This window comes from Oryctolagus cuniculus, chromosome 4, assembly GCF_964237555.1.
Source record: "Oryctolagus cuniculus chromosome 4, mOryCun1.1, whole genome shotgun sequence".
In the NCBI taxonomy this organism is placed as follows: Eukaryota; Metazoa; Chordata; class Mammalia; order Lagomorpha; family Leporidae; genus Oryctolagus; species Oryctolagus cuniculus.
The window spans coordinates 113,047,176-113,098,599 of NC_091435.1; the positions used below are offsets into that span (position 1 = coordinate 113,047,176).

Sequence of the window (51,424 nt, forward strand, 5' to 3'; positions counted from 1 at the left end):
AGTTAAAGGGAAACACATACTCCAAAACAATAGTACTGGAGGACTTCAACACCCTACTTTCATCAATGGACAGATCAACTAGACAGAAAATCAACAAAGAAACAACAGAGCTAAGCAACACAATGGACCAAGTGGACCTAGCTAGTATAAACAGAACTTTTCACCAGTTTCAGAATACACATTCTTCTCTAGGATAGACCATATGTTAGGCCATAAAAGAAGTCTCAGCAAATTCAAAAAATTGAAATCATAGCATATATCTTCTCTGACCACAATGGAATGAAAATGGAAATCAACAACTCAAGAATCTCTAGACTATGTGCAAACACATGGTGACTGAACAACAATGAACAACAACCTGAATGAACAGTGGGTCATAGAAGAAATCAAAAGATAAATAAAAAATTTCTGGAAATGAATTAATATGATAATGCATCCTATCAAAATGTATGAGATAGAACAAATCAGTGTTAATAGGGATGTTTATAGCAATGGGTGCCTAAATGAAAAAATTGGAAAGGTACCAACCAAATAAGCTATCAGTGCATCTCAAGGATGTAAAAAACCAACAAACCAAACCCCAATCAGTAGGAAAGAAATAATTAAAATTAGAGAAGAAATAAACAAAACTAAAACAACAACAACAGCAACAAAAAACAGTGAAATGGTGAACTAGTTTATTGAATAAATAAAAAAAATTTGATACACCATTGGCACAAAAAAACATAAAAAAGAGGGGGAAGACCCAAATCAATGAAATCAGAGATAAAGAAGGATATATAACAACAGATAACACAGAATGAAAAAAAAGAATCATCAGGAATTACTATGAAGAGCTGAATACCAAAAGCTGAGAAACCTAGGAGAAATGTGTTAGGTAGGAAGTGAGATATAAACTTATGTGTGTGTGACAAAGGCCTAAATTTAGAATTGACATCTAGGTCCAGCATATGCATCTCAAAGTCATCCCAATAACCTTCCAGGGACAACCCAGTATTTGCATCCTGGCCTGCCCCTTCTACCTGCCAGGTGGGGGTCCCCACCCCTTCTGCCTGATAATCTTCCAGGTGCAGCCCAGTATCTGCATTTCAAATATTCTGCTCTGCTCGGGATCCTGATCCTCCAGGGGGTCCTGCCCATCCTTCCTCTAGGGGCAGCGCCAGCCACGCTTCCTCCTGTCTGATTACTTCAAGTGGAAAACTCAGATAGGAATTGTTCTATTTACATTCAAGAAGTCCTTTTTCCAAGAGGAGCAGAGGTGGGGAGGCAAGAACCATCCCCTTAAAACTCCCTGGCCTCAACCAAACTGTGTGCTCAGCCCTCTGCCTCTCTGCTGAGTCATCCACCTGGCCTGCCCAGGTGTACTCTCTCCACTCAGCCATGTAACATCGCTCTCCCCGAGTCTGAGTGACTGGGCATTCTCTCTCAGGTTCTGTCTGGAGAGGTACCCATCCGTTCTTACAGATGTCCTTTCCCTAATAAACCGTGATATTTTAATTTCCACTACTCTCTGTCTCACACCTGAATTCTTTCTTGTGCAAAGACAAGAACCCTGCCATTCACCGGTAACAAATGCACAGAATACTTGACACATACGATTTACCAAAATTGAGTCATGAAGACTTTGAAAACCTAAACAGACCAATAACCAAGATGTAAATTGAATCAGTGATAAAGATCCTCCCAAAAAACAAAAGTCCAGGACCAGATGGCTTCACTGCTGAATTCTATCAGATATTTAAAGAAGAACTAATTCCAATTCTTCTCAAGCTATTCAAAACAACTGAAAGGGAGGGAATCCTCTCAAACTCCTTCTTTGAAACCTGAATTACCTTAATGCCTAAGCCAGAAAATGTACAACAGAGAAAGAGAACTATAGGCCTATATCCCTGATGAGCATAGATGCAAAAATCCTCAACAAAATATTAGCTAATTAAATCCAGCAACACATTAGAAAGATCATTCACCCAGACCAAGTGGAATTTATTCCAGATATGCAGGGACGGTTCAACATTTGCAAATTAATAAGTATGTTAATCACATTAAGCAACTGAAGAACAAAAACCATATGATTATCTCAATAGATGCAGAGAAAGCATTTGGTAAAATACAACACCCTTTCATGATGAAAACCTTAAACAAATTGGGAATAGAAGAAACATTCCTCAACACAATCAAAGCAATTTATGAGAAACCTATGGCCAGAATCCTATTGAATGGGAAAAAGTTGGAAACATTTCATCTAAGATCCAGAACTGACAAGGGTGTCCCCTCTTAGCATTGCTATTTAATATAGTCCTGGAAGTTTTAGCCAAAGCCATTAGACAAGGGAAATAAATCAAAGGGATACAAATTGGAAAGGAGGAAGTCAAATTACCCATAGGGGATCCAAAAGACTCCACTGAGAGACTACTGGAACTCAAAAGTGTTTGGTAAAGTGTCAATATATACAAACACACAAAAATCAATTGTCTTTGTATACACAGACAGTGCCATGGGTGAGAAAGAACTTTTAAGATCAATCTCATTCACAATAGCTCCAAAAAGTTTTAAATATCTTGAAATAAATTTAACCAAGAATGTAAAAGTTCTCTATAATGAAAATTACAAAACATTAAAGAAAGAAATAGAAAAAGACATTAAAAATGGAAAAATCTTCCATATTTACGGGCTGGAAGAACCAACATCATCAAATCAACATCATCAAAATGTCCATATTACTGAAAGCAATTTATAGATTCAAGGTTATCCCAGTTAAAATACCAACAGCATGCTTCTCAGATCTAGAGAAAATGATGCTAAAATTCATATGGAAACACAAGAGATCCAGAATAGCTGAAGCAATCATATACAACAAAAACAAACCCGAGGGCATCACAACACCTGATTTTAAGACATTCTACAGGGCAGTAAAAATCAAAACAGCCTGCAAAGGGCACAAAAACAGATGTGTAGACCATTGGAACAAAGGAAACTTGATAAATCAGGTCATGCATCTACAACCAAGTTATTTTTCACAGAGGAGCCTAAATCAATCCCTGTAGCAAGGGCAGTCTCTTCAACAAATGGGAAAACTAGATCTCCACGTGCAGAAGAGTTAAACTAGACCACTACCTTAGACCTCAGAGAAAAATCCACTAAAAATGTATCAAAGACCTAATACCTAATACCATCGAAGTATTAGAGAACATTGGGGAAATTCTGCAAGATATTTGCATAGGCAAAGACTTCTTGGAAAAAACCCCAAAAGCATTGGCAATCAAAGCCAAAATTGACAAATGAGATTACATCAAATTGAGAAGCTTCTACACTGCCAAAGAAGCACTCAGTAAAGTGAAGAGGCAACCCACAAAATGGGAGCAAATGTTTGCAAACTATGCAACTGATAAAGGATTAATAACCATAATCTATAAAGAACACAAGAAATTCAACAACACAAAACAATCCAGGTAAGAAATAGTTAAAGGACTTGAACAGGCCTTTTTTTAAGAGAGAAAATTCAAATGGACAACAGAGACTTGAAAAAATGCTCAGGATCACCAGCCATCAGGAAATACAAATCAAAACCAATGAGGTTTCACCTCAAGCCAGTTAGAATGGCTTTCATCCAAAAATCAACAAACAGTAAATGCTAGTGAGGATGTGGGGAAAAAGGGACCCTAATCCATTGTTTGTGGGAACATAAACTGGTACAGCCACTCTGGAAGACAGTATGGAAGTACCTCAGAAATCTGAATATAGATCTACCATATGTCCCAGCCACTGCAATCCTGGGAATTTACCAAAACCAAATGAAATCAGTCTCTGAGTTATCTGTACCTTCATGATCATTGAAGCACAATTCACAACAATGAGCATATGGAATCAACCCAGATGTACATTAACTGTTGACTGGATAAAGAAATTATTGTGTGTGTATATATACATACTATAGAGCACTATTCAGCTTTTAAAAAAAAAAACGCAAAATACTTTCTTTTTCAACAATATGGATGCAACTGGAAACCATTATACTTTTGTGAAATAAACCAGTCCCCAAAAGGCAGATATCATATGTTTTCTCTGATCATGGGCAACTAAGAGAGTATGTAAAATGTAACTTATTGGAGTGAAATGGGATTTTGAGACTTGATGACTGTACACATCCCTAGTCTCTTATGTTGAGGAACACTGTTTTTTTTCTTCATACTATTTGCTGAACTCTTTACTTAAAGAGTTGCCTATGATCATTAAGTAAACTTAAAATAGATCTTTGTAAAAATTGAGAGTCGGGATAAGAAAGGGAGGTGGAAGAAGGATTGGTGCATGGGAGGGAGGGAGGTTGGGGGGGAGTGTCACTATGTTCCTAAATCTGTATATATGAAATACATGAAACTTGCATAACTTAAATAAAATTTTAAAAATTAATTAAAAGAAAAAATGAAATGAATGAGAAATATGATTCAAGGAAATAAACATATTTATGCTTGACTGATTTATTTCTTATGAATTTATCAGAAAAAACAAATTTTGTGATCAATAATGATATATTTGTTAGATTAAAATGAACAGATTTTTCATTTATGTTCTCAGAAGCCACTGATTAATAATACAATGTGTTTAATATATTATTGCCATTGAGGTAATTGCTTTGAACTGGAAAAATAAGATGAAATCTATTCAATTTTGTATCTACCTTTTATCAATGAACTTTCTGTACAGAAAATCATGTAAAATTTTAAACATACATAAAAATAACAACAACCTTTGCTATATATAGTCAAATTCCATACGGATTCTGTATGGTTAATAGTATTATCTTTGTAGAGTTTGATAAATCTGTAACTTTAATTTGTACATTTTGTTAAACATAAAGAATACCTGCTAAAAATATTTACTCTTTTCCCTAAAGATTCCACTGGGCCTTATAACCATAGAAAAATTCTCTGACTCTTGTGTAATTTGATGAATTGAGAACTTCTTAAACGTGGCAGTAATTTGTCTGAATTATGGACTTGATTTAGTTTTTTTTTTTTCTCATAGACATCTTGAAATATTTATGATGGGGTTCATTGGTAATCTGATGTGGGAGTCCTGTGAGAAACAAAAAGAACTAATTACCAGCAAATTTACAACTGCTGGCACATTCTTCCAAAAATATTATTTCTACTTCAAGATAAATGAAATAATAGAAGAAATAATGCACATTTAGTGATTTAAAAATCTTATTATTGCTTTCTTTCCCAGTTCTTGCATATTTCATCATTGGCCATTGTGCTAGTCGTTCAGTACAAACATAGTGAACACCTGCTCTGGTTCTAGAGGAATTAATCAAGCAATGTTCAAGATAAACAGAGTTGGCCTTGACCCATCAGGTGCTACATGTATAAGTGTTTCCCAGCAAGCACATTTTAGTCATAACATTCCTGTAAACTATCAGAAGTCAATTTTGGGTAAGTACCTTAAAATTAAATAGTTTTTGAATGAGATGTGTATACAATAAAACTGAGCATAATTATTTAGAAGAATGATATTTCAATTCATTTTGGTGCAGAAATCATCTGAATTAACACATTACTTTTACTATCCTTGAAATATTTCACTATACGTTAAAAGGTAAATTCTTAGGGAACAAGTTACCAGCTTATTTAGTTTATCAGTACTTTTTGATTTCTGAGGTGAGATGGTACAAAACCCAGTGAGGTAAGTGAATTTTTAAAGTTAATAATTTGCCTGAAATTGTACTTTATTAAATGATTAGAAACGTTCTGGAAGAAATGGAATCTCAAAAATGCATGTTTTAATTATTTAAATTTGAAAATGTTAATGATAGGATAATAATGCCAAGATCCTTGCATAATATTGTTTATTATTCTAGTATAAACCAAATACTGAATGAACTGCTACTTGATAACCTAAGGGATTAATAACATTTTAACCGCTTACATATCAAGAAACAGATGCTCTGATCAGAAATCTGAGAAATGTAGATACCCAAGCACAGTATATATAGACATTGAATTTGAACTTAAAACTTCTGTTACTCACTATTTTTGTCTGTTCCATGGGAACTCATGATCTTACATATTACTAATAGAATCATTAATGGGACATTTTTCTTGATAGTAAATATATAAGTTTGTAGTTTACCCACACATGATTTTCTTATAATCCCTTTGCGTTGCATTCTGATATTATTATCATTTGCAAACTGTGTATCTAAATAAATATGTATAGAATTTAGCTACATACATTAAAATATTTAAAACATCTGAATAATGATTACTTAGCTTAGTTTTGGGGACTGACTACTAGTACTATTTGTATAGCATACTGTTTCTTAGGGACTTTAAAATCTGTGTATGGGTTATGGGGTGCCTCCTAATCCCTTCAAAACACATGAGATATGTAGTACTCCGTTTCCTTAAGGATAACAATAGACTATTCTGGAAGCTTTCATCTTTAATCCCAGTGAAAAACTATTTCCTAGTAACCCACTAAGGTATCACTAATCTACAATATGTGTAAAGTAAAATTGATATTATTAAATTTATGAAGACTTGGAGTCAATATTCTACCAAGAATGTGGTAATATTGCAATGTTATTTCTACACAAGGTATAATCAGATGGTTGAATTTCCTGTGATTTTTGTGGAGAGTACTTTAATATAGTGTCATTTATCCAGTGAATTGGTTGTGGTCTTCAGTTGCTGTAAAACTTGTATATGTTAGTTTTGTCAAATTATTCTTTGATATTTAAAATTGCCTTCTTCCCTTGTTATTATTGTGGTATTTATATTTGATTGTCATTTTGTTTCTTCGTTATTACTCTAAATTCCTTTTCACTTATTTTTGGAAGAGTATGAGGTGAGCTTTGGAGTATTTTTCTGTACAGAAGTAAAATTCTGTAAAATATGAGAAAAGCTATGGTAAAAATTTAGTTATTTATTTATTTTAAAGATTTATTTATTTATTTGAAAGTCCGAGTTACACAGAGAGGAGAGTCAGAGAGAGTCTTCCATCCTCTGGTTCACTCCCCAATTGGCCTCAATGGCTAGAGCTGCTCCGATCTAAAGTCAGGAATCAGGAGTTTCTTTTGGGTCTCCCATGCGGGTGCATGGGCCCAAGGACTTGGGGCCATCTACTGCTTTCCCAGGCCATAGCAGAGAGCTGGATCAGAAGTGGAGCAGCCCGGTCTCGAACCAGTGCCCATATGGGATGCTGACACTTCAGGCCAGGACGTTAACCCGCTGCACCACAGCGCTGGCCCTGGTAAAAATTTAGATTACTCAGTTGATTCAGAATACATTAACATCCTAATGTTACAGGTAAAAAATACACTGTAGTGTGTTCATTTTAATCCCATATCTCCACTTGATTTATCAATAATTTTAAGTACTGTGGGCAGAATTTCCTTTGATATAAGATTTACAGATATCCCACTGAAAACCATGGAAAAGGAAAGTAAAATTGTATCATGCATCTATATACGTATTACCATTGATAATATTACATAATTACAGCATCTCCTGTGATTTTTAAGAAACTGCAAATGTATGGTAATGGTTCTTGAAGGAACATAAAAGCACCATTAGCACATGAACCTATTCTCCTAAGAGATGATACTTATTTAGGAAAATAGCATTGCACAATCTTCTTTTGGTAGTGTTTTGTTATAAGAACGTTCTAACATGTATCAAGTTTCCAGTTGAGCTTATTGTAGTAAACTGGATTCAGAAAGCTAACAAAATGTTAATTCGCAATGCACAGAAATCAAAATGGATATGATCTTGTTGTGGAGTCTCCTATTGCTTATTTCTGGAAGTCAACCCTCAAGGTCCTTGGCTCAAAAAAATACCGAATTTGCGGTAGATCTCTATCAAGCTATTTGCTCATCACATAAGAACAACATTATATTTTCTCCCTTTGGAACAACTTTGGTTCTTGGAATGGTACAACTGGGAGCAAAAGGAAAAGCCCAGCAACAGATAAGACAAACTTTAAAACTTCAGGAAACCTCACCTGGTGAGAACATGACACGTTTATGTATACCTGATAAGATATGGTGGAATTTATTTTTAAAATATTAGATAAAAGTTCAAAAGTTCAAGGTCATTGAAATTGAAAAAATTTTTAAAAGTTATAGAAAATATAAAATTGTAAGAAAATGGGGAATTGTAAGTATAGTTTTCATTGTTTATAATCTTTTCTAATGAAAATGTTACAAAAATAATTTACTAAGAAATTAACATCTACACAGATACGAAATTGTGTGTGTTTGCACAGCTTTTCTGGTTTGTTTCTTTTAGCCAGTTTCAGTTAATTGAGATTATGCCTGCATTTGATTCTCTGGTTTCCAGCTTTCTGCTAATGTGTACCCTGAGAGGCAGTATGATGGCTCAGTACTTGGGTGCCTGCTGCTCATGTGCGATTCCTGAGTTGAGTTCCTGGCTCCTTGCTTTGGGTCTGGCTATAGCAGGCATTTCGGAAGTGAGCCAACAGAGGGGACTGCTCTCTGTCTCTGTCTCTCTGCCTTTCAAATAGATGAAGATTTTTTTCCAAAAAAAAAAAGTTAAAGAATTTGATTAAGGAAAATTATATTATTTTTAAAAATATATTTATTGTATGCACAACAGTTTGGAATCTGTAAATATGAAAGATCTTCAAAAAGTTCACAAAAAATAAATATTATGAAAACACACTATGCATGAATTTCACATTTTTTCACTAAAATAAACCTGTGTTTTAGTTCTACTTTCCCCACACTTTTTGAAATCGCATCATACAATTTTAAATTATTTCATTTTATTACCTCTCTGGAAATACCATTACTTAATCATTCTTTAATAGGTTGTTTTCAACATGTCGCTTTAAAAAATAATGCACTCTTACCCACAATGAGACCAAGGAAAAGCATTCGTTTATGTACTTTAGAAGCATATTGTTAATATTTTAAAAGAAATTTTCAAAAAACCATTTAAATCACGCATCAGAGGCATTTTTGCTGTGTTTCTGTGGTTGTTCTGGAATCTCCCTACGGGGAGCTACTGCTTTCAGCACAAAGATGTTGCCCATTTCCCTGGCCATCTTGTGCCCTCAATTTTCATAGTGGTTTAATTTTAAACATTTACATCAGTGTCAGATAATGTGTCTTAAACATCAGTGAAGATATCTGTATTTTTGATTTGGGAATTTAATTGCCATAACAATATTTGGCTTGGCTCCAAGTAGCTATATTTAGGGTTGTATTTTTCTGGAAATACTATTTACAATGTTTTCTTTGCTTCATTTAAATAAAGGCAATTTTATATAAAAATAAGCTGGTGACAGAGAAGGTAATTACAAGAGTTTTCCTTTGTGAACAGTATGTGCTGAAGCCACTGCATTCCAGATTGAGTCTTGATTAATCTCAGCAAATCTCACAACGCCACTTCCAGGAACATTTACATCCATGATACTGCTTCAAAATGTAATAGAACATTTATGAAGATACGTAAAGTTGATTCCCTGATAAGCTAGCAAAATTAGAGTCTCTGAAATGTAAATGCCTTTAAATAGATCCATCTTGAAAACTGTGGATGGTGAACATACTAATCATAATAACAGTGATGACACTATCATAAAGCCTGTATCAGCCACTGAATTATATGCTAGATATATATTACCATATTTAATATTTATACTTACTCTGTGAGCTAAACAAGCTTGCTGTAGAAATGAGAAAACTGAGGCAAAGAAAGTTTAAGTAATTTGCCTAGGAATAATTTCAAAATTAATAAAGTGAGACTCTTGGTAAGAGTATTAGCTAAGAGTTTCATATTTTCCTTGGAAGCATATATATCAAAAATATGCATTAACATTTAAATACATATAACAAAATGTATCAGATGAATTTTCTCTTATACCCTGTTAGGGGCAGAGAGAGACACAAATGGAGAGTAAGTGCTAAAGGTGAAGAAAGACTATCAAGAAAGAAGAACATAGGAAAAAAAATCTGAAAAACAAGAGCAGGGGAAATGAGGAAATATAGGAAGAGGAGAGCCAGAGCTAAGAAAGGGTACAGAGGAATGGACTAGTGAGTTGCAAGACTAAGGAAAAGGCCCAGGGAGTCTGGAGCAAGACGGGTAGGTAGGCACTGAGGTAAAGATAGGAGGCAGTGCCTGGCAGAGCCATATTGGAACCAGAGCTAAAAGGGAAAATTAGGAACACTGATCCTGTCTGGAGGAGCATTTAAAATTGTTGTATCTTATTCTTATTAAGTGTTTCACATTGACCTTGGTTTTCAAAAAAATATTGCATTGAAATATTATTTATCTCAGCAACTGAGGTTTTTTTTTTTTTTTTCTACATGTTCCTATAAAGTTCATGACCAAGGTGAGTGTTTCATTGACTTACCTTATTCCTGTCTCTGCTTTCAATCCCCTACTTATTTTCGAAAGGTACTATTGTTGAGGCAATCTCATTTGATTTTTCCTGTTAACAACCCGTGGTCCTGGCCTACCATTTCCTTCTAACACCTGGCTTATTCTCAATGACCTACAGCTGGGCATGCAACAGCTGGCACCTAATCCCAGTGGGCCTCTGAGTTCTCAGTTCTCCTTCACTCCCTCCTTGTCAACACAACCACTCAGATTTTATCTTCCCCTTTTACTGAGCATCTGATCATGCTCCATTCTCTTTGCCTCTGATAGTGCTGAATCTAAATTGAAGATGTTTCTTTACTTCAAGAGCGTTCTGAAGACAACTGAGCCTGAATTCCTGTCCTTGGTCTTCAACTAAATGATCTTGTAACTTGGCACAAATCATGTCACTTCGCAAGATTTCTTTATGTCCCTTGGTCTCAGATTCTTGCCTGTGAAAAGAAGACTGTGGATTTGGTCATTTATTTGGACCTTTGGCTGAGTTAATCTAAATTCTGTGGATTCCCTCGTGTTCATTTTTGGATCTCCCACATGCTCACACAATTGGCCCCTGGATTCCTAATAGCAGGAGAAGAGAACACATTCTGGACTTTAGAACATTTTCTGGCAATCTAGTAAAATCAAACCAAAAGTCATAGTCACCTCGTGATTTAAAGGTTATACATGGCTCTATTTTAGGAAATGAAATAAACTTGTTCTCACTGCTTATTAGAAGCCATGCAAATGTATTCTTTTTAGTCTGGTTTAATGAGGTCATTAATCTGTAAATTGAATCATGTTTATAAGGCAGATTACTTTGCATTCTCCTCCAATCTTGTTCCAGTTGCTGACATTTTTGCCTTGACTTCTGAGTCCAGTGATTCATCAAAGGGCAGCTGTTTGTCACACAGTCTCAGACCTTAAGTACATGACATAAATCTACTTGCTCTGACAAATGAGTTGGAACTATTTTTTTGCCCTTTCTTTCTCTTCTTTTCATTTCTTTATAGATGTTCATAAATTATAAATTCCTGATAATTAGTTTCAAATTCTGTCACTACATGTCTGACCTTAATTAATTCTTTTGGAGAAACTCTGATGTCTTCACTTGGGAAGTTTTTTTCAGTTAGCCTCCTAGCTATTGGGATATTTTTTTCTGGCTTCAAAGAGCAATAAATGATTATATCTGAAATCATTACACAAACAAGTAAAACAGATTAACTTTCTTTCTTTATTTATGTAAGGAATTCCAGGGTTGCATATAATTACTGAAATTCTTCCAATCTGGCCATTTAGAAGTTTTATCTCCAAAATATTTTACTATATCTTAGTAATGGAGAATCCTGGAGTTTGGGATACAATGTTGCAAGATTGTGTGGGTTGTACTACCACAAGAACAAGTAGGCACTGAAACATAGCCTTCACTCCGCCAGACAAGATAGAAGGTCATGAAGTGGCAACCCACCGGTGAGGCCCCTATTTGCACAAAGATGTGCTGTGTACTGTTAGCTCCTTGATTAAAAATGTGTTTATAAACATACACACACACATACACACACATGCGTAATTTTCAATGGATACCTCATAGCAATTTCCTCTCAGTAATACTTTGTTTTCTAAATGGACATCTAATGATGAACCATTTGCTTGCATCACTGCCGCTTAACTGAATATAGTCAACTTTTAAGCTATGAAAGTGGAGACCATTAAAGAACTTATTGTCTGAAATGGAGTTCCCAGATGTATGACAGTTTCAGGATTAAGCCAGAAGGGAATGAAACAATTTTGGTACCATTTGGTAATGAATAGGAAGCTATTGAGCAAATTATGAGTAGACTTCTCTCATAGGCATATATAGCTTCCTGACAACACTATGGTCAGAACAAATGAGCCATAAATACAAGACCAATGGTGATTCTTTTAGCTGACTGACTCATTTGGCTAGTGGTTATAGTGGGAATGGTTAAAGATTTTTATTGTTCATGTAGACAGCCAAAGTATATGGATTCATGAAACTGAAGAAATAGACAATTCTGATTCTTACACATCTCTAGAGATGGTTATAAGTGTTATCTTGCAAATTTTAAGACCTGGACAGGTGCAGTTGCTCATAAGAGAGCAGTTCTTTTTTAATTTGAAATAAAGTAATATTGAAAAGCATTGCTTATCACTGCCATACCTCCCATCAGCATTCATTAGTATTCCCATTTTATAAGTATCACATGCTCATATTATGCAAAGAATAAGGCTCCAAACATAAATTTCTAACAACTAAAAATGAACCGAATGTGACTATAAACACAGATAATCCTCAGCCTGTGTAAATGCATATTCCTGTTTCAAATTCCAAATTTACATGGACTTTTTTTCCTATTTAAAAGTTGACTTCTCAGGGCAACCTTGTAGTGTGGCCAAGAAAGCCACTGCATGCAATGTTGGCATCCCATATGAACGGTGGTTCATGTCTTGGCTTCTCCACTTTTGATACAGCTCCCTGCTAATGGTCTGGGAAAAGCGGTGGAAGCTGATCCAAGTACTTGGATATCTGCCACCCATGTGGGAGACCTGGATGAAACTCTTGGCTCCTGGGTTTGGCCTGGCTCTGCCCTTGCCTTTACAGCCATCTGGAGGGTGAGACAGCAGATGGAAGAAAGATCTCCCTCTCTGTCTCTCTGTCTCTCTCTCTGTAACTGTGACTTACAAATAAATAAATAAATCTTAAAAAAGTTGACTTCTTTATGCATATTCTGCAGGAGATAAATGTTTAAACTATTTGTACTCACTTGGAAAGGATCATTGGTTATATCTAAGAGTGCAAAAAATGGTGATATGAATCAGCGGACTTAGATAGCAAGCTGAAAAGCTGTTGTTTTTATGTTGTTCAATATGTCAGTATACATTATAATTATTTTTTAGGAGAAGAATTTTCTGTGCTGAAGTCATTTTTCTCTGCCATCTCAGAGAAAAAACAAGAATTTACATTTAATCTTGCCAATGCCCTCTACCTTCAAGAAGGATTCGCTGTGAAAGAACAGTATCTCCATAGCAACAAGGACTTTTTTCAGAGTGCTATAAAACTGGTGGATTTTCAGGATGCAAGAGCTTGTGCAGAGACGATAAGTACCTGGGTGGAAAGCAAAACAGATGGTAAAGTTTCCCATTTTCATAAAATCATTATTTGCCATTGTATTCATGGTTTTTAATATCCTAAAGTAAAGAATGGCTGAATATTTTCTGCTACACTGGGGATCAGAGGATCAAATCTCCTATTTCATTTCACTGTTATTTAAATTAATACCAAATTTTAAAACCAGGAGTAATTGTAGGTTGCTTTGGAAATATATTGATTCTTTTATTACTTTTTGAGCAACTATTTATAGAATTCTTAATGGAAAAATTTTAGCAACCATCTTTGTTCAAGTTTAAATTATTCAAGTATGGAAGCAGGACTGGTATTTTCGGTTTGGTAGAAGTTATGTCTGTTAATCCCAAATGCCTTATTTCCCACTTATAGTGCAAATAATTAGCACATTTTAGTTGATTGTGTTGATGTTTAATAATTAATGTTAATCATCTTATCATAAACCTAGTAATCTAGACTTGAATTGCAATAGAAGTTGGCAAAACATCCAAAGTGACCACAAAGGGACAGAGTAACCTGAGAGTCACACAGACCTAAATTCAAATCCTAGAAATATGTGAGCTATGATTCAGTTAAACTGAGCTTACTACTAAAATATTTCAGAATTATTGGAACTTTTCAGCATAATAATATATGTGAAGTAGCAAGTATATACCAGGCCCCTTATGACAATAATTTGTTTTTTTATTCATCTGCTACAAAACATTGTGATATTATAAGATGCTACTTTATTCTGTATGGGAATACTCATATTGAGAAGCATAAATTATGGGATAGATGTGGTGAATGGTGCTCATAGGGATAAAGGGTTTTATGGAGAGAAAGTTAGCAAATTGTTCCCCAGGTTTGTTGGAGTCCGCAGAGGGGCTTCCCCTGGGGCATCTGTGAAGATTTTATTGCCCTATGTTATCCAGTCAAGTAACTCATTTGGTCCTGAGGAGAGAGAATTCTGGGAGCTTTCCTTGGGGGAAGGGCTGGAACTACCTAGAAGGTTATCAGGGTCTGAGCAGGACTTGGAAGTACAAAATGCTGGGCTTCTGGGACTTCTGCAGCAGACGTTGGTTTCTTCAGGCCCTTCTCACACACACACAGGCTAGTTTTTAACTTCCTGCCTAACGTTTTCCCCACTCAAGAGAAAATACCTATAATCTGATGGGGATAAATGGCCAAAGGTCTGTTTTCTGTAGCTACTTCAGAAACTGACAAGTAGATGTTGGGATGGTTATGGATGTTTTTCTCTTGCTATCTGTCCTGTGGTGTTTGAGAGTGGCCTCAGGAAGAATTGTCCTGTTTGGTCCAGAGAGCCGGTCATCTTGTCTGGTGACGTAGGCTGGAAGCCCTGCCTCAGAATGCTAGAGAATCTTGAAACAACATTTCCATAATGCCAATAAATATGCAGGAATAAATATTTTGGTTTTATTCTTCCTCCTTAGAAGACAGTTAGTGTGGGTAATCACAATGCCTAGAATGGTCTCTTATTTCCTATTTCTTAGCAAAATTCCAATTGCACTTTTTTCTTGATGAAATATTTAGTAACATTTCCCTTTATTCTCAAAGTTGAGATGTTTAGATTATAAGAAACCTAGTCCAAAACTGATCTGCAAAAAACATTTTTGCTTTACTCCTGTTCAGATCAGTTCCACTGAATCACTGTTGCATTTTTCTTCCTGCTTCTCCTTCACTCCCCCCACAGGCAAAATTAAAGACATGTTTTCCGATGAAGAGTTTGGCCCTCTGACTCGGCTTGTCCTGGTGAATGCTATTTATTTCAAGGGAGACTGGAAGCAGAAATTCAGAAAAGAAGACACACAGCTCATGAGTTTTACTAAGAAGGATGGATCAGCAATCATAATTCCTATGATGAAGGCTCTTCTGAGAACAAAATACGGTAATAAGGGAAACCATACTTTCTAATAGCGTGACTCTGGAAACTGCCAAGTATGTTTAATATTTTTCTTTTGTTTCAGGTTATTTTTCTGAATTCTCCATAAACTACCAGGTTTTGGAGTTGCCTTACAAAGGTGATGAATTTAGTTTAATCATCATACTTCCTGCAGAAGGTGTGAACATTGAAGAAGTGGAAAACCTAATTACTGCTCACCAAATCCTGGAATGGTTCTCTGAGATGCATGAAGAGGAAGTGGAAATCAGCATCCCTAGGTTGGTAATGTCATTTGATTGTAATGGTTCTTATATCACTGTTTACGGAGAAATTTAAATAGCGGCTGAAGGATAACCAGTGCTCACGAGGGCTAAGAACACCAAAGAAAAATGCACTTGAAAGTCTTACTCCACTTTGAGAGCAGAAAGCAAGGTCTTAGTCATACCTGCAACACTTCACTATGAGGACTGGACTTAGTTATTCAATTTTATTTTCTTTGAAGGAACTGAAGAAATATATGTCTTAACACTACAATTCTGGAACAAAAAGGGCTTATTATCTTTTTATTATATTAAATTGTCTTTCCATATTTTTCTCCTAACTAGAATTAATAATATTTAACTTATATTTAAAGGAAACAAGACAGAAAAAAAACTCACTTAGTGTAGTGTATTTTGTACAATAAAAACATATTAAATCACCCTTTATGGTCATTGAATTATATCATTAAATTATAAATTCTATCTCTATTTTATTAATCCTATGGTCAACTTTAGGTAATTAGCATAATATGGAAATTGTAAAGGAATTCTTAGGAAGCAATAATTATAAACACTAACTTCTTATTATCATGCTTCTAAGAAATGGGAGAAATTTGAGAGAAATCAGTGTGCCTAAATAACTCAACTCACAGTTTATCTGAAGTCTTAAAAAAGTGACAATTGTTCAATAACTTACACTCCATTTTTTCATTTCTAAATTTCTCTTCAAATCCATCAAGGCCATTGGTCTCCTAACGTCTTGGTTTTTACTGCAGTTTTCTCTTAGCCATTTCACTCACACTTAGTCATTTCTTTTTTATTTATTTATTTATTTTTTTGACAGGCAGAGTGGACAGTGAGAGAGAGAGACAAAGAGAAAGGTCTTCCTTTACCATTGGTTCATCCTCCAATGGCCGCCATGGCCAGCGGGTTGTGGCTGGTGCACCACGCTGATCCGATGGCAGGAGCCAGGTGCTTCTCCTGGTCTCCCATGCGGGTGCAGGGCCCAAGCACTTGGGCCATCCTCCACTGCACTCCTGGGCCACAGCAGAGAGCTGGCCTGGAAGAGGGGCAGCAGGGACAGAATCCGGCGCCCCGACCGGGACTAGAACCCGGTGTGCTGGCACCGCTATGTGGAGGATTAGCCTATTGAGCCACGGCGCTGGCCTCCAATTCCCTTTCAACTGTGCATCTCTGCCTTGATGTTATTCTTTCCAAGTTTTTGTTTGTTTGTTTGTTCTGTGTACCAAAACACTAGGGGATATAACTATACATGTTATAATTTACTTCAAATAACTGAAATAATAAATTTGAATTTCAATTGTTTATCTTCACCTTAACTTCTCTGTTTTGAAGTTTGGAAAGATTAATGTCTCTAGCAAATTATTGCTGAATTGAAAACTGTCAGTGCCAGGTACAACCAATGGGGTCTTGCAGGGGTCACTCAACTACTCTGAGTTGTATTTTTTCAACATAAAATGTGCACGTTTATACTTGCAGTCAAAGTATTCCCAGTTCATTCAACTTTCATAATAATGCAAGAGCCTCATATTCAATTGACAATAGAAAATGGAAGATGTTGTCACATTTCTCTTCCCAGCATTTTTAGGAACCCCTTAAGGCATGTTTCCCAGTCTGTAGTCTGGACAGCTTCTTCAAACTGGAACCACACTTCCTGTACAGTTACTTTTTTTTTTTTTTTCAGGTGTTTAATGTACTGTTTATTTCTCCATTACATCATTATTTCTAAATTTCTTTATAAATATATCTCTAACAAAATAGTGGCCAAAAGACATGATTTATATGTTTGGTAAATGTCCCATACATTAGAGATTTATACTGAAAATTTATGTGATGTACTATCCAGATCCTCATTCAGGCAGGAAAGACTTATTCTCCCGGGTACTAGATGTGCTGCCTCAGGTGGCCTTCTTAGGGGAATGCCTTGCTCAAGGTCACAACTTCTCCCCAGGGTAGGTGGCATCCAGTGATTTCTCAGCACAGTAATAAATGCCTGATCTTTGCGCCCCGACTCAGAAGGGCTCACAGCTCTAGCACTGTCATGACAAAGACTAGGTGGAGGCCTTCACTGGTTCTGCACTGCTGACCAACTTCTCCCTCTGCTCACTGCTGCTTCCCTCACCTCTCTTCACAGATGTTAACCCCTAAGTCACTCCTTAAACATTCTTCCCACTAATCTCTATCTCAAAGTCTGCTTCTTAGGAAATCCAACCTGCAAAAATGGAGGCATCTCCTTATGGATTCCAGTTCCTTTCATGTTTTTCTTTCATTGCCAGGAGCAATAACTATTCTATTTTCCAATATTTTCATTATTTGCTCTTTTTAAAAATTTATTTATTTATTTTTAATTTGCATGTATCTCATAAATACATCATTATGTACATAGTAATTCTCCCCACTGTACCTGCCCTCCCACCCATTCTACCTCCACTTCCTGCTCCTGCTCCTGTTTTATCTGAGAAAGAAAAAATAAAAAGAAAGAAAGAAAAAGTAAAGAATGAATGAAGTAAGGAATACTAAGAGAAGTGTTCCTCAACAGTCTATATAAGGGCTGGTGATCTATGTTACTGCTTCTTGAAGGTAATTTTGCTTTTTATTTCCCTTTCATCTTTTCCTTTCCTTCTTCCCCCTTTTTTCCTTTTAGCAATTTACTTGTCTTTGAAGAAGAATCCGAGGATGATACATATTTTGTGAGCTCTTATACATAACTATTACTTATGAGACATAATAATATCCTCCTTTTAATATACCAATGGGAAGTGATTCTTGAGAAAAAATTTTACTATTAAGTTTCATTGTATAATTCTTTGGGGACAGAGGTCCTGTGTGGGAAGTTAGTATGTACTGACTCCTGTTGTTTGTTTAACAAATACAACTCTTAGGTGTGAAACGAATATCACCCAAGGCTCGTGACTTGATCTGCTTTGGCTATGGAAGCCTTTTGGATCCACTAGCTTGAAAAGGCCATCAGAAAACTGGAAGTTCTCTCCTCCATTCAGAGAAAAGTATCTCCTTCTTTGGTGGCCACTTCTTTCCACTGGGGTCTCACTCACAGTGGTCCATTTTATAGGATATTTTTTTCCCAAAGTGTCTTGGTTTTCCATGCCTGCTATGCTTCCCCTGGGCTTTCCAGCTAGACCAGAGTGACTTCAGGGCTGATTCTGAGGTTAGAGTGCTACGTAAAGCAAATGTTGTTCTATGAGTCTGCTGTATGGACTGCTTCCCATGTTGGAGCCTTCACACCTTTTTAATTCTGTCTATTATGGTTTGCATACACTTAGTCCTATTTGTATGATCACTTAATCATTTGATCCTATCAATATGGTCATTTTACCACTTTATCCTGTCTATTTGGTCTTTTAAATACTTAAGCTGCTATTTTTACCAGCCAGCTTAAGGGATTCTGTGGTTCTATGGCAATTTTTTTAGCTGCATCTTTAGAATTGAGTCTGTAGGAAAGTATGTAGGACTAGACTGCTTTGTGGTTATGCACTTCATATATTTCATGACCATAGCTTTGAGATCTAGGTAATTCTCCTCCCCATTCCTGCCCCCCCCAAACTACCATCCCCCTCCCTCTTACCTTCCCTATTCTCACTCTTATTCTTTACTATTTTCAATTAACTTTATACATATATGATTAACTCTATGTTTAGTATAGAGTTCAATGATTCATGAGAGGGAGAAAAAGTAAGGAAAATATTATAAAGGAAAAGATAATCAAAATATAGAATAAAGAGACATTCCTCAGCAGTCAAGAGAAGGGCTGTTCAAAATCATTGCTTCTCATAGTGTCAATTTCATTTCTACATGTTGCCTTTTATCACCTGTCAGTAAGAAGATGTAGAATTTGTCCCTTTGAGACCAGCCTATTTCGCTAAGTATGACGTCTTGCAGTTTCATCCATTTTGTTGCAAATGACCAGACTTTATTTTTTTTATAGCTGTGTAGTATTCCATGGTGTATATATCCCACAATTTCTTTATCCAACCTTCAGTTGATGGGCATTTGGACTGACTCCGTGTCTTTGCTATTGTAAACTGAGCTGAAATAAACATGGAGGTGCAGATAGCTCTTTCATATGCTGATTTAATTTTCCTTGGGTAGATTCCCAGGAGTGGGATGTCTGGGTCATACGGTGGGTCTATATTTAGATTTCTGAGGTATTTTCATTCTATCTTCCATAGTGGCTTTACCAGTTTACATTCCCACCAACAGTGGATTAAGGTGCGTTTTCCCTCACATTCTCAACAGCATTTGTTGTTTGTTGATTTCTGTATGAAAGCAATTCTAACTGGGGTGAAGTGAAACCTCATTGTGGTTTTGATCTGCATTTCTCTGACAGCTAATGATCCTAGCATTTTTTCATGTGTCTGTTGGCCATTTGAATTTCTTCCTTTAAAAATGTCTGTTTAAGTCCTTTGCCCATTTCTTAACTGGATTATTTGTTTTCTTGTTGTTGAGTTTCTTGACCTCTTTATATAATCACATATATAATCCCATTTTTCTATTTTTGCTTTGATTACCTGTGCCTCTGGAGTCTTTTCCAGAAATTCTTTGTCTATACTAATGCCTTGTAGAGTTTACCCAATGTTCTCTAATAATTTGATGGTGTCAGGTCATAGATTTAGGTCTTTAATCCATTTTGAGTGGATTTTGGTCAAAAGTTTCAGGTAGTGGTCTTGCTTCATGCTTCTGCATGTGGTGATGCAGTTTTTCCAGCACCATTTGTTGAAGAGAATGTCCTTGCTCTAGGGGTTGATTTTAGCTTCTATGTCAAAAATTAGCTGGTTGTAGATATTTGGATTGATTTGGGGTGTTTTTATTCTGTTCCATTGGTCTATCCATCTGTTTCTGTAACAGTACCAGGTTGTTTTGATTACAACTACCCTGTAGGATGTCTTGAAATCTGATATTGTGATGCGTCAAGCTTTTTGTTGTTGTTGTGTAATATTGCTTTAGCAATTTGGGGTCTCCTATGTTCCATAAATTTCAACATCATTTTTCTATATCTGTGAAGAATGTCTTTGGTACTTTTGTATCACGCTGAATCTGAAAATTGCTTTTGGTAATATGGACATTTTGATGATATTGATTCCTTCAATCCATGAACATGGGAGATTATTCTTTTTTTGACTTCTATTTCTTCCTTTAATGTTTTGTCATTCTCATCATTAAATTATTTGACATTCTTGGTTAAATTTATTCCAAAGTATTTTAATCTTTTGGTAGCGATTATGCATGGGATTGATCTTAGAAGCTCTTTTTCAGCTGTGACATTGTCTGCATATACAAGGGCTATTGATTTTTGTGTGTTGATGTTATATCCTGCTACATTTCCAAACTCTTCTATGAGTTCCAATAGTCTCTTAATGGAGTCTTTTGGATTCCCTATTTATAGGATCATGTCATCTGTGAATACAGATAGTTTGACTTCCTCCTTCCCAATCTGCATCCCGTTGATTTGCTTTCCTTGTCTAATGGTTCTGGTTAAAACTTGCAGGACTATATTGAAAAGCAGTGATAGGGCTGGTGCCACGGCTCACTTGGCTAATCCTCTACCTGTGGTGCTGGCATCCTGGGGTTTTAGTCCTGGTTGGCGTAATGGATTCTGTCCCGGTTGCTCCTCTTCCAGTCCAGCTCTCTTCTGTGGCCCAGGAAGACAGTGAAGGATGACCCATGTGCTTGGGCCCTGCAGCTGCATGGGAGACCAGGAAGAAGTACCTGGCTCCTGGCTTCGGATCAGCGCAGTGTGCTGGCTGTAGTGGCCATCTGGAGGGTGAACAATGGAAGGAAGACCTTTCTCTGTCTCTCTCACAGTCTAACTCTACCTGTCACAGAAAAAAAAAAAAAAGCAGTTGTAGGCATCCTTGTCTGGTTCCAGATCTTAGTGGGATTGCTTCCACCTTTTCCCTGTTCAATAGGACACTGGCTGTGGGTTTGTCATATATTGCTTTGATTGTGTTGAGAAGTGTTTCTTCCATTCCCAATCCACTTAAAGTTTTCATCATGAAAGGGTGTTATATTTTGTCAAGCGCTTTCTCCACATCTATTGAGATAATATGATTTTTATTCTTCAGTTCGCTAATGTGATGTATCACATTCATTGATTTTCAAATATTGTACTATCCCTGCATACCAGGAATAAATCCCATTTGGTCTGTGTGGATGATCTTTCTGTTGTTTAGTTGGATTCAATTGGCTAGTATTCTTTTGAGGATTTCTGTGTATGTGTTCATCAGAGAGATCAGTCTGTAGTTCTCTTTCTCTGTTGTATCTTTTTCAGGTTTAGGAATTAAGGTGATGTTGGCCTCATAGAAAGAATTTGGGAGGATTCCCTCCCCTTCCATTGTTTTGAATAACTTTAGAAGAATTGGAGTCAGTTATTCTTTAAATGTTTAGTAGAATTTAGTGGTGAATCCATCCATTTCTGGGCTTTTCTTTTTTCAGAGGGTCTTTATTACTGATTGGAGTTTTGTCTTGGTTTTTATTGGTATGTTTAGGATTCCTATGTCTTCATGGCTCAATTTAGGTAGGTTGTATGTATCAAAGAATCTATCCATTTTTTTTAGGCTTCCTGCTTTGTTGGTATAAAGCTTTTTGTATTAATTTCTGATGATTCTTTTTATATCTATGGTGTCTATTGTTATATTTCCTTTTTCATCTCTGATTTTATTAATTTGGGTCTTCTCCCTTTTTTTGGTTAGTTGGTCCAATGGTGTGTCAATTTTATTTATTTTTTCAAAGAATCAGCTCTTCATTTTGCTGATTTTTGTATTGTTTTGTTGATTTCAATTTTGTTGATTTCTTCTCTAATTTTAATTATTTCTTTTCTCCTACTAGTTTTGAGTTTCATTTGCTGTTGTTTTTCTACATCTTTGAGATGCATTGATAGCTCATTTCTTTGGTACCTCTCCAATTTCTTGATGTAGGCTCCAACTGCTATAAACTTTCCTCTTAACACTGCTTTTGCTGTATCTCATAAGTTATGATACATTTTATTGTCACCTTCATTTACTTCCAGAAAGTTTTTGATTTCTCTTTTGATTTCTTCAATAACTCACTGATCATTCAGGAGCATATTGTTCAGTCTCCGTGTGTTTGCATATGTTCTGAGGATTCCCAAGTTGTTGATTACCAGCTTCATTCCATTCTGGGCAGGGAATATGCATGGTATGATTTGATATTTTTGAATTTGCTGAGACTTTCTTTATGGCCTAGCATGTGGTCAATCCTAGAGAAAGTTCCATGTACTGGTGAAAAGAATGTGTGGTTTGTGGCTGTAGGTTGGAAAGTTCTGTAGATATCCATTATGTCCATTTGGTCTATAGTGTTTATTAACTCTGTTGTGCTGATTTTCTGTCTGGTTGATCTGTCCATTGCTGAAAGTAGGGGACATCAATACCTCACTTTATATTATATTTTATTTGAGTCTATATCTCCCTTTAAATCCATTAACTTATTTTAGATAGCCAGGTGACCTGTAATTAGGTTCATGACTATTTATAATAGTTACATCTTACTGTTGAATTGATCCCTTAATCATTCTATAGTGCCCTTCTTTGTCTCTTTTAATAGTTTTTGTGTTAAAGTCCATTTTGTCTGATATAAGGGTGGCTATGCCAGCTCTTTTCTGGTTTCTGTTAGCATGAATATCTTTTACCATCCTTTCACTTCCAGTCTGTGAGCATCTTTGTTGGTGAGATGTGTTTCTTGTAGGCAGCAAATAGATAGGTTTTATTTTTTAATCCATTTAGCTAGTCTGTATCTTTTAACTGGGGGAGTTGAGGCCATTTACATTCAGGCTGAGTATTGTTAGGTAATGACTTTGCCTTGACATATTTCTGTTAATAGTCCTAATTTTTTACTTTGGGTTTCCTTTGTACTTTTACTGGGCCATTTTCTGCACTCACTTCCTTTGTAGTGATGTTCCTGTTTCTGTGGTTCTGTGTGTAGCACATCCTTGAGCATCTTTTTAGGGATGGGTAGGTAGCTACAAAGTCTTTCAATTTCTATTTGTTATGGAAGATCTTTATGTCTCCTCACTCATAAATGAGAGCTTTGCAGGGTACGGTATTCTGGGTTGACAGTTTTGTTCTCTTAGGACTTGGAATATATCTCAGCATTCTCTCCTTGCCTGTAGGGTTTTTGATGAGAAGTCTGCAGTGAGCCTAATTGGAGATCCTCTGAATGTGATTTGGTATATCTCTCATGTACATTTTTTTTTTCGTGTGTGTGTGTGTGTATGTGTAGACAAGGGCTTCTTGATTTTTTTTTTTTACAGGCAGAGTGGACAGTGAGAGAGAGAGAGAGACAGACAGAAAGGTCTTCCTTTGCCGTTGGTTCACCCTCCAATGGCCGCCGCAGCCAGCACGCTGCGGCTGGCGCACCGCGCTGATCCGATGGCAGGAGCCAGGTGCTTCTCCTGGTCTCCCATGGGGTGCAGGGCCCAAGCACTTGGGCCATCCTCCACTGCACTCCCTGGCCACAGCAGAGAGCTGGCCTGGAAGAGGGGCAACCGGGACAGAATCCGGCTCCCCGACCGGGACTAGAACCCGGTGTGCCGGCACCGCTAGGCGGAGGATTAGCCTATTGAGCTGCGGTGCCGGCCTTCATGTACATTTTAAGATCTTTTCTTTATGTTTTACTGTGGAGTGTTTTACTACAATGTGAAGATCTTTTCTGATCATGTCTATTTGGAGTTCTGTGTACTTCCTGTACTTGAATGCTTCTTTTTTTCTCCAGTTTGGGGAAGTTTTCTGCTATTATTTCATTAAGAAGGCCTTCTAATCCTTTCTCTCTTCCCATGCCTTCCAGAACTCCCAGACTCATATGTTTGGTCGTTTGATAGTATTTTCTAGATCTCCAACAGTGGTTTCCATTTTTCTAATTTCTTCTTCTTCTCCTTCTTCTTCTTTTTTTTTTTCTTCTTCTTCTTTTTGGTCTTACTGTAAAATTTCCAGAAATTTGTCTTCTAGTTCTGATATTTTTTTCTTCTGTCTCCATATTATGTTAAGGGTTTCCACTCCATTTTTTTATTTCATCTATTTAATTCTTCATTTCTAGTATTTCATTTTGACTTCTCTTTAATATCTTAATTTCATGGGAAAACTTTTCATTTAGTTCATGAATTTTCTTTTGATTGCTTCTAAGTAATCTGATGATTAATTTTCTGAATTATGTTTCTGGCATATCCTTGATTTCTTCATCTTTACCTTCTACTATTGAAGTGTTGTAGTGTTCCTTTGGGATGTTCATACTGTCTTTCTTTCCTCATTTAATGTTTTTCCTTTGTTTTTCAGCATTTGTGTATTTTTTTTTTTGGTCTGGTTGCTTTTCTATTTTAGTGTCTTTGTGGTTTGGTGGGACATCTATACTTTCACTGAGTACCAAGAGTTGTGTGCTGGATGTGGCCTGGGTGTTCTGTTCAATATTCCAGGGTGGAGCAGGTATCCAGGGTAAGGCCCTGAGGGGTTTGTAGCTTTCCTCTCGTTATTTGGTTGGAGGAGGTTTTTCACCTCTGTTGGTGTGACCCGCTCTTTTCCTCACAGTTCTGAGATGCCCTGGTGTTAGTCTCTGGTGTGTTCAGCTCTAGATTGTCCTGATTAACAAACTGCACCTCTAATTTGTGGAGGCTTTCCTGTGCGGATGGTTCCCTCTGCTATGAGTTGCTATGGGTCTGTATGTTGTGAGTGGGTTCCTTGTGTCCCACCTACTGGAGCCTGGCTCACTTTTCAATGATAGGGTGGGACAGGTACAAGCTTCTGATAGTCAGGAATTCTCCTTGTTGTACAACTCATGTGGTGGGGGAAGACATTCTTCTGAATTATTGTGTTTCTCATTCCTGGGTGTGGGCTGAGGTAAGGTGACCCTCGCTATTGATAGGTGTGCTCATGGGAGGCAAGGGTGGCAGTCTCTTGCTTGTGTACAAAAATGCAAAAAACAAAGGGGGAAAGTGGTTTCTCCCAGCCAGCTGCAAGTTCAGGTGGGAGGAGGGGGAAGGGGGGTGGGCAGGGACTTGCCCGGCCTCTCTATTTGATTCTACTTTCTCTTTTTTCCCTGTATGGAACTTCAAAAGCAGTTAGCCAAGCACTCCCTCCTGCAGCTACCTGCAGTTCCGTGGACCCATGGATTCCCTTCTCACCTGGTCTGCTGTGGGTGGGTGCTGACCTCCCTTGTCCGAGCCTCTGCCGTTTCCCTTTCTTATTTGCTCTTTCAGTGCAGACCTGCTCAGTCTCTACTGTTCTCTTGGGTTTCTCACTGCAAATTTCCATGGCTTTATTTCAGGCATATATCTTCTCGCATCACATTATTTGGATCATCCTGTCCCTATTCACCATCTTGGAACCCTTACAATTACTTCTATTATGTAGGTATCAGACTTCTCTCAATTATTCCAGCCCCAACAGTTTTATATTGAATAGTGTCTCTGCCATGATCTTTTAAAATATTTATTTATTTGAAAGTCAGAGTTATAGAGAATGGGAGGGAGGGAGAGAGAGTGAGAAAGAGAGAAAATCTTTCACCTTTCAACCACTTGTTCACTGCCCAACACTCCCCAAATGGGTGCAATGGCATGGTTGGGCCAGGCCAAAGCCAGGAGCCAGGAGCTTCTTCTGGGTCTCTCATATGGGTGGAGATCTTGGGTTATCTTCCTCTGCTTTCCCAGCTATAGTAGCAGGGGGCAGGATTGGAAATAGAGCAGTTGGAACTTGAACTGGTGCCCATATGGAATGTCAGTGTCGCAGGTGGTGGCTTAACCTGTTATGCCACAGAGCCAGCCCCAGTCTCTTTTCTCTTAATTCATATGTTGAATTCTTAACCCAGAATGTAACATCCTAATAAGACCTTATTTAGAGGTTCAAAGAATTGCAAAACTAATCAAGTTAAAGCAAAGTAATTAGAATGGGCTCTAATCCATTATGAATGATGTCCTTGTAAAGAGGGGAAAATCTAGACATAGACTTGTACATAATGAGCAGACATTTTGAAAAGAAGTGAGTAAAAGGTGGCTTCTGTAAGCCAAAGAGAGAGGTTTAGAAAGTATTTCCTTCATAGCTCTCCAAAGGAATCAATACTTCCAACACTATGATTTTGAACTTCTGACCTTCATAACTGTGGGATAATAAATCTCCATTTAATCAGTACCCTGTTTGTGGTACTTCATCATGGATCCCTAACAAACTCATGCTTGTAAGAGCAACTTCAATGTTTGATCAAACTTTATTGAAGCTCAGTGACAGTTAATTGGGCTTTCAACGTAGAAAGTAACTTAGAAGTGGCTATTAGGCATGGCCATTCCTGATGTGTAGCCCATTTCTTTTGAGTCACCTCTTGCCTGTTGATTTCCTCAGCCTAATATTGCCATCATACCAGGACATACCCTCCCACAAAAGGCTACCTTTACCATTTCCCTTTCACATTTGAAACCCTAGGGAGAACAGCATTTTCATGTCATATAGGGTAGCTAATATTGTTATCTTCTCAAACATCTCTACCTCTACCTCTGAAATTCTAATTGCAAAATGAAAAAGTCCATTACATAGCTTTCCAAAACAAGTGAACAATTTGCCTTATAAGATAAATTTGAATCCTCATATATATAGAAACACAAACATTAGTTGGCAGTTGTACTTCTTGTTTCCATACAAATTTCAGCCACCAAAGATTTGTTTAAAAGCTTGGTGGCGGTTTTACTTGAAGTATCTCATTATATCTCCTCATAGCACAAAGTTTGGCAAATAGAAGGAGATAAATAAATGATGGCTATTTTTCTCTTGTTGAGAAGATCACCATCTAGATAGTTCCAAGTTAGGATCACAGTCTGTCCTGACTTCTCAATCTCTCCTACTACTTTACCTTCTCTGGTAGGTCCTTCTCCATTATGTGATAAGTCAGTTTCCACTCATTTTTCAAAACTTCCTTTCAAGTTACCTCTTCCATATCAATTTTCCCAAACAGGCCCAGTTAGAACAAGCTATTCCTCTCTTTATTTCTAGACTATTTCCTACAGACTTGGATCTGTACTGTATTGCATTGCCATTTCTCGCTAACATTCTTGTCTATCCTGTTAAGATGTGAGTTCTGGGACAGAGGGTTATGTCTCGTTCATTTTGGTTTCCACAATCTCTAGCACATTTCATTGGATGAATACAAAGTATGTGCTAAATGAGTACTGTTGAGTTAAATTGCATAAATATTTTCAAGGAAAGAGATTCTATGTTGTTATCCATTGTCTAATTTTAAACATCTCAAAAGCCAGAATTCAACTTTCCTGTCACTCTAATTCATTCCCTCTGAGGATCTTGATGCAGCACCCCCTCCTTCCCATATGTGCAGCATAATGAAACATAGGATGTCAGCCATGCACTTGGAAATTTCTCTCTAGAGAAGAAAAAGAAATGAGAGTTTTTTAGATTTTTCTGTTAAATTCTCAGGGCATAAAATTTTGATTTTGACTTTTTAATCACATTAATACAGCATTCCATTTATAATATCTTTGCTTTTCACTGAAAGAATGTTTTCTTATTTCTTAAAGGAATATTTTTATATGTTAGGTTCATTAATATTTTAGCTCATAGTACGCACATATTGAATTGCTTCTTTAGAACTAAAGCCATGTACTGAAAGTTCTGAGATATTTTCTCTCCAAGTGAACAATTCCTTTACACAGAAAAATACTCATTTAAAATATGTGCTCTGTGCAAAAGAGGTAAAACTACATAGGCTCAACAGATCCTTTAGGGTAGATCAGAAGATTTTTATTTTATTATTCAGATAATGTGGTTCTTTTATATATTGATGGATGCATAATTGTTTTTAAACTGATAATGAAAGATTTTGGCAAAATTAGAAGAGTTTAAGCAACTGTGTTGCTTTCCTAGAGCTGCTCTAATAAAAGAATAAAGCAGATTAGACAGTTGAAAACACTAGAAATGGCTTCCCTCACAGTTCGGGTAGTTGAGGTCTAAAGGCAAGGCATCAGCAGGGCCACACTATTTCAGACTGGAGGTAGAATCCTTCCTTGCCCCTTCCCAGCTCCTGGGTGCTGCTGGCAGTCCATGAGGTTCCCCTGCTTGTAGGTACCTCATTCCATTCTTTGTCATCTGTCTTCACATGGCATTCTCATATCTTATAAGGACATCAGTCATATTGGATTAAAGGTCCACTCTACTCCAGTATAACTCTCAATTTAATTATTGCTACAATGACCTTATTTCCAAATAAAATCACTTTATAAGGTACAGGGACTTAGGGATTCAACATAGTAATTTTGTGGGGGGGGGATATAATTTTATTCATAAAAGCAACTGAATTCTGTGGTGTTGTTAAATAAAATATCTTTTTGTGGCAAAATTAGGCAAACACAAAAGAGAAAATTAATCATAAGGATACTTGTATGTGAGGTGTAGTAGGCAGGAATAGATAAGTGATGATCTATAGGTACTCCTTAAGGAATACTTCTTTCCCTCTTTGATGTATAACTAGTTTAGAATCAAGGTAAAAAAGATGCAGTCTAAAAATACTAGGGTGCTCTCTAGGGTTTATCATCTATAACATGCTAGCTATCTAACTTTAGAGACTGTCCTGCAGTAGGATATCATCTAGGATACCATATTACTTTGTCTAAATATAATCTTGTAAATACCTTAGGAAAATTTTTCTTATTTTGAAGAGTTTAACACATACTTACCATATACCAGATTGCTCTGTGTATAAGAAGGGTTTGTTTTGTTTTGTTTTGTTTTGTTTTTGACAGGCAGAGTTAGACAGTGAGAGAGAGAGAGACAGACAGAAAGGTCTTCCTTTTTCCGTTGCTTCACAACCCAAGTGGCCGCTATAACTGGCGCATTGCCGCCGACGCGCTGCTCCGATCCGAAGCCAGGAGCCAGGTGCTTCCTCCTGGTCTTCCATGTGGGTGCAGGGCCCAAGGACCTGGGCCATCCTCTGCTGCCCTCCTGGGCCACAGCAGAGAGCTGAACTGGAAGAGGAGCAACTGGGACAGAACCGGCGCCCCAACCGGGACTAGAACCCGGGGTGCCTGTGCCGCAGGAAGAGATTAGCCTAGTGAGCCGCAGCGCCGGCCAAGAAGTGTTTTAAGAATATAGTATGGTTACATGTATGAGCAAAAGTTATCATTTGGTACATGTATATAAGGAAGATAAGTAAGTGACTTTCATTTGTATGACACTCAGCTTTGTAAATGATTTAGCATTTATATTTTAATACTAAATCCTGTGGCTCCATAGTCTGACTTGACTATATATCATATTTCACAGATAAGTAAATGGAGTCACTCAAACAGTAAACTGATTGTCATTCAACTAGTGTTGGGAGAGGAAGGATTAGCTCTATGTCTTTTGGCTCACAATTTTATAAATTTGTTTTTTTATTAAACAGTTGATTTCCTGTTATGGGCAAAAGGTTAAGACAGACATAAAGGATATTGCTAATATGGTTATGCTTAGATGGAATAGTAGAAGATTTTAATGAGAAATATACCAGGACAATGCAGCAATGTATAATAAGTGCTAACAGGTGCTATAACCAGGAGAAACTAGGAAGTTCATGGAAAAAGAGTAGGTCATGGTCAGTGAGCACCAAAGAATGTACCTGTAAACAAAGACTGCATGGAAGAAGAACATGAGCAGGTCTTTAAAGACTCAGGAGAGGTAAGTCTCATAAACAAAGGGGTTTATTGAAAATGTTGAAGCGAGACGGTGGAATGATTTACAGCAGTGTTTTAAAAAGATATATTTGTTAGTTACACCGACTTTGGTCATGCCAGTAACTTGCTTAAAATTTTTCTTTCTTCCTAATTTCCTTCCCTTTTATTATAATTTTTTGTAGATAACTTCTATTGATTCTGAAGCCAAAGTTGGGATTTTAGAAATCCTTTGTGATTGTTCTACACAGGATTTTATAAACATCTTCCTTTCTCCTTGCTGGGAAAAGTTGTCTTTGACCTTGTGTTTATAACATAGCAGTTATACTAAAATTGTTTGTTCATTTTCCCACTGGTCTATGAACTGAGACCAGGAGATAGTCATGTTCCGTTTCTGTGAGTGCAACACAAACACAAATCTGAAAAATGGTAGCTATTCAAGAATGTTTGTTGTCCTAAGCAGTAGTAGTGATGTTCAGGATTTTTAAAGGGGGAAAGACTGAAACCCCAGAGGTCAGTTCAGAAACTACTGACCAATTCAGGCCGTATGCAATGAGTGTTTGAAGGCAGCAGTTACACAGAGAAGAGTGAAGCAGGAAAGCATTTTTTTGCAGAGCATGGCTAATGGATATGGCTTAGGAAGGAATAGGTTGCTCTGAGGTTCTAAGCTTGATTTATAAGGACAATGATAGTATTGTGGTTTCTTGCTCTTTTGTTGCAGACCTTAACTGAGTGCCATAGATTTACGGAAAGTTCAGAGAGTGCTCGAAGCCCCAGAAATTATTTAGAATTTTTTATGTATGTGAGGTCATATACGTATTTTTCTAATGAGAGGCTGTACAGATTTCATTGGATGATGTGGAGATCTGGATTTTTAACTTATTAAGAACGACTTTTATTTAAAAGTAAACTAATATCTAAATAATACCAACAGTTTTTCAAGATGTACCATTCTTTAAAAAATACTAACTGATGTGACATGGCCTAATATCTTTTATCAACAACTTAAACTGGAACATGGAAAATAGAACATATTATTGAAGACCAAGAGCTTTATTGTTTTCTAACTCTATTACTTTAATAGAGTTAGTTGTCTACTATTTTTTCTCTTTTCTTTCAGATTACATTTGACTTTTAGAAATTAATTAAGTTCAGAGGCAGAGGAACAGACAGAGACACCCAGACTGACATACAGAGATTCCGTTTACCAGCTTGCTCCTCCAGATGACTGTAAAGACCAGGGTGGGACTACACCAAAGCTAAGATTTCAGAGTTCAATCCAGGCCTCCCATCTCTATGGCAGAGATCCATCATCTGTTGCTTCTCAGGGTACAAATTCACAGGAAGCTGGAATCAGGAACAGAACTGGGACTCCAATCCAGACACTCTGATGTAGATTGTGGGCATCCCAAGCATAATGTTAACCAGTAGGCCAACTGCCTTGCTCCTCTTTTATTTCTAAAGAATTGATGATAATTCATGGCTTTTAGTATTGTTGTGAGAATTACAAGAGAAAATGCGTATAAAATTTTCAGTATTCAATATTAGCTTGTATTTTTACATTAATTTTTGCATTCAATTCTAGCATTTACTGAGAATCCATTTTAGTACTAACAGTACTAGTTACTACTCTCCTATTTCTAATTTAATAAATTTGGAAGAGATCTAGTTATATACTCAGGTTACAGAAGAAGAGCAGACAAATAAATAACTGGTCTGCAGACACACAGCTAATAAATGGCAGAGCAAAACTGTGAGCTGGTAATCAGGAGTATGAAAACAGGTGCAACGTGCAGCAAGCATGAGGGAGAGCCCGGGTTAGAGAACATGGGTAGTGATAGGGAAGCGGTGATAGGGTGAGCAGCAGCATAGAGATTTGGAGCAACGATGCTGAGGAAACTCTTTGAAAGAGAAAAAGCACCTGCCATAGGACATGCGGTGTCATATTATTATTGGGCTAGAAGCCAACCCCAGGGCTTGGCCAGCCTTGGATATGTGAGTGGGTGAATGGGTATTGTGTATGGGTGGGAGGAAGGGAGTAAAGGAAAATGTGATGGGTTGTGAGAGTAGTAGATATGTCATGATCAGCTCAGTAATGATTACAAAATGTTCATTTACTTTAACCAATTGGACACCAATAACAAATGGAAATTGAATATTGACTAGGTATGTTTTATATACTGCAGACAGAAAGGTTTTAAAATTCAGCCCACGAGGCAAATCAGGTATTTCACGTGCATGCACTCACACATACATACATACACACACACCCTGGCAAGGCTGGAAAGTGACCAGAAGCTAACATGTACCCACATAATAGGACAGGTCCAAGGATTAGATTTTTACCCTTGGGAAACCCTGAGATTTGGTTGTATTGTTCCTAGCACTGAATGGTCCAAGAATGATTCAACCCTACATTGAAACAGATTTCTGGGTACAGAGGAGATGAAGGGACATCAGTCCACAGTAGGACCTGAAGACCAAAGAGGGTTTGTCTTAAAATAGAAATTCGTTTTTTTTATTTCATTTTCTGCAAGACTTACTAATGTGACACCCATGCAAATGTAATTTGGTTACACTGGGCAGCAAATCGCCATCTTTTAAGCACACAGATGTTTGTGTATGCTAAAAGAATTCATTTCGTGATGATTTAGTGTTAATCGTCTGTTCAGTGTTCTTGCTTCTTATATTTTGCCTTTGGTGACAGTATTTTATGGGAGGGTCAAGGAAAAGTGGAGATGAGCCACAGCCGGGGCAAACATTAAGGCTCACAAACTTTGGAAGACAGACATCATGAGATGGTGGCTTTGAATTATATATATATATATAATATAATATATAATACATGTATATATATATATATATATACATATACATGTATATATGTATATGTATATGTATGTATATACATATATATATGTATATATATATACATATATCTTCAACTTTTATTTAATAAATATAAATTTCCAAAGTACAACTTTTGAATTATAGAGGCTTGTCCCCTCATAACCTCCCTCCCACCCACAACCATCCCATTTGAATTTTATTTTGATGAGAAGGCAGAGGCACATACCACATTAGCTTTGATTTCAAAAGGATGTGAGTTTAAAATCATAGATCTAGCACCTGTCTTGACCTTGAGCTTGATAACCAACTTTCTAAGGCCACATTTTTATATGTTAATGGTAATGATAATGCTGATATGCTAGGTTTTTGTGAAGATTAAAACTATAGTCTACATTAAGTGCCTGACTCCTGAAAGTGCTGCTTCACACCTGGATATTCATGGGTCCAATAATTATGGCTAATTAGAGAGTGGCTATAGGTTATACTTTTATGAAATGTCTGAATGAGTTTCTACTGCTGCAAGTTTCATTGGACTATGTTATGGGCAAGACTGTTACTTAAATGGCTTTCTGGTGATAATTAGGTATTATTAGAAATTGTAATAAGTCTTACAATATTCTTGTCATTATTCTAAAATTATTGGGCAATTACACTAAACATAGCCAATTTGTAGGCAGATTAGAACATATATCCTCCATCTTTTTGAAGCCCATACTCTATTCACTTTAAATAATGTGGTGATAAAAACATGAATTCCTCTTAGTATCATCATACCGCCTTTTATCTTTCTTAGTAGGAAGTTATAAGGAAGAAGTTGAAAAATTGCTATGAAATAAGCTGCTTTCATTATTGATTGATTTTATTTTTTTTTCAGATGTTTACTTATTTATTTGAGAGTCAGAGAGATAGAGTCAAGGAGAGGTTGAGAGAGAGAGAGAGAGAGAGAGACTGATCACAAGAGAGCATTTCTGTCTGTTGGCTCACTCCCAAAATGCCCACAATGCACTGCAGGCAGGAACCACGGACTCAGGCTCAGTCTTTCATGGGGGTGGTAGGAGCTCAATTGGTTGAGTCATCACGTCTGCCTGCCATCTGGAAACTGGAATCAGGAACTGAGAGTCAAACCCAGGCACTTTGATATGGAACACCGTGTCTTAACTGATGCTTAACCACTGGGCCAAAGGCCTGCCCCATCAGTAGATTCTAACGTGCGTGTTGTACCCCTTCCCAGTTGGCTAGGGTTCTGAAAGAGTTAACATCTTCAAAAAATACATATTATTTTACCAGGAATAATTTAGGCCCAGTGCAGTTCTGTCACAGCATATTCATTATCTTGAAGAATTATAATTAAGAAGCACGCTCAGTGTTTGACAATTAAAATGATAATCTAATTAAACTGATGGTGCAAACTGACTTCTAGTTGGAGATGTAGGCCTACCTGTTAGATATGCAAAGACCCTTGAGCAGACATGCATATATCCAGACCAGGAGCCTGAGAAGAATGCTCAGGATGCACAAAGCTGCTTAGACAGGATTGCCTGGGGATTTTCCTGATGTAGGAAATATGCACAGTGCCTTGTTTAAGAATGCTGCAGGTCTTTTCTTTCATAAACAAAGTTTCCAATCTGGTTTAAAAAAGCAAGCTGATGCTTTGAGCATCTATGAAGTCAGTGAGTCTCACTTTTACTTTTTCCTCCTTTTTATTTAAAAGACAGAGTGAGAATACCCCATAACTGCTGTTGATTTGGAATCATAGAAGGTCCCTCTTCACAGGTGCAGCAAATTGAGGCACACAGAGAGCAGATCCTAACTTATGGCTGATTTGGAAGCACTGGATAACTCCTTTCCGGCATTCCCCCCTGTACAATTTAAATTTTTATTTCCTTTTCAGTCTTTTATCCTTTATAGGTTCTATCAAGAAGATATTGGGTGTGTTGAGAATTCAAAGAAAGTCAGATCACCTGTGTCAGTGGGCGGGATGGGTGATAAATGTTATGTGCCTCTGGGTACTTCAGAAGCCGACAACCTTCTCCGAAGACTGCTGGCTCCTGTTTCCTACTCACAGGATCTGAGGCATTTGCCAGAAACCAGCTTTGATGGTGTGAAAAACTCGAGATTGTAGAATATTGGAGGGAAAGTCTCCTTTTCATAGGAAGGTGCCAAGCAATTGAACACTTAGAACTTTCAGGCAGTTTTGTTGGGTTTTGCTAGTTCAAAAAATAGAGAATTCCCTTCCCTCTGCCCACCGCCATTAATCTCCAAAGCAAGCGAGAGATTAGCAACTCAGTATTGACTGAGGAATCTGGGCGGAAATGGTGTGACAGGTGAGGAAAGGTAATTGAGATAATGAAAACAAAAGATTTCACCAGATAAACCCTTCCAAGTGATCCACTTTATAAACATATTTCCTAGCAAATGGGTACAGATTTCAAGCCTTTTATTCGTAATGTTTCTCTTGACAGATTTAAAGTAGAACAGAAATTAGACTTCAAAGAAGCTTTATACTCTCTGAATGTGACTGAGCTGTTTAGTAGTGGCTGTGACCTCTCTGGAATAACAGGTAGGATGAGAGTAATTCTTACATTATTATGTTAATTTGTCTTCTTGGTACTGTATTAGCTGACTGGTCTTAAAACTGAAAGATTATTCAGCCTTGGACAACACACACACAGCGTGTAAATGTCATACTCATGTTGAGCAATCCATAAACAGGCACTATGTTTGCATTTCAATAATTTTCCTTTATGAAAGTCCAGAAGCATTGTAGAATATTAAATAAACGTTTTAACCATCCTTCTCATAAAATGATGTAGGTAAAAGTATTATGTGTGCTTTTATTTCTGCTCTGTTTGGATTTCCTTATCTGAATAATGGGAATTACAACCACGCATCTCCATCAAAGCAGAGCTAATAAAATTCTTATGAACTAATTTGTAAATGTTAATTTGGTAACAGTGGAGCCCATGATGTAGGTGTCCACAAGCTGCAGATGACAGACATGATCATTAGAGTGCTGCAGCTTGCAGATTTGACAGCAACAGGCTCACAACTGACAGCAAATCTTGGAGCTCCTATGCTAACTGGACCTGAGGAATCACGCACTGGGAAGATGCTCAATGGTGCAACAAAGCCAAGATAGCCTTTTAATTCTTCTGGTCCTAGCAGTACTTGTTCAATAAACAACAAATAAATAATAAATACCTAGAGGAAAAAAATGGATGCAAAGGAGAATGTGTCCCAAGTTACTCACTCTCTTAAAATTAAACCTTCTGTTTTAAACTAGGATCTAATCATATTGTACGACCTTGCCTGTCTGATATGTTTTTGGATCCTAACATGAAATCTTTGGAAATATTTTGTGTATTCCTATAGAAATCTGGAATTTGAAGAGGCACTCAGTTTATTCACACATAAATTATGCACGTAAATGAATAGAACAAGAGGAGGTAAATTGTTCTCACAGGTGTTGATGTTAGTTACCTTCCTCACACACTGTGTTGCTACTTGTTTTCATGCTGACACATCCATCTGACTTCATTGACAATTTCATCCCCGACAGCTATAAGACAGTTAACATCAAATACTGCAACAGGATGCTGTCCAAGTGTGCCTGGAATCCAGCTACCTCATCAACCTGTGATAAAGCAGCCCATTTTTCAAATACTTCTTGCTCTTAAAACTTTTTTCTGGCCTCAGGAAGCTCACAAAAAAAAAAAAAAAAAAAAAGCCTTAGACATTTCAAACAGCCATTCGTTGCATAAATTCCCAGCGATTTGTGACTTCTGTAGAATCTTTATTTTTGATTTTTTTGACAGGCAGACTGGACAGTGAGAGAGAGAGAGACAGAGAGAAAGGTCTTCCTTTGCCGTTGGTTCACCCTCCAATGGCTGCCGCAGCCGGCGCACCGCGCTGATCCGAAGCAGGTGCTTCTGGTCTCCCATGGGGTGCAGGGCCCAAGCACCTGGGCCATCCTCCACTGCACAGCAGAGAGCTGGCCTGGAAGAAGGGCAACCGGGACAGAATCCGGCGCCCCGACCGGGACTAGAACCCAGTGTGCCGGCGCCGCAAGGCGGAGGATTAGCCTAGTGAGCCGCTGCGCCGGCCTGTAAAATCTTCTTAAGCTTTTTTACAAGTAGATTTTTAAAGAAAATACCTCCAAAGTGCTTCACAAAACAATTTGTGCATGAGAATAACCCTCAACAGAGCTGAATACACATCCAGAATTTTCTGCTCTTTTCTGCCTTCCTTTTCTTTGATTCTTAGTGACTCTTGGGGAAATAAAAGTTTGTGTGTGACAAATATATCATATTAATATAAGATGTTAATAATAAAGAAACCTGGGCATGAGAGATATGAGAACTCTGCACTTCTTCACAACTGTTTTGTAAATAAAGAGTTAAAAAGAGTTTATGTAAATCACCTAATTCAACATCTGGTACAAGATAGTTGCTCAATAGATTTTGAATACAAAATAAAGGAAGTAGTGAGGTGGCGTATTAATATTTACTTATACATCTTCTATAAGTTTTCTTATTCTTTTTTTTAGCAAAATATACTTGGAATTTCATAACAAATTAAGGGGAAACATTGCTACAAAGTTTTATAAGTCAGTGAGCTTTTGGAGTGCAGATTCCTAGTTCTAATTTCTCGTCTCTCAAGTCCTGATCTGTTCCTGAGAACCGGTGCCCTGTGCAGTTGAGATGGAATAGCAAGACAAAGTAGCCAGCGGGCCATTTGGACTGGCACCATTGCTAACTGGACTCTTGGCACTCATCATTTGGATGCTATCTTTTCTCCATCTTACAAATTTCTCTTACTTGGCATATTTACTTGGTTAAGTAATTTATGTGACAAATTTCATGTAGGCCAACTATGTGCCAAACAGTTTTCTAGAGTGTGTTACCATTGTGTGTCTGAGGAACACTGGCAGATCTGTCTGGTCTTGCAAAGCCAGCTTGACAGGGCTTCTGAACATCGTCTTCCCAAGGAGACGGTCCTTGCAGGTCGCCGTTCCAGAAACACTTCACACACACTTCAGTTCCTCCAAGGGGAGAAGAGGAGCGTTCTCTCTCAGCTTGCAGCCACACCAGAAAAAACGCTGCCAGGCACTTTCTTACACAGAAAGGTTTACCAGGTTTTTAAAGCACAGCTCTGAAGTGACTTTGTAACAGATGACACAAAAGCCTTTTATACTTCTATAGCCTCACCAATCTTGAAGGAAAATAAATTTTGTTTTAAACTCAGATCAGAACTGAATACAAAATTTAAAAGGCAAGTTAGCTTTGAGTTTGAATGCATAGGACGGAATAAATTCAAATCTGGAAAGTGTCTTTCATCCTGAATCTAGATCACAGCTAAGGGAGGCAAAACCCTCTGTCCATTCAAATATTTCACTTAGTGGGTTGCCTGATTTGACCTGATAGATTTATGTCATTCTATCCTAACCTTTTATATCAGGGCAAAACTTGATGTCTCCATCTACCTCTGTGTGTATCATCTCTGTACAAGTAAAACCTAAAAGAGATTGTCTCTAGCAAATTGGTTAAATAGGAAAGAATTTGTTTCCTCTTCTTGGTTAAGTTGAAAATGTGATTAATCTTGGACCTAAGAGGTAATGGCTCTTTATTGTAACTCTTAAATATACTTTTATATTTTTTTGCCAGATTCATCTGAAGTGTATGTTTCCAATGTCATGCAAAAAGTTTTCTTCGAAATAAATGAAGATGGCAGTGAAGCTGCAGCATCAACTGGTAGGGGAAAAAATGAGTCAGGAATGAGAACTAAGGTTCTATCCCTTTTCCAGTACTCAGATGTCTGTTTGCCTTCTGCTGTCTCGTACCCTAGGGAGAAAACAAGAAAATGGTTATATGAAGGTGGTCATACTTCTTTTCAGTTACAGCATAATGCAAAAGGGAAGGGTGAGGATTTGATTGAGTTGAGGCACCTCTAGATATTTGCCTTCCAAGTAGCAGATAGGATTATGGAGAAAACTTTAGAGCTCAAATATGAAATCATTATTGTTTGGGAATACTCCCTGCTAAGTAATTGTATTGAATTTCATTCTTTCATTATGTCAAGTTACTCTCTACTTTTATAAAGTGATTCTTTTTATTGTCTCTAAGGCAGTGGCTCTCAACTCAACTGCATAATAGAATTACTTGGGAAATTTTGCAAATCCTAGGCCCATTCCAAAAGAATTAAGTCACAGTCATGAAGGTGAGACTCAGCCTCCAACATTTTCTTAAGTTTCTTGCAATGATTCCAATGTGCATCCAAGTTTGAGACCAAGTGATTCATGTACAGCCTGAACTTGCCACCATAACTGTAATACACAAACCAGAAAAAATGTTACCATTTGGGAGATTATTAGAAATGTAGGCTCTCAGGCCCAACCCCTGACCTACTAAATCATAAACTCAATTTTCCAAGATAATAAGTTATTTGTGTGCACCATTTTTCTATGCTACATTTTCTTAACAGATGACATTCTGAATAGTATGTATGGTACATGTAAGTAATACTCAAACATAATTGGAGGAAAATTTCTTCAATAAAATTGGAAAAGCTACTCTCCAGTTTTCTGGAATCTTACCTCATAGTCTGCAAGTGCAGGTTTGGGAGTAGGAAACATGGGGTCCTGTTAAGCACTAGTTTTTTTTTTTTTTAAATTGTGGTGGACCTGGTGCTATATAAAATCTGGACTATATTCACTCTCTTCCCCTTTTCCAAATGGGAGGGGAGATGTTTCTCTCCACACAGTGTTACTAAGAGCTGTTAAGAGGCAACTCTTTCCTTCCTTCCTCCCTCAATACATCTTTTTTTTTATTGTTGTATTAAAACAAAGCACTATGGTCTCTCATTTGTCTTCTGTATCTCTTGTGAAAGTTAATAGGTCCATGATTAGTTGCACAATTTGGTTTCTCTGTTGCCAGTGATCACCCAAGCATCTTACTTGACGGCCATTTTGCCCCGCCTCTTCACTTATCAATGCTTTGATTAATTTATGATGCTAAATGATAGTAATGGTATCCTTGTGGCATACATTGAACTCCCTTTACCCATTATCTTCTGAAAGACTTCTTATTGCTATGTTTAAGGACTTTTGATTATAGGGTATAGACTATGTCAATTCTTACAGAAATCAAAAGATTGCATTTATATGAGATTGCTGGCTTGTCCAGACAGATTTTCCAGCTACTTTTACAAAAACTGGAAGGGTCCCTGTAGATCATTATGGGATTTTTTCATTGGGGAAGAAAAAGCCCCAACAATGTAAAGCAGCTTGCCCAGGATCATACCAACAAATGTCAGCAGCATTTGAACTGAAATCTCTTATCCAGACATCAGGTTTGGAGCTTTCTCTGCTCTTGCCTCCTGCCTCTTGTAAGTCCAGAATTCTGAAGGAGGAAATAGCAATTACCAAGGGAAGGTGAGATACATCTATGGTGATCCTGATGTGTTGGACCTCTCAGGTGGTCAGGTGGTCAGAAAGTCAAGAGTATCGTGACTTTTTTTTTTTTTTTTTTTTTTTTGACAGGCAGAGTGGACAGTGAGAGAGAGAGACAGAGAGAAAGGTCTTCCTTTGCCGTTGGTTCACCCTCCAATGGCCGCCGCTGCAGCCGGCGCACCGCGCTGATCCTGGCAGGAGCCAGGAGCCAGGTGCTTTTTCCTGGTCTCCCATGGGGTGCAGGGCCCAAGCACCTGGGCCATCCTCCACTGCACTCCCTGGCCATAGCAGAGAGCTGGCCTGGAAGAGGGGCAACCGGGACAGAATCCGGCGCCCCAACCGGGACTAGAACCCGGTGTGCCGGCGCCGCAAGGTGGAGGATTAGCCTATTGAGCCACGGCGCCGGCCGAGTATCGTGACTTTCAAGGAGTTACTTGAGAGCAAGCCTAGTGCTCACTGGAAATGGGAATGGGAGTAAATTGACCTTGCTTACATGTGTAACACTGTGGCTGACACATACTCAGTGTTCATTATGAACTAATCAATAAATGTAAATGAGTTAATACTGAATAAATGTGCTGACATCTACTGGGCAGCACAGACTTGATATTTCAGAGAGCAGATATCATTTATGTTCTGTTACTAAATTAATTACCAACTAAAATTATATTTATTTTTGAATTCTAATTATACATATTGGTTTTTGTTCCTGGAGTCTGAAAAAGTTGTGTGAAATCGTTGCATTGTACTAAAGACAACATATTAACTTGTCGCTCCCCCTCTTCATGGAGGAACGACACAGGACCCTGCGCTGTTCTTTTGTCTGCTCGGCCCTCCCGGGTTTGCTGCTGGTTCTTCCCGGGTTGGCTACCGACCCTTCCACCTCCGTGGAAGGGCGGTTCCCCCTGCCACTTTCCCCACTTCCGCGGGGGAGTGGCACACCGCCGGCCGGCTCTCTCGGGGGCTGCTCAGATGTTCCTCAGGTGTTCCCCTTAGATGTTCCTGGTGCATGTTGTCTCTCTCCTCCTTTATAGTCCTCTTCCGCCAATCCCAACTCTGCTACCCACACACCGAGTACGCTGCTCTCCTCCAATCAGGAGCAGGTCCTACAGTTTCTTGGTTGAACTGGAGGCAGCTGCATAGAAGCTGTTACTCCCTTCTCAGCGCCATATTGTGGGAGAGCAGATGCATAGAATAAGTCTTAATTCCAGTAACTTAGTCTAGTCCGGGTTGCTCCCCACATTAACTGAGTGTAGAAAATTTCATCTAAAAAGAAAAAATTCATTCATTAAAATTTTTCCACCCTAATTATTGACAAATGCCATAATGGGGCTACATGATATGAATTGTCATAACAAATAATTCAAAAGCAGCAAATATCTACTCATAATCTGATAATAAAGACCCAAACACATTTACTGTACTGATCCTAAAAGCTCTGAGGTCACAGAATAATTTTGGAAAAGTAAGCACAAAATAAAGAATTTTAACTCAGATGTGATTACTACAAGGCTGAAGGAGAGAAATACAGTGAAAAAAATATCTGGATAAGAATTAAGGATTGAAAATACAAAAATAAATCATACAATGGAATTAAGAATTGAAAATATTATAAAAATAAATCATACAATGTAAATAAAAGGTGAGCTGAGGATTATTGTTTAAAAGATAACATTTTCAACTGCTTCCACTGAATTGAATCTAGTATCTGGCTTTCTTCTTCATTGAACATAAGTCTAAAGTTAGAATTATTTCATAAATGATCTAATTATATTTATTCTTCTGAACTTTGGATTTAAATTTCTTGCAACTTTCTCTGTGTTTAGAAGACAATTATTTTTCAACATGCTAACTCCTTACATGAATGATCTTTCTTGCCTACAGAATATATGGACTTATTTTCTGTACTGATCTGTTAATGTGAGTATTTAAATAATGCTTGTCTCTGTTTCATAGGCATGCACATCCCTGTGATTATGAGTCTGACTCGACAGCAGTTTATAGCAAATCATCCATTTCTGTTTATAATGAAGAATAACCCAACAGGTACCTTTTTTTTTGTGAATTTGCTGGGGAAATTAAACAGATCTAGTCCTAGTTTCTAATTGCAGTCTACAAGTCTGAAATTTTTTGTTCTTCTAATTTGTATTTGTTAAATGCCTGTTATGAAGCAAGCATTGTATTTTAAGTGATGACAGGGTCCCAAAATAAGGAAGTGCCAATAATTGTTACTGCTAGTACTTTTGCAAGTGGTAGTCATTTTATATTCCTATTTCTAACACTAACACTGTCTCCAGGTCACACAGTTCAGAAGTGACAGAGTGAGAATTGAGGTCAACTCTTTTTCCTGTGATGTCACAATGGAAGTAAAAATTGAGAAGTGTGGTCAAGAAAGATTTCAGAGGTAGATTCAAAGGGACTAAGTTACTAGCATAGGCTCTGAGGAGAAGAGAAGGCTCAAACTCAACTTCAACCCTGCAATTTGGGCAATTGATGAAACATGATACAATTAGATATGGCTGAATGTAGCAGAAGGAGGGGATTGCATTAGCACTGGGCAGAATGGAAATCCAGATTGTCTAGGTAGATGGTGTAGTACATTCTCTTATGGAAAAAAGGCTAGGAATGTGCATAAAGGGAAGGGAATTGTCTTTATGTTTAATACTGAGACTTTGGTAGTTGTAATGCCTGTGTGAGTGTTAAAAACTATTGGAGAGTAGAAATTACATCTTAGTCACCTCTGTATCCATTCCAGTGTGTGGCAAAATGTCTTGTACATAGTTTCAGGATCTCTAGAGACTGAATATGGTCTTGGGTGTCAGACCAGGTCTCAAGCTCCAGCTCAGCTAATAGTTCTAAGATAAGTTACTTATTGTTTCTATACTACATTGTTCCAATTTTCTGTTTGAACATAATAATGCTGGTACTTGTCTCATAGAGTTAGATCAAAGAATATATGAAGCCTATTAGCACTGTGGCTGTTACATACTTAGAGTTCATTGTGAATCAATCAATAAATATACATGAGTTAATGACTGAATAAATAAAGGAAGGAGAATTAAAAAGTTACTCTGTATTCAGCAGCTTACATGGAAAATGGATATTGTTAATCTCAGAACCTGAATATACTATAACTAGGGATACTGATATTATTGGCCTACTAAGGGATACACCAGTCTGTTTTTCTAGGATCCATGAAACTAAAGCTGAGTGACCAGTATAAAAGTTTTTCTTGGAAACAATGTGTCGATTTTAGAATTGCTGAGATTGCATTAACACAACTTCAGCTCCAGTAACAGATGTGTCAGTATTAAAATATATTCTAAGTATATCATTCTACTTATACATTAACCTTTGGGTAATGTTAACTTCTTATAATTAGTATATAATTATTGAATATGGAGAACAGAAAGAAATGAAGCTGCATTGGGTAACAATGCACAAGTAGATAGTGGCATTTAGAATAATTACATTCAACTCTATTTTCCAATTTGATGATTTGCTTCATTCTAAGGCTATGCAATAGCCATCAGTAAAATGCTAGTGAAAATTCAAAGCTCTAAATAACCCACGTTTCAATTTGTGATAATCCTAATGATCAGACCTTAATAACAATTTCCACTATTTTATGATCTTATTGCAATGACACTTTCTAAACTAGGTTTACTCCTTTAAAGAATTGTTTAAAATAAGTGACTGCTAATTTACTAGTAGCTGTAAATTATTGCCATATAAAATGTGAAATGTGTTATTGTCTTAATGTAATATACATTCAGTTATTTGTCTATTTTTTGTCACAGATGAACTCAAGAAAACATTAAGATTAAGGGAGATAATGATTCAGTACCTCCATATTACACTATTAAGTGGTTTCATGCTTTTCAAAAATATATTCAGTTGACAATTTCTGAAATATGAAGATGAATGATTTTAGGTTTAAATATCTGGTTTTAATCTAGATTTAATATTTTCTCTTGAGCAAACAATATTTTGTGAACAATCTATACACTGGATGTTCTTGTTTGGTGGGCTTTATATTGCAGTATGCTCATGTAACACTCTTGCTAAGCCAAACTTCAGGACAACGAAAAATTATATTTTTCCTTTTATTTAGGCTGAGGGTATAGACTAAGCTTTATAGATATTGAGAAGAAAATTGTGAATGATCTATTTCACTATTAGCTACATGAAATATACCATTTCTGAGAAAGCAGTGAATCATGATTTTGAAACTGAGATTACTTCATACATATTAAGCATCACTGTTTAGAACTCTGCGGTCTTGGCTGGCGCCGCGGCTCAATTGGCTAATCCTTTGCCTGCGGCGACAGCACCCCAGGTTCTAGTCCTTGTTGGAGCACCGGAGTCTGTCCTGGTTGCCCCTCTTCCAGTCCAGTTCTCTGCTGTGGCTCAGGAGTGCAGTGGAGGATGGCCCAGGTCCTTGGGCCCTGCACCCCATGGGAGACCAGGAGAAGCACCTGGCTCCTGGCTTCGGATCAGCATGGTGCGCCGGCCTCAGTGTGCTGGCCGCAGCGGCCACTGTGAGGTGAACCAATGGTAAAGGAAGACCTTTCTGTCTCTCTCTCTCACTGTCCACTCTGCCTGTTAAAAAAAAAAAAAAAAAAAAAAGAACTCTGCAGTCTTGTGTCAAGGGGAGAAGCATACCACAGGTTATTCATTAAGAAATCATTTTCTGCATACATTAGCTTTGATTATGATACAGTGTATAATATTAACCACAATGAGGTTCCACCTCACCCCAGTTAGAATGGCTCACATTCAGAAATCTACCAACAACAGATGCTGGTGAGGATGTGGGGAAAAAGGAACACTAATCCACTGTGGGTGGGAATACAAACTGGTAAAGCCACTATGGAAGTCTGTTTGGAGATTCCTCAGAAACCTGAATATAACCCTACCATTCAACCCAGCCATCCCACTCCTTGTAATTTACCCAAAGGAAATTAAATTGGGAAACAAAAAAAAAAAAATGGTCTGCACCTTAATGTTTATTGCAGCTCAATTCACAATAGCTAAGACCTGGAACCAACCCAAATGCCATCAACAGTAGACTGGATAAAGAAATTATGGGATATGTACTCTATAGAATACTATACAGCAGTTAAAAAAAATGAAATCTAGTCATTTGCAACAAAATGGAGGAATCTGGAAGACATCATGCTGAGTGAAATAAGCCAGTCCCAAAGAGACAAATATCATATGTGCTCCCTGATTGGTGAAAACTAACTGAGCACCAAAAAGGAAACCTGTTAAAGTGAAATGAACACTATGAGAAATGGTGACTTGATCAGCCCTTGCCCTGACTATTGATGAACAACTTAATATGTTATCCCTCTTAGTATTTTTGTTTGTTTGTTCTACTTAATACTATTGGTTGAACTCTGTAATTAATACACAGTTATTCTTAAGTGTTGAAACTTAACTGAAAAGTGATTCCTGTTAAATATAAGAGTGGGAATAGAGAGGGAAGAGATGTACAATTTGGGACATGCTCAAGCTGACTTGCCCCAAACGGTAGAGTTAGATACGTGCCTAGGGACTCCAATTCAAGCCCATCAGGGTGGCAGGTACCAATGCCCTCTCACTAGTCAAAGTGATCAATTTCTGTTCACAATTGATCATAATGATAGGACTAAGAGTCAAACGGATCACATAAACAAGACTAGTGTCTGCAAATACTAACCGATAGAATAAAAAAGGGAGAGAACGATCCAACATGGGAAGTGCGATACACAGCAGACTCAGAATAGCAGATATCCTAAACAGCACTCTGGCCTCAGAATCAGCCCTTAAGGCATTCAGATCCGGCTGAAGAGCCCATGAGAGTATTTCAGGCATGGAAAGCCAAGATACTCTGGCAAAAATAAAAATGACCTAAATGAAAGATCTCTGTGAGTGAGATCCCAGTGGAAAGTACAGGTCTTCAAAGAAGGAGGTACCTTTCTCTGAGGGGAGGAGAGAACTTCCACTTTGACTATGACCTTCTCTAAATATGATCAGAGTTGGTGAACTCAAAAGGCTTCCATAGCCTTGGCAACTCATGACAAGAGCCTAGGGTGATTACTGATGCCATAAACAAGAGTGTCAATTTGTTAAGTCAACAACAGGAGTCACTGTACACTTACTCCTCATGTAGGATCTCTGTCCTTAATGTGCTGTACATTGTGATTTAATGCTATAACTAGTACTCAAACAGTATTTTTCACTTTGTGTTTCGGTGTGGATGCAAACGGTTAAAATCTTTACTTAATATATGCTGAACTGATCTTGTGTATATAAAGAGAATTGAAAATGAATCTTGATGTGAATGGATGGGGAGAGGGAGCAGGAAAGGGGAGGGTTGAGGGTGGGAGGGAAGTTATGGGGTGGGGGAAGCCATTGTAATCCATAAGCTGTACTTTGGAAATTTATATTCATTAAATAAAAGTTAAAAAAAATATTAACGGGTAAAATGCACCACCATCTTATAGAGATATTATCTGCATATATTGACTAAATATGGGAACACAATTTTAAAAAGAAGTGAAAAGAGAAAAATGGAAAGAATTAGGATTTCTTTCTTTTTCTTCAATGCTTTAACTTGCTGTTATGTCAAGGGACATTTTGCCAGTTTGCCCAGTTTAGTAGTGAGTAGATTGGTGACTACGTGATGACTCATATTGAAATGTGAAAATAGATCAATAAGGCAGGGACTAATGACTTTTATAAAATATCCTACACTTCCTGGTGTTTAAATTTTCAACTGTGGTCTTCAATTATGAGGTAGTGTCTATAAAAATGAGTGTTTTTAAAGAGTTCCCAATTGTTTCTGGCAAGCATTTTAATGCCATGGCATTATGAAGATACAAGACTCAGTACTGCTTCTTACTGTGACAAAGTGCAATATCCATCCTAGGAAAGGTATTTATATTTCTTTATTTTTCTGAAAAATATGACTATTGTTTGCTGTTTTCCCAGAATTATTTTGAGATGTCAAAGCAAGACATTAATAATTATAATTATTCATAAAAATAAAAATAAATCTGCTGGAATTGTCTATTTCTGTGTTATTGGCTCTACTAAGACTGTGTAGGTCTTTGACCTGAGCAATATAGAGTTAATGAAAAAGAGCTATCCTGCTGTTATTTCAAATGCATTTAAACATCATTTTCATTAGTCTTAACATTACATAAAATTTATTTTATTACTTTTGAAATTAACCTTTATCCTTTATTTCATCTGAGTGTAATGATTTTAATCAAGGTGACCTTTGGCACTGGTCCACCTTAAACACTTCTCTTACACCATTGAGAAGACAGGTGACTAGATTTGATGCATTATTTATTTGTGTTTTGTCCTTTGGCGATTAATACCTTTTCACTTGCAAACACAGAATGGCCAGAAACAAGTGTTTGTATTTATGCTGTCTACTATATCACCTGGGTGAGGATTTGAATGTATAGAGGTATGAAAATATTTTCTTTAGTGATAGAGCAAGCTTTGATCCAGAGCAGAAGGCAAGGATCTAGGACAACCACACTTTTAACCCTGAGGGCTTCCATTCCATGCATAAAAGGATGACTTCTAATGCTTAAGATTTAAAACTCGATCATGCTCATCACCATTTTGTAATGCTATGCTTGCCTGACTACATCACTATATTTAGAACACATCTCTGTCATTTTATTTTTGCTTTTCTATATGCAAAACAGGACTAATGAATTTTCCATGACAAGCGGTTGTAGGTATTATAGTTTACTTCATAAATTACAAGAAAATAATTAAGATATATTTATGTATTTTAGACAAAGGAGAAGGATTTACTGTTAGACATTGCCTATTTTTTCTTGTAGGAAAAAAGACTAAATGAATTGCTAAAATACTGAGAAAACTGATTACTGTAAATTTTTCTCCAGAAATTACTAATGTATTTTTTTTTCTTTTCCTAGAATCAATTTTGTTTATGGGAAGAGTGACAAATCCAGACACTGAAAAGATGAACGGGAGAGATTTAGATTCACTGTGAGCGAAAAGCAAAACGTCAGAATATGAGAAACTCCTGGAAACTTATTAATTGGCAAAATGTCACCTCAAAAATATTTTCTGTATGTAACTGTTTTATTCAAAATTGTGCCTATGTTAATCTGTTATTAATAAAGACCTATATTAATGATTAAGTAAAATTATATATTAATTTGGTTATGCTATCCCTGTGTTTTATAAAGTCTATAAACATCAATAGCATTTAGCTTTTCATAAATTTTACCACTAATATATTAGAATAGTATTGGCTAAGATACTTTAGATATCCAATTCATTATATTCATCAGACTGAACTATCAAACTCCATGGCATAACAGCATTATCCAAACCATGGCAATGTCAAGAGAAAGTGGGTATGGTACTTGCATTACAAACATTTGGTATCTGTGGCCGTGAACAAATTTTGGATGTTTCACTAATCTTGATCTATGAATTACAATTAATGTTTGCTTTGTTTCAACTTTTGGAATATACCTTTTTATTTTACCATTGATTGATATTTTAAAAATGTATAAAAACCAGAAATACTGAGAACTTTCATAAAGCTTTCTTATTTTCATAGGTGAGAATCACAGTCAAATTAGTATGATTTGGGAGGCTAATCTGTGATTTTGCAATACTGAGCTAAGGGAAGTGTTAGAAGCAAGGGTATACTCTATGAAGAGTAGATGCAGAACCCTTCCTCTAAATATGAAAAATAATACTTCATTTCAATATGACTACATGTAATGTGTTTTACAGATTTTTCCTTTTTTGTGATAATGATGGGAAATACCTTTATTTGGTCATGGCAATTTTTGGCAGGAAGCTTAGTGATAATAACCATCCCTGTTGAGCACTAATTACTTGTCAGGAGCTGAACAAAACATTTTGTATTTTGTCAAATGTACTAGAAGTCCTACAAAATAATATTACTGCTCTTCCTGATACAGAAACTGAAACTCAAAGAGGTTATATAAATTAGTCACGTACACACAACAAATAAATACCATGTATGGATTTGAACTCAGAATTACCTGAAGTAGAAACCTGAAACCATTAATGACTGAGTTAGATCCCCTTTGTAAAAATAATAAAAAAAAAAAACCTCCATTCTGCACAGTTTCTAGCTTGGGGTTTCTGGGACAGAAGACAGAAGAACAGGAGAAAAACAAACGAAAGTTTTTTTTTTTTTTTTTTTTTTTTTTTTTTTTTTTTTTTTTTAGGATATATAACACATAGACATGGCAGATACCCAGGAAGAAATGAGTAGATCTCAAAGAAGTTGTTTGGAACTCTGGCATATACAGAATATCTTCAGATATAGAGAAGTGATGAGACAAAAAAAAAAAAAAAAGACTTTGAGCTTCTTGTCGGGGGAGAGGGTGGGAAAATTGAGGGAAAGCAAATATTGTAGATAAGGGCTAATAAAATGTATTATACAGATTTTTTTTAAACTAAATATTTTATTTCCTATTTTTTTCCAAGATAACATATCTTAAATTTACATTATAATGAAAGGCTTAGTGGCTTTATTAAATAAAGAATTCAATAAAGAAAAAGTAAAAGGACCATAGTCCATCAGAAAAATAGGCAAGGGCTGTAAATAATAACAAATGAACTGATATTCAATTGTACTCATACAAATTTTAAAGCAATCACACAGTCATTAAAACTATAGTAGTAAATAATTCCTATTTGATAAAGATTTAAAACAAAATTTGAGAAAACACTGTATTCGCAGCAAAACTGAATTGATACACATGGGTGTTTCTCCTCCTGTTCTCCTTCTCCTCTTTTCTCCTTTTCCTCTTACTCCTCCTCCTCGTTCCTTACTCTCTTTTTTAAAAATTTTAGGACCTACATATCAGGGAAAACACTCAGTATTTGTCTCTGTGTCTGGCATATATCACTCAACATTATGTCCTTCAGTTCCAGCAATTTTGCTACAGATAATCTGATTTTATTCTTTTTGGTAATAGCTGAATATTATTCTAATTGTGTGTGTGTGTGTGTGTGTGCACACTTTCTTTATTCATTCACCTGCTGTGGACAATTTAGTTGATTCCGTATTTCAGCCATTGAGAACAAGTGCTGCAGTAAACACGGAGCAGGTATCCCTTTGATATAATCAGTTCATGTCTTTTGGGTGTATACCCAGCAATGGGATTGCTGGTCTGGGGCCTGTGGTCAGCTCCAGCGGCTACCGCAGCGGCAGCGGCTTCCTCACGTGGTTCTGCCCGCCTGCAGTTCTGGTCGGCCCTGCATGCCCCTACCTATCTGAGCAGTCCTGGCCACCACCCATGGCTCTGGCTGGCCATTTCATTCAACAACACGTGGCTTAGCCCCCTTCAGCAAACGTGAGGAGTCTGCTCCAGGTGGCTTCAGTTTTACAAAGGACAGAACTCAGGTGGCTTTTCTTTGAGTCTTAGCACTTCTGGTTTTCGAAAGGAGGCTGTGAAAATGCAAAGATTGGTTTTTTCTTTCTTTCTCACTTAAAAAAGTGATGTTAGCACTAATGGAATTTGAGCAGAGAGATGAGCAAGATTTTTGTTGAGGGCTAGTTTGTGAGAGCTTGTGAGAGTTTATCAAAATACAAGTTTCCAAGTTGTTCGTGATGTGTTTTAAGGACAGTTTATGTATTTTCTAAAGCTAAAACTTAAAAAAAAAAAAACCCTTTTTGTTTGATGAGTGGATTTAAATGGTACCGAAAATTCTGCTTTGCCTCAGGGTCTTAGCTCTTTCAAATCAGGTGT

The 51,424-nt window shown here is 37.1% G+C and overlaps 1 protein-coding gene across 1 annotated transcript; it reads left to right on the plus strand.

Moving 5' to 3' along the window:
- Positions 1 to 7,754: 7,754 nt before the first annotated feature.
- SERPINI2 (serpin family I member 2) lies at positions 7,755 to 48,799 on the plus strand. Its single transcript, XM_002716373.5, has 8 exons — positions 7,755 to 8,004; positions 13,296 to 13,526; positions 15,215 to 15,409; positions 15,489 to 15,681; positions 35,662 to 35,759; positions 38,863 to 38,949; positions 42,603 to 42,692; positions 48,596 to 48,799. Exons 1-8 carry the CDS (start codon positions 7,758 to 7,760, stop codon positions 48,670 to 48,672), a joined length of 1,218 nt encoding a protein of 405 aa, XP_002716419.1. The 5' UTR covers positions 7,755 to 7,757; the 3' UTR covers positions 48,673 to 48,799.
- Positions 48,800 to 51,424: the final 2,625 nt, after the last annotated feature.

What these genes read in the sequence shown, in the direction of transcription:
- SERPINI2 (XM_002716373.5), top strand. Translation starts at nt 7,758, where the DNA reads ATGGATATGATCTTGTTGTGGAGTCTCCTATTGCTTATTTCTGGAAGT. An exon ending in GTGGAAATCAGCATCCCTAG is followed by an intron (nt 15,682 to 35,661) that starts GTTGGTAATGTC and finishes TTCTCTTGACAG; the next exon opens with ATTTAAAGTAGAACAGAAAT. An exon ending in AATGAAGAATAACCCAACAG is followed by an intron (nt 42,693 to 48,595) that starts GTACCTTTTTTT and finishes TTCTTTTCCTAG; the next exon opens with AATCAATTTTGTTTATGGGA.